Here is a 72,089-nt window from a genome sequence, read left to right on the forward strand (position 1 = left end):
AGCTACAGATGACACAATGGGAGAAATCAAAGCGACCCAGTCAAAGAGAACCCTGCTAATATTATACAACTGTCATCCCTGGATGACTGTGGGCTTGTCCTGGGCTCCACCATCTGAGGAGTGACAACAAGGGCTTTAAATGTGAGCTGAACAGCATTTCCTGGTGTACGGTGACAATCGTGAGGAAGAGTCCAAAGGGACCTGCAGACATTGGCCCTGAGATCACAGCGGTATGGGAGCAAAGCCAGCAGACTTCTTGATACACGAGAAAATCAAATCACAACTTGAGTGTGCTTTTACAAGCAGAATTTCATGCAGTTTTCTGCTGACAAAACGTGGAGATCGAGAATACCATGTGCAGAACTGTGTTTCTCGAAACTTCCTAGGACTCAGTTGGAAAGTAATGAATGAGCTGGTGGAAGGGAAGTGGGAGTGGAGTTTGTTTAAAAGTGTAGATACGTGGACTCTACCCTGGAATATTCTGATTCCATAGTCTTGGACGAAGTCCAAATACATGTATTTTTAATGGGTATCCAGGGCTTTTTAAGAAAACAGGACTTATGCATCAGTGTTTTGTTTCAAACATTATGAGAATTACTTTATATTAGTGTAACTCTCTTTTTCTACACTTTTGTTTTCATTTGACTCATCTATGTTGAGAAAACTGTTAGTATTCCGGGGCTATAGCTATTCCCAGAATCTCAGGAATTGTGTCTATGTAAAAAGAGATGATTTTAAATAATTTAATTAATGGATTCATTTAACAACATTTCAAAGGAAATTTTGTAATATATAAAAATGAATTCCTTATGAGCACTTGTAATGAAAAGCTATTCAACTCAGAAGCATAATAAAGGAATGGTACCTTAATTTGGATGCCTAGTGGACACACAATAAGAGGTCAATCCACTCCTAGTTTGCCCCTCCTCATCTATTTGAAATAAGTAAGGATTTGTAATTATTCTTTTACCATCTTCAACAATGTTTTTGAGTTCTTCGTAACCTCTGTGGTCTGTTAAGTGCAACAAAACATCCTTCGGGTTCAAGAGCTAGAAGCCCAAGCTTTCCATTCAAAGAACTCATTGATGTCATCTGCCTCTGGAACACAGCAAGAAATAGCACACAGAAAAAATTAACTTCTTGGATGACACATCAGTCCAGTTTGAATTCTTCAAACGTAAATAGCCAAAAGAAATATTCTTGAACTCAGGAACTACTGAATTGCATTTATTTTTATTTTTGATCACTATCTTATTAAATAAGTCACTTTTAACCTATATATATTTTTTTCCTTTTAGAAAAATGAAGACAATATAACATATTTCAAAGGCATGGCTATGAAATATATAAGATTTCAGTCAATAAGTTGGGGCTGGACCCTGCTAACTGTTATTTTCAGTGCTGTGTCTCTGAGGACATCAGCCAGCGTTCACCAGTGTTGCATTCTGGGATCTGGGAGTTCCGTGAAGGTTCGGCATCCATTTAGCTTCTTTATGACTCATTGATCTAAGCTTTTAGACATGCTTGAACTTCATGTTTCTTAGAAAGTGGTTAAAACTAGTTGCAGACTGCTCACTGGGGACAACTCTGAATGTCCCAAAGCAATATTAACGATAGCTTGAACTGGATATGTAAGGGAATCTGAAAGGTGAAAAAGTATAGGCCTATAAGGTATACTCCCTCCATTGCTTCCACTTTTGCTCTGGGGTGGATTTTCTCTAAATATATGTTATCTGAGTTGCTTAAAAATTCCAGTAGCAATAACTTGTCTGGCTGTCACGGTGGGTTTTCAGCATCTCCACCAAGTTTTATGGTGATGATTCTGCAAAGTATTAGAAATCTGCAATCTGGTCCATACCCCATACTCACACTGCTCTTGGGCTGTAAATGAGAAATATTTCTTATCCAGTATTCAACCCAGATACCCTTCCAGCAGGAGTGAGCACGTTTTTTATAAAGCGCAAAGCATGACGTTTTTAGAGACATTTTGTGTATTTTATTTTGGTTTCCTCTGAAAGTAGAGCTTCAGAAGTGGTTTCAGGTCAGGTAATTTGCCTGAAAGACAATCTCTGGAAGCACAAGTGAGGAAGGGGGAGAGACAGAAAGACACAGAAGAAGAAAAAGCTGATATAAATGTGCGTTATTATTCATTGTTGAAAGCAATTGGACAATTCATCCAGAACCTCCGAGAAATGAACAGAAACTACTTCCCAGGAATGTCCTAGTGAAAGTCAGGAGGCTGAAGCCTTATCTACTGACACTCATCTTCCATTGGTTGAAGGTCACTGCCAAGGGTATTAAATTCAGGCTGTGTCTACAAGTAGGCTAAGTGAGTTCTGTTGGCATCTCAGAAAGCCCTGGAGCATGATGCATTGATTCAGACCATGCTTTTTTGACATACAGCAAGGTGACTCAGAGCTCATCTGCCAATGTCCACCAACAGGCGAGGCTCAAAATGAAATGAGTGCAGCCTGTTGCACTCTTCATATTGTGTCACGTCTCTCACTAACTCCATTCTGTCACTACATTTTTAAGATGGAGTTGGGTTGCAATTTCTATCTGAAAGCTTTATGCAGCGGGTTTAGTAGAATAGGCTGTGTTTCCCTGCTGCAAGGCATCAAGATCACAATGGAAAGTTAACATCTCCCTCTGCAACCTCCCCATCTAGATTTTCCTCATCTTCATCCAGCACTGCTGAAGAACTAAAGTGCTTACCTGGTAGAGTGACACAGACCTTCATCCCGGAGGGATCTGCATTCTTGATTGCCTTGCCCTTTTTGTGCAATGGTTGGTACAATTGTCTGTTCATTAATCATCAGGCATAGAAGCACCAAAGAATCCCAGGGGATCCCCAAGTCACAGCCATACTTCCTCCTTAGCTTCTGAAGGTAATCAGAGTCAATTATACTCAAAAATACGATAACTCTTTTTTATGCTGAAGTTAGGAGTCCAAAATAACCAGCAGAACTCCAGTTTCAAGGGAAACTGTTCCTTACTGTCCCTTCTTGGAATGTGTTTTATTGTTGTTGTTATTATTTTCCCCTGGACCTGTAATCCAGTGGGGCCTAAGATCTGTATAGCACACAGGGTGCAGGTATTTTGCTGGAAGCAATGGGGACTGAGGCAATTCTACTTAAACCTTTGTTTGACGCAGACTTCTAGCAGTCCCCGTCTCAGGCTTCACGGTGCCAGTATTTCCTATGAGGCTCCTTACTTTAGCAGAGGATACCTCTCAAGATTATACATTCGGTCTCCATTGAGCTCTCATCCTTATCATTTAAATCTGGGATGCATTCTCAGCACATTTTGCCCTGTGGCTGCAGGAGATATTTAATTGTTACCATGAGTTCTTCTGGCTGTCACAGCATATCCTGGGTGGATAGATGAGTAACCTGAGCCTAGGTTCTCTTTTTTGTTCAAGGCTTCTAAGGCGGTTAGCAAAAGTCAGCTAGCTCCATAACCTTTGCATTTACCATTGCCCCAGACTGTTCAAGTGCTGGAGCTTTGGCATAACCCAGGGCCTACTCACCCTGTCACCTGTCGCTCATACCAGTCACCTCTCATATGATTTAGTCATTGTGAAGCTACGCACCCCAGGGATCATTGCCCCCATCTAATCATCAGAAACGGGTGATGATCTGGGATAGACCCAGTTCCAGAATCCCATTCTGAGTACTTTCCAGAATCACTTCCTGTCTTAGCTTAAGTTTTCCTGATAGGACAACGCTTGACAAGGATTGGAGCACAGCTATTATTTGTTTGGAAGGTGGCCACAGGGGAATGAGGAAGCAGGAAATGTGAGCCAAGGAAAGATGAAAGGCCAGTATATGAGGACACATTACCTAGGATGTTACTCTAATCAACATAGCTCCGAGCTGCCCTGCCCTCAAGAGGCAGAGTGAACGCCCCAGAATTATCCAATGACTATTGGAGCTGCTAAATTGTGTACACTTCAAGGCTGAATATGAGCATAGGCTGAAATGAGATCTCACTAAGCTGGATAAAATCTGACAAGAGATTGGCAGAAGATTCAAGGTGCTCAGTTAGTTGGGATGCTGGTAGCACAACTCCAGGCTGAGAGCTTCATTGGAACTGTCCACCACTTTCAAACAGAAATCAGAAGTGGGCTAAGCTGCTGTGAAGGGGACATATGATGTGGCTTTACAGAGAAGGAATAATCTCATCACCTGTCCTAAGCCTCACCCACCCGTGTCTCGCTGGCCACTTTGCCCAGGTACCACCCCATCAACAAGATGTTTGTGTTACTGCTTGAAGAACAACCAGAGGCTCCTGCATGCTCAAGGACCGCCCTGAGATAACGCTGGCTACAAGTAATAAAGGCCTGCAGGTCTTTTTGCAAACTGTGACCGTACACTGCATAATGGTATAGTGTGGACGTTTGTGTCCCACCAGTCCTCACAGTGCATATCAAAGTCTGGCTACACTGAACTGGAAATCCTTCCCCAAAGGCTGGAGGCAGGGTGCTGTGGTTAGTGCAGGGCTTGAGACTGACGGACCTGGGTTTAGAACCTGGCCCTTAACCAGCGGTGCATTCATTGTCAAGTAAAACAAACTGCCCCTGCTTTGGCTTCCCCGTTCTTGACAAGGGGTAATCATCTCTTCACAAACTTATCTGAGGGATTACATTTCAGTTTTATATGTTTAAATAGTTATAGTATGCAATGTGTTTAATACATTGCCTGGTGCATGGTAAATGCTCTGGAAGTATGTTAGTGGATAGCAGCTTTTAGCTGGCTGTCCTCTGCCCAATCTTCTTCCCAGAATGCACCTCTCCCGGCACCCTTCAAGGCCCTCCCTCTGAAGTGTCCTTTGATGGGCTCAGTCAGGGTTGATCACTGCACAGTGCTCCATAACATTCATGGAGCAAATGTAACCATTTGGGAGACACTGCCAGATGCCTTGTGAAAATACATCGGTATGCAGTTCCCCCGTGTATCACTCTAGCAACCCCATGGAAAAAGAAAATTATTTAACTATTACATAACTTGCAGTTAGAAAATCCATGCTGTACTTTTCTGTCTAAACAACATTTTGATAAATTCTCATCTCTTCCGTGACTAGAATCTGTAGTTTTTGTAACCAAACACTGGCCATCTCTAGTTTGTAGATACAACTTATGAGAATTTGGGTCTTTAAAGAGGCACTTACCCAGGTAGGGTTATCCATGCAGGTGATTTATTGAGGAAATGCCATGAAGGACAAAGAGGGAGGGAACAGAAACAGGAGAAAGAGCCTTTAGACTGTCATGTAGTGGTGGCACCTGGGAGAGAAGGAAATGGGAGGATTGGATAGACCTCTGTGCAGGTCTGAGGGGTCTCACCAAGCTGATCAGACATCACCAAGCAGAGACTGCCATTAGCAGAGACCCTCATCAGGCATATATGGCGTGCTCCAGGAGCCCTGCTACGCTCAGCCAGTGATGGGAGCAGCAGGACCGCAGAGACTCAGCATGTGTACCTGAGCGCACCCAGTCCAGAGCAGCCGGCTGCTAGTCAGCCACTGGGGGCTCTCAGTCTCCGTGGTTGTCATAAACCAATCTCTTTTCAAGGCAGCACTATCCCATTTTGAATCAAGCAGATATGATTTCTGGGTGACATTCTTTCTTGGAGTAAAATTTGTCGAGACCGGCAGACTTGGACTCGTTTAGAGCTCAGTGTGTAAGCCCACACATCTAGATGGAAGGCGAAGCCCCAGATGCAGGAAGAGATGGTTGTTCTGATAGTCGGTGATCATGATGTCACCTATGAATGACATTTGGCTCCGCCCGTTCAGTCTTATCCAGCCTGAGATGTGCAGGATTTTAAATGAGCAGTTAGCTAAGTTTTGGATGTGCTGAATGTTGATCTGTTCTGAGCAGTTGATTGCAGAGTTTTTTGCTGTGTCATTGCGCTTTGGCATCTAATGAACTCCAGACATTTCACTCAATGCCTTTGACTGATCTGGAACTTTCTGTCTCATTCAGTGAATCGCTCCTTCATTTTCCCACCCCCTGTGCACTTCTTGTTAAGAGATGTTCATGTGAGCTACGGGTGGCAGCTAGAATGGAGAGCTTCACACTGCTCCTCTGACAGAGAGCTTTGCCTCTGTCCTGTGGTTTAGCACACAGCTTCACTGGCACGATAATGAGTTTGCAAGCTCGTCTTTTGTCTCTATTGAGGAGTATTTGGCTGCATTTTTTTCTTTTCCAGGAGGGAGTCTTTCTCTGTCCATAGATCAATTTGGACTTCATGTTTAAAGCTAAGACTCTAAGACTGTTTCCCTTCTATATCTGAGCAGCTTTGTTGATACCACTTTCCACACTCTGTCAGTTCCAATGCTATCTAGTATTTTTTCTAATTTAGCATTAAGAGCATTGCACAAAATATAAACAACCTGGTACTTTTGAGACTCCTGACACCCTGGTAGTAGTCAATTGCAATTTCCTGTTTGTTCTCTTTGATAACCAAGGAGACAGACAAGTTCTACCCTATACCATGGCAAACTGAGTGCCATGAGTTTTCTCCTCCAAGTGGAGTGACATAGTTAACTACTTTTCATTTTTTTGGTGTGAGGATACACATGACTCTTGATTTTTATCTCCCAAGGGAGAGCTGAAGTGGTAGCTTCAATCTGATAGCAAGATCAAAGACTCAGTATCCACCAGTTGCTGTGGATACGTCTGCACTGTTTCCCAAGAGATGAGGTCCAGGTATAAGAATAAAATCCCAGTCCAGGCAACCAAAGTCTCAGAGATGATGTCACTAGATAAAATCTGTTTAGCTCTGAAAGGAATACTTCTTCCATTTGACCAAAATCTGCCTTCCTATTACAATCGTTATTTAAGGATATTAAGTGCTTCACAAACAGCCCTTAGTTATTTCTCGAATCAATTTGTGAGGCAGCTTAAAGGCATAATGTCTATAAGGTCTGAGATGTTGATTTAAAGCCATCATCGGTACCCTTCAACCTTCACCAAGTAGTCTGATCATTCTACTTAAAATTTGTTTTCACCTTTCTGTTTATAAACTCTCTTTATTTTCAATTAGACTCCAATTGTCTAGAGTACGGAATCAAAGAGAAGGGTATCACCGGCAAAAATACATGGGGAGTAAGTCACACATTACAGAGTGCCTTCTGTTGTGTGCACTTTTCTTCTGTTGGATATTTTATTTTACTTAGAGAACAAAGCTTGTCTTCCTTTCCTTTGGATACACTTTGTGTTTGTTCTATTGCATGTCCTGCCTGCTTTCCTGGGGAGGTCTGCTGTTTTATATCTTTGGTTCTTGCCTTCCAACCGAGTGTCCCCCTGCACATTGCCACATTTCAGGTCCGGAGGAACCACAAAGGCCGTCTTTCTCCTCTCCTTGACCTTGAGATCTGATTTTTTTATGGGTCTTTCTTGCACTGTGTCCCTGTATGACAACGAAAACACTACGAATGCCTCAGAACCACTTTCAGTTCAATTCCATTAGGTTGAAAATTTATGGAAAGTAGTTCCATGAAGTTATAGGAACACACTTTTTATGATTATTATTATTGATTGCAATACGTTTCAGTCCCATTCTAAACCCGGCATCCAGGGTCCACGGTGAGGATGGAGCAGGCACCTGTGACCTTGGACATGGCTATTTGTTTTCCTGTCATTTGTCCTTGAAGTGTGAGCTGCGGGAAGTCTGTTCTAACGTTTTATACACACGAAGTGGATTTTCATGTTTCATGGTGGTTTTATGTCCTAAAAATGACAATTTTTAGAATTAATCTTCTTTAGATTATATTCTCAACATGCTGGAGTTTAAACTGGGAGAAGGTTTGAAAGGCATACACCAAATTCTGACATCACAAGCACAGCCTCAGACAAAGAGCTGAAGGGAAAGAATCTTCAGGCCTCCAGGCTTTTATAAAAACATTCCAGAAGAAGAGAGGAAATAATCAGATTTTATTTATGGACATTTATTGTTTACTCTCCTTTCCAATGTAATATAGAATAATTTATTTTTAGATCAATAATGAAGATTGCAACAATGCGTTTGGGAAGACAAGCATTCTATGATGTAATCCCTTGCAATAGAGTAAAACACTGAATCAAGAAATAACTGATGTCCCACGATATCCCAAAAGAGGAAAATTAGTGTGACTAGTTTCTCTTATCGGACACATTACACTAATGAGAATACCTGTGGGCCAGGGACCACTCAGGCTTGTCAGAGGTCGTTTTGGGGAGTGGAAGGTAGAGCAGGATAGCAGCAGCGCAGTAGAAAATAAGCATGAGATGGAAGTGCCTGGCCATGGAACAGAAGCATCCAGGTCTGCACCTGCTTTGGGGAAAACTGACACAGCTAATGAATGCATAGAGGAGTAGGTTCCCGCACTGGGTGACCAGTGGGAAAGTGCAGCATGACTGGGCTGGTGAGGCTCACGGAAAAAAGTCATAATAAAGAAATCACCTCTAAAAAAATTAAATAAATAAATAAAAAAGAAAGAAATCACCTCCACTTGTTCCCCTGTCCATGCTGCTGGTGGCCCGGAACTGAAACCCCACTGTGATTTCAGGATAAAGTCAGCCCAATTGTCAGGATTCCTTAAGTTACTTACTTCTTTTGCAAGTAGTATTGGAAAAAAGGAGCTAGGAAATCTATAAGATGGAGAGAGAGATTCACATGTCAGTGCCCCTGTGACTTAACTGGTAAATCACCTTCCCCACTTCCATGATTGTGTGACACTCTGCCCTGCTCTTGTCATTCATCTCTGTACCACCTTATAAGGACAAAGGAGGTTTCATACTGGGAAAGGAAAGAAGAGATGGACAATAGGGCAGAGAAGTGTCTGTGACCCTAAAGGGAAGACAGACCACTATTTTCTCTGCTTCCTGACTTGCATGAGCCTTTTCATGAGGATGTCTGTATTGTCTATATATTTTTTAATGTTCTGTGTATTATGATGTTTTTGGCATCTTAAAAACCTTTCTGGCTGGGGAGAGACTGCCCCTCCTGGAGCCTTTGATATGCTAACTAACCACCCAGAGCTGGACCTGCTCTATCAGGCCTTGCACCCCAGGAGGTAAGTGCCTCTGCCTTAATTATGCCAGAGCAAGGTACCAGGCAACTAGGGAGCAGCCCTGAGCTGGGAGCTACAATTACACAAAGTAGCCAGTGCTAAACTGTTTACCCAGCTTTGCCTTGCTTTTCCTTTGCACCCCCAATAAAAGGCCTCGCCCCAGGTTTCCCCTCACTCTGGCTTTCTGCCTCCTCACCACTCTAAGTCTTCCCTAAGTAGCTCTCATGGTGCCCCTGGACTTGTGAGTATAATAAACTTTGTTTCCCCAAATCTCTCCTGGTCTTCTCTTGTGGCCACACCTAACTGACCATCATGTTGGAGAACACAGAACAGTATGAAATGCTTTAAATGTGCTCTGGACTGTTTCAGAAACATTCAGAGACTCAGTGACAAGGGATACAAAGTGGATTTTCTTTTAATATGAGGACACTTGAATGATCCTTTTCATTTTTGTTGACCAGGCACTGTCCTCGGCCCTGGGGGATAGAGGGATGGAGAAGTCGTGGCTCCTGCCCTCCAGGAGCACACAGTCTACTGGATAAGATGCACAGAAACAAATAAGTGTCCTTTGGGTGTTTGGTGTTGTGTGATGTGGAGCATGTGGGCGCTCAACGAGGGGGGGGTCGTGTCCCCTTGATTATCCAGGAAGGTTGTCTACAAGGAGGATCCTTGTTTAGTCACCAAATACTTTACTTTTTTTAACTGGTTGCATTAACGTTGTATTGACGGTTATCCAAGATAAGAAGCTGCATGTATGCATTTCCAGAAAAAGTCAAGCATTTTGAAGAAGTTTCTTGAAGAAACAATTTCTCAAGCTGAAGGATTTCAGAACCAATGGTGCTTGGGTAGTAAACTTGCGTGCTAAATAAAAGGCTTGAAAACCGTTGGACATAAAGCTTTAAGAAATTCCAGATGTGTAATTATAGATAATTTCTTTAAGTTTTACTCTACTCCTGTAAAAAAAAAACATGCAACTTAATGAACAAAAAAAATAATTATTTTCTTCATTGCTACACAATAATTTCATTCACATTATATTAGAAATTCTGATTAACATTTGGTTTGGTTAAAGAAGAGAGAGAATGAGAAAGAAAGAACCAGGAATTGCCAGCCATATTATAATGAAAATTTTAGCAAATACACTTTTGATCATTGAGTCCCTGGTTGTGTCAAGACACCTATTACTGATCTTGTAATCTTTAGAACACGTAACACACGCAGAATATGACTCTTTTTTATTATGTGATTCGTGAAAATCAGGCTCATTGGTTTATAATCCCCTAACATACATAAAAAGTAAGGTAATGAGTCCTATCTAGGGCAGTCTCCTAGGAAAGTGCTTTCTGAAGTACATGGGCTGGGTGAATTGGGCACGGCTACTTAGCCAAACTCATGCTGCAAAGAACACAGGATGTCTGTGCCATCTGGACGGCAAGTGGTACACAGCCTGGCTAAACAACTGCTTCATTTAATTCTCTTTCCTTATCATGTGTCTATAACACAATAAAGAAAATTAAAATCAGTGATCGATTGTGTTTGAGTGCATTACCATCAAGACTGAACACATAAAGAATGTACCCATGAGAAGCTACTTAATCACGTTCTTTTTTTCTGTATATTTAGCTCTGTATAGCATTAGCCAAGTAACAGACATTTTTTTTATTCAAAAGAGGAAAATAAATTCATTTATTCTATTTGAGTGTTCCTCCTGTGTTATTAGAACATTCTATTTTCCTTGAAGAATTTATTGTTAGGAAAATATGCAAAAATCTTTATTAAATAAAAATCATTATCCTATAACCAAATTGATAACACTACTATTTCAGTTTTCCCCTTAACTGTTATTAGTTTACTTTATTTCATAGAAATCTTGGGTATAAATTCTGACATTTTAAATATGCCAGTTAATTAATTTTCTTTATTAGAAAGGCCATATGGGGTGCTTTTCCTTTTATTTGATCAGATAAAACTACTGCATTAGATTTTGTTTGGGAATTTTTTGATACTCCTACAATTAAAAAATGTGATTAATATGTGTGTGTGTATATATATGCATATACCATATTATATACATTCCCATATATTTTGTATTTTATTCAACCTCACCATATGTTGCCAAATTACTCTCCAATGTAGCAGATTTAAACTCCTCTTAGTATATGCATTCCTGCCATAATTTTGTAGTTTGATATTGGCAAAAATCACAAAGTCTTGTAGTTATTAAATTGTACATTGCTGTTTTTAATTGTATTTCCCTAATAATTTACCATTCATTTTTATCATCTTTTGTGCAATTGTGTGTCAGTCTTTAACCATTTTTTCTAGTTTATCTAATTTACAAATGTAGGGATTCTCCATATATAAAGGATTAGATATTTTGCACTTGCATATTTTGTAAATATTCTGTTTTCTGGCTTGTATTTAACCTTTATTTAAGGTACCTGGAAATTTTAATTTTCACATAGACCAATTTATTAGCCTTTTCTTTTGTTCCTCATTATCCTATAACCAAATATTTATAACCTATATATTTTCTTGTATTTGCTTACTAAACCCTTCCTTACACCAAAATCCTGTATGTACTTTAAAAAAGATTGTTATTCACATTTAAGTCTTTAATCCAAATGGATTTTTGTGATATGATGTAAAATACATAGTTCATGTATATATGGATAGTCAATTATCCCAGCATCATTTATTAAATACTGTGATTCCCCCCGATTTGTCAATGGCACATCTCTCATTACATGTCCAAAATATTCAGCATATCCATGAATCTATTTCTTTTTTCTCCCAGGGTCTAAAATATTATTTTTTTATTAAAATTTATTGGGGTGATAATGGTCAATAGGTTTCAAGTGTACATTTCCATATGACATCATCTGTATATTGCATTGTGTGTTCACCACCCAGAGTCAGTTCTCTTTCCATCACCATATATTTGATCCCCTTTACCCTTTTCTACCATCCCCTCTCCCCCCTTATCCTCTGGTAACCACTAAACTGTTATCTGTTTCTATGAGTTTTTGCTTCTTTATTTGTTTGTCGTGTTCCTTTGTTGCTTTCAGTCTTATATCCCATATATCAGTGAAATCATGTGATTCATGACTTTTTCTGTCTGACTTATTTCATTTAGCATAATAACCTCAAGATCCATCTCTGTTGTCGAAAGTGGAACTATTTCATCTTTTCTTATGGAAGAACAATATTCCATTGTGTATATATAGCACATATTTATCCAATCAACTACTGAAGGATGCTTTGGTTGTTTTCATGTCTTGGCCACCATGAATAATGCTGCAATGAACATCAGAGCACATATACCTTTACAGATAAATGCTTTCAGATACTAGGAGAGGGATTGCTGGGTCATATAGTAATTCTATTCCTAATTTTTTGAGGAACCTCCACACTGCCTTCCATAGCGGCTGCACCAGTCTGCATTCCCACCAACAGTATATGAGGGTTCCTTTTTCTCCACAGCCTCTCCAACACTTGTTATGTTATTATTTGCCTTGTTGATGATGAATCAATTTATTGATGTTCCATTTGTTTTTCCATTGGCTTATTAGCATATAATTATCCAAAGCAAGCAATCTTTATTATAATTTTTAATATTTGATAGAGTGTTATTCTTCAAAATAATATTGCTTGTTCCTTTCCATTGATTTTTCAGTGTGAATTTTCAGATCAAGTTATAAAAAAAAATATTGAAGTGTTTACTTGGAAAAAGTGTACATTTATAGATTGTCATCTTTATAATGCTGTGCCTTTCTATCCATGAATATGGTATACAAATATTTTATTTTAAATTTAGGTATGTATATGTATTTATGTCACTCAATAAATTAAGTAAATGGTCTTATACATGTTTTTTGGATTAATTTTTAGGTATGTTAATGTTTTATGCCCTTGTAAATATTACTTTTTAAAAATATGTTTAATTGGCTGCTGCTGTTTTTCAGCAGTTTCACTGTTTTTTGTTATTTTTGTTTTTTTTGGTTTTACTTTGACTTTATACAAAAAAATTTTGCTGATTTGAGTAGTGTTACCAATAGACAATAGTTTTCTATGGATAATTTTAACATCTCCAAAAAAATGACAATTTGTGTCTTTTTCTGTTTCTAATTTTATAACATTTCTTTGTCCTGTCTCACTGCACTGGCCAAGAGTCCAGGACTATGATAAATACAAGCAGTGTCAGAATAAAGCTCTTTTCTTTACCTAGCTTTATATAAAATACTATATTTCAACATTAAATATGATAGTGTTTATGGTTTTTTCTACAGATAAACAGATCAGGCTAACAAAGTTGTATTCTATTTCTAATTTGATATAAAGATTTTAATATAAACCATTATTGGATTTTATCATTTTTTTCCCCTTGCATCTTCTCAAATAATCCTATGGTTTCCCTGTTTCCATCTGTTAATTTGGTGCATGATATTAAGATTTTTTTATTGTTAAAGCATTCCTGCATTACTAGATAAAATCAACGCCATTGCTCTGAATTACTGATGGATTTTGTAAACTACACTGATTGACTTAGGTTACTATTTTCAGGAGAATTTTGCATCTGTACTGTTAAGGAAATTGGCATGTTGTTTCTATGTCATTTCCTATGGGAGAAACTGACTGAAAAGCACACAGGTTGAGGAGGGGGAGAAGTGAAGTAACTCTTCCTGCTTCCAGTGTCTGACGCCATCTCCAGTGGTAGCTGCAGTGATAATAATGCTGCAGCGAAGATGGTTCTGGAAGTGGTAATAACACTGATTTCAGCAGCACCAGCAGCACTGATAGATTCCCCATGATGCAGGCTCCAGGAGCAGCAGTGGGAACACTCCAGAAAGTAATGATTGTATTAGTTGCAGCTGTAGCAGCTGATATGAGAGTCATCAGCTTGACTGACAGCAGTAATGGCCCAGACCCAGAACTGCACCTTCCTAGGCTCTTGCTTAAGAAGCTGAACTTGGCATCTGAAGCCTTGAGTCACCTGCCACTGACCTCTGGGCAACTTTCTCACTCCTCCAACTTAGAAGAAGCACATATTCCTTGCACTAATTTTTTAATAACCCAACCTTTTCATGTTTTGCTCCACTCACCCTTGTAACTGATTTCCCTATGAAATATACTACATGTGACTCATTTGTTTTGTTAGCCCACACAGTGTTTGAATTTTTAAATTAATTGCAATTGTGGAAAAATTGGATGACAGTACATAAAAATCCAGTTTTCAGCCTTCTGTTGACAATATTTAGACTTGCCAATGATGATTCAGCCTTTTGCATGGCAACAATTGCCTGATGCTGAGTATCGACTGCCTCTTTGAAATAAAGCTGTCCTCCCCATTTCACTCATTCCCTGCTTACATCATCACACCTCTTACCTGGACCTGCATACCTACTATAAATGGTCAGCAAATGTAACAGAATTTCAGGAACATTGTTTATTTTCTTCACTTATCAGACCAAGCTGTATTTCATGTTACATAAGGATAATTGTCTTAAACTTGAACACTAATATTGAGAACCACCTGTACTATTAAGTGACAAATAAATAAACTAATCAAATAGAGTTTTCAAATGAATTGTTTAGAAACAGCAGGGTTTTGTTTGTTTTGCCATTGTTGTTTGCTTTTTTGATTTAAGCTTTAAGTAAAATACAACATTATTTGTGCCTGATTCTCACCTCTTTGTAGCCTTGGAATTTGTTTTTTTCCTCTTTCATGTATATGAATTCTTTGAAGTCAACCAGGGCTGACTGCAGAGGACTCTGAGCAATTCAGTCAGCCTAATTTCAATTTTTAGTTTAGGAGACTAGCAGGCTTTTCATCGCCTCCTTTATGAAGCTATGATGGATTGGCTAGTGTTGAGTTAGTACGATTTCCACGAAGTGACAGCACAAATGCTGTCCTAAGCATCCTGTTAATAAATAGACCTCAAGTCTTAAAATCTTTCACTTGCTATCAGATTTTAAGAGCAGAGTAAAGCTCCACTAAAGTGCTGAATACAATCCGCATTGCAGCTTAATCAGAAAAGCTACCAGTATTTACAGTCTCATATGATTTTAATAAGAAGTGCAAGTAAAGAATCCCTGTCTAAAATAATATACAGACTTGTAAGAGCAAGAAGTGGCAAGTAAGCGAAGTAGAGTGTCATGGTAATTTAAATATACTGTCTAAACATATTCCTATTTTGCCTTTACCATTTAAAAATACTTGATAGAAATCTCTTTGTCAAGGATAAGGGATAGAATACAATGAGATAAGCTTTTAAATAACTAATTAAAATTATTTTCAAATGATTATTGTGTGTGTTGTGTGTGAGTTTTAAGTGTAAAAAAATTAAATCATAATTTGAAAACCATGATCTGTATTAAGCTTAGGGAAAATTACAGTGTTTCCTAATTGTTTTATTTACTTTTTATTGGTTGAATTTTCCCCAAAGAAAGAGAGAAAAACAAAGGTATAACATACGAAGAAAAACAAAGGAAAGCCAAACCAAGTATATATATAACCAAATTCAACACTAATTTTTCATTAAAATCAAGAGAATTTTAGAACTTGTAGTAATCAAAATAATACTTACCTCTTACTGACATTCACCATGGGTCTGGGGCAGTTCCAACATCTTTGTATTAATTTATTCATTTAATTCTCATAACACTTCTGTGTTAAATACTTTTATCATGATCCTCATCTTACAGAGAAAAAAAGGAAGTAATGTAAGTCTCCCAACTCCAATCCCTGGAAGAAAAGGATTTGAGCCCAGACCATTAGGGTCTGGAGGTTTCACCACAACACTTGCTGGCTCTCCTTTCCAAGGTAGATATGTTTACATGTTGATTTACAATCAAACTTTGCTAATACTTTCTCCATTACATTGTCTATAGGGCTCTCCGGGCACATCAGTTCTGTTAAATTCTATCCAATTCTATCCCCCAGGTCATCTTTGGTTTGATTCAAGTGCTCTGGGAACTTTTGGGCCTGAAGAAGGAGTTTGATGAAGCTTGGAGAGAGGAAGAGCAGTTGGATAAGATTTGTCCATAGAGCAGTGGCCATTTCATTTGATGGTTGAATTCGATTATGAATTCCCTGGACGGAGGTGGTGAGGACATGTTAAGGAGCTCAGTTGTGGAAGTGGGAATGTTATTGGACATTTAGTCAAGTCAGTGAAAATTAGTAGGAGATAAAGATGGATGATAAGGAGCTTTGTAAACCATCCTTAGGACCTCATCCCACAGCTGGACCACAGTTCAGCCAGCCATGCTGGAAACAAATCTTTCCACATGCTATGCATGAGGTTGGACAATTAAGTTCGCGAACTCATCCTAGAAAAAGTGCTACATACCTCATTGCTGAATATCACTACGGTCACCTTCGAAGTACTCCCCTTGGGAAGCTATGCACTGACACTAGTGTCTAGTCCACCATTCAAAGCAATTTTGGAACTCTTTTTCTGGAATGGCCATTAGACCTGTTGTCCTATAACCCTTAATGTCCTGAATGTCATCAAACTGTCTTCCTTTCAATATTTCCTTCATCTTTGGGTAAAGAAAGAAGTCACTGGGGGACAGATCAGGTGAGTAGCGAAGGTGTTCCAATACAGTTATTTGTTTACTGGCTAAAAACTCCCTCACAGACAGTGCCGTGTGAGCTGGTGCATTGTCGTGATGCAAGAACCATGAATTGTTGGCAAAAAGTTCAGGTCGTTTTCATCTAACTTTTTCACGCAGCCTTTACAGCACTTCCAAACAAATAAACTTGGTTAACTGTTTGGCCAGGTGGTACAAATTCATAATGAATAATCCCTCTGATATCAAAAAAGTTAGCAACATCATTGAAACAAGTTTGCGAACTTAATTGTCACTCCTCGTATGGGACACTTAGGAAAGTCTTGCATAGACCACTCCATAATAACATCTTAGATGTGCAATCAATTCTAGCATCAGGATAAAGTTATATCAAATTTAGGAACCTTTCCTAACTGCTAAATTCCTTCAATTCTTAATCTTGGTAATCGATGGGTTCAACCCAAAATTCAGGCCTCTCTGACCACTTCATATGGCTCTACTCTTGTAGCCTTTTATGCATTTTCAATTCCGGCTTGCTCTTTATCCTCACCCCTTAAACTGTGCCCTGTGGAATCTAACATTATTGTGAACAAGTTCTGTATTTTCATCATCTTCACAGTACTCTCCTACCATATCCTAGCATTTCCAAGAGGATAAAGTTTTCAGAATGGAAGGTGGGAGCCGTTTTCTCCCATCCTTCCAGTCCCAGCATGTTATTGGTGATTTCTGAATGTAGAGAAATCTACCCTAAGTTTTTTCAAATAATTACTGTTTCATTCTTAAATAAAAATGTATTAAATCCCACAGCATCGAGCTACAATATTATCTCTCTGCCCACTTCTATATGATCTCCAGTCTCTCGGTCACTCTTTTACATTTATGAAGAATTCGAATGCTTGGTTCATACATTTTTTTTTTTTCCATTCCAATTTCTGCCATTTTCAGGGAGGCAGAGTTCTGTGATCACTTGATATCTAACTACTCCACTTCCAATCAACTTTTTTTTCCAGTCCCTCCTGTGACTATGATCTGATTGTCAGCCAGTGTTCCTTCATCTTTGAAATCTCAAACTTCTGTAGGACACTCTCTGAATCTAACACTCAGGAGAAATAGATCTGGTTAAGGATGCTCTCTAGTCTTCTTCACTGAAATATTGGCCGTTCTGTCTCATTTTGTGCTGCCACCATGTTGCTCCTTTCTGAAAGTCTCCTCCTGGGGTCTCTCTGACTCCATTTCTTGAAAATGGTAGATTCTTGTTTCCCACATAGACTCCAACAGACCGTGATGGGGTTTCATAATGTGATATTAATACACATTGCACACCAGAGGATAAATACCTAATAAAATTGCCAATACGGAAATGGCTTAGGATGGAGACTCTGTAAAGCATGTATTATGGAAGTAACAACCGGTGAAACTCCAGGGTCCTGCTCTGGTTAGCCTGTATTCAATTTTTTATTCATAGATATGTTTGTTTTGGCTTAATAGTCAACCAAACATGACAAAAATAACTGAATTGTCTACACAACTCATTACAGTCTGTCCTTCTGTGCCCAGTTGATAAAAATTTTACTGATAAAACAAGGTTTTATTTCATGTGTGTTTCTTTTTAAACACATTTTATTTAGTATATATTGCTGAGTTAATGAGCCTTCAACTTATAGTCAACAACACTATAACTCATGTCTGAACAAAGCTCATACAACACACATGCATTCGTCACTGACTTGGCTTAGGAACACCGGACAGGAGCTCAGCACTAAGCTTGGGGGCCATGGAAGAGAAGAAAATCCCCAAGAAAAATCACAAAAGTGTGGAAAATATGGCACCTAAACAGACAGTGAAAAAGGACACTTGTTAACAGTACCAGAACCTTTTTTGACTTCAGTTGGGAACCTGCCCTTTAGACACTCAAATTTCCTCCCTGTTCTGTACATGTCTGCAAATGACTGAAAAGCTGTTATGAGTATTGATTTGGGGGTTCCATATAAATTTTATCTAGTAACTGAATTTGCTAATATGGATTATGTGAATAATGAGGATTGACTACTTTATTTACGTGTATATGTGTATGAATGTATATTCATTGTTGTATTCTCAATTCTTTTACTGATAATGGTATATAACTAAGCAAGTTTAGATAGAACTGACCTATATAGAATAAAGTTTAAGCTAATTTATTTAGGTATTCCCGAACTTTAATAATCTAGTCTCAAACTGTCTTTTACTACTAGTCATCTGCTACTAACTACTGTTACTACTACTATTACTATGACCATGTTGTGAGTTTTGCAATTATTTCTTCATAATATTATTTCTCCTTCCAGACAGTGAGCTCTTTAAGTGCAGGGACACTGTTTTATCCCCATCACCTACTGCAGTGCTTGATTCATTGCAGTCTCAACAGATGTTTCACCTACTATGGTTGTCATTACATTATTTTAATTAAAATTGTATTGGATCATACGAGAAAAAAATGCTCCCACAGGTAGGAGAAAAAGAGGCCACTGAAGGAGGGCATGTTCAATAGTGGATTCAGAAGAAGCAGGGCCTAAGGAAAAGAAGAGATTTGAAGAGGGTCATAACTATCATTCAGGAGGCCAGTCAGTGGAAGAGAGGAATCAAATTCAGATGTGTCTGCTTGCAAAGCTCATAGCGTCTCCATTGCAGAAAGAGGCATGGAAGGAGAGGAAGCTGGGTTTGCAGTAGATTTTGGTTTCATTTTAGGCAAAAGTGTAGGTAAGCTTGGATACGTATCCTGGATGTGGCCTGTGAAAGTCCTTGGATCCCAAAGGGAGTCCCTGAGACAATGAAGTTTTCAGTTTCTTGTAGAGAAAGCAAAATCCAACCAAGCCTCCTCTGGTGAAACTTGCATCCCTGTGCTGAGAACTTGGTGACAATTTAAAACTAGGGATTAAAATCTCTGGCTCTCTGTTTGTCTTGTTCTTTTGTTGCTTTCAGTTTTATATCCCACATATCAGTGAAATCATAGGGTTCTTGACTTTTCCTGTCTGACTTATTTCACTTAGCATAATAATCTCAAGATCCATCCATAGTTACCAGAGGGTAAGGAGGGAAGGGAGTGGTAGATGAGGGTAAACGGGATCAAATATATGGTGACTCTGGGTGGTGAAGACACAATGTGATATATAGATGATGTATTACAGAATTGTACACCTGAAATCTATGTAACTTTACTAACAATTGTCACCCAAATAAACTTTAATCAAAAAAAATTCTAAAAAACAAAACAAAACAACAAAAAACAAAATAACAACAACAAAAATGACTCTGACGCTCTTTAGCCAAATGTTTTAGAAATAAACTGGGCAGAGCTGCTGGACATCATTAGCCAGGCTTTTGCTCTAGGCATGGAAAGATAAGGAACGTTAATATTGAAGCCAAACTTGTTAGAACCTGGTTTAGAGTACCCAGAATTCTCCTTTCTCATCAAGATCAAAATTAATATCATCACGTGTTTTCTAGCAGCAGGGACTAAGCCATCTGCCTTTCCCTTTTTTATTTTTTGATTGTCTAATGATGTTTATGCTTAAAATTATGGTGATGGTGCTATAGAATATTTGTTGTATTTACTTTATCCTTATCCCATGACTTCAACTCAATAGTGATGAGAAGAAATTTTCCCTGAGTTCCTGTGCCTTAGACTAGGTAATAATGGGAGAAGAAAAAATGGCCTGTTTTCTTTTGGTTAAGCTCAGAGGATTCACTCCTATTTTCTGCAGAATAAGTTAAAATTACATAGACTAATAGCAGGTTCATATATTGGTTGTGATGAGAAGACAGTACTTTTTTCTGCACTATCCTTTTGCAGAGCATTTAGATAAAATTCTCCCTCTCGGTTTGCTTATACATACTTAGTAACTCAGTCATGTTATGTAAACTGCTTCAATTTCAATGAAGAATGTTAATTCCTAGCATGCGGTATGAGTACATGTGAATTTAAAATTAGATCATCTTTATGTCCGTCTTCTCAAGGATATACTGAAAATAGAATTTGCTAAAAATACCAGTGATCGTATAAAATATTCAATGGCATCCATACTGAAGAAAAAAGAAAACCAGCAGACAAAAATCTTCTGAAGCACTTATATCAGAAACAGGGTCAGCCAGCATTTGAGGAAGTCACAGGTTGACCTGGAAGACGTACCTGCATGAGCATCCCAAGAAGCCCCAGGCAGTTGGATCCAGCAGGAGACCGTCCTTGGAGAGGGAAAAAGGGCCAAGGTTTCTGGTAACAATGGTTTGTTTAAGTACATGCATAGCTCTTTGGATTAGCCTCCTTGCTCCGCAGAAATCTCCCCTCCCACCACTGTCCATTTGGCTCTCCATTCACTCATCAAACATTTATAAAGTTAAGAACTACATTAGGAGCAGAGCTAGCACACAGAGTGAGCCAGGACTGCTGCCTGTGACAACCTCTAAAGCACTCCTGGATAATTCTTACATAAAATGCCCATCCTTTGGGATTATAATTCTGTATTGGAAATGAAGGCTACTGTCAACTATTTTTTTAAAGGTATTCTAATCTCTCTAATATGATTCATGGATGTGACAAATTTCCCAGTGTTTTATGACTATACCCTCTTCCTGTTCTACCAGAAGTAAGACATAGTATTTATAGAGTTAAATATATTTCTTCTGTTACACTTTCCCTACTCTGCCAAAGAGATAGCAAAAGTCAATTTCCTTTCATATTTATTAAACCATAAGATATAACAAAAGCTATCATGGAGTCAAGTTTTTTTATGCCTACTGAAAATCATCAGTGCATGAATAGAGACCGTATACATATCACTGGAGAAATAGTATGTGGTGATATTGGTATGCCTAAAAAAGAGGTATAAAAAATCACTTGGACATCTTTTAAAAATGGCCAACAATAACATCCTACATGGCAGACATGCAGGGAAAAGAAAAACCTTGTAAACATATGAAATAGCCACTATGCTATTCAAAGTCAACCATGTCTCTTATTAATACAGACTATATGCAGAACATAATTATTTTACTTTTAAATTATATAACCTAATGATTAGAGAGAATAAACTGATCGTTTGATATTTGGTGATCTGGCCCATTTTAATACTGTGATGAAACCATGAATTCAGGTTGAAAGAAAAAATTGACCAACCTCCATCCCACATAGGCTCATACAGCACTACTGCCAACCTTGAGTTTGGAAGGGTTCAGCCGTACTCACTTCCAGGCTTCTTTTGCCTCCCAAATCCCCCACTGCAGCAGGGCTCATGTTCAACTGCAGCTTGACAACTGCGGGGATTCTATACAAAGTCATGTCCCTTGGAATGTGATTGGGGAAATGGCTGACAATAAATTCTTTATAGTCGACCTGTTCTGCGGGCTGAAGTATTAGTTTTTCCTCCTATTGAACAGGGCAGTACTGTGTACAGTAATATCCTTTGGCTGAGCATCCAACTCATGTTGGGGTGTTTTTTAAAAGCAGAGATTTCTAGGAGCTATCCCACCAATTATAAAAGAATCAGTGTGGGAGGGTATATTAGTTAGCTTTTGTTTCAGTAATGCCGAAACAAAAACTGTTAAAAGAGTGTTCCACATGTCTCTCATTCTAGAACACAGAACAAAGGAATAGCAACCACCTGGGACCTGCTCCTTTCATGGCAGATGGCAGAAGGTTAAGGTGAAGAAAAACATGCGATGGCCCTTAAAGCCTCTGTTGCAAATGGACCCACCCTCACTTCTGTGCACATTCCACTGGTCAGAGTACATCACATGACTGAGCCCAAGGTCAGTGAGGTAGGGAAGTACACTCTGCCCCAAGGGGGAAGAGAGGAGGAATGAACACCTGGGGGTTGGTGCTAAGTGTCCAGGTGTAACTAACTCTGCAGGTGATTCTTATGAAGTCAATCCTGCACCTGTCAGAGGAGTGCCATTTTGGTGCCACTAGGGAACATAATAAGAAAGATGGGCTCCATTCTTTCAGTATCTCAACAAACATGCATTGTCACCAATACTTACTGTGAAATATGCACTGTGATAGAAATTGTGAATAGAGCTTATGTAATGCAATAATAGAGGATCATTAAGTGTGGAAAGGGAACAAGAAAGGGGGTAATTTATACAAATTGAGGATGAGCACATCAGGGAAGGCTTCTCAGAGGAGGCAACATCTGAGCTCAGCTACTATGATGGGTGACATTTTCTGGAGAAGGGAAATGCATGAAAAGGATGGAGTATTTGTAATGCAGTGTCTCTGCTCCTGCTCTCAGCGGGTGGACACAGGACATGGTGAAGCCAAAAAGGAACACCAATGGAGCCATGGATAGAAAGTCATACCACTATATTCTCAATGGCGCCTGGTCAAGACACAAAAGCAAACATCTGCCAGTACCCCAACGAGGGGTCTTCCTGCACCCCAGTCTCTCTGGTGGCCGGGTGAGACACAGGAAGTGGGATCAACATGATCGACAATCCACAGTCCACTTCCTAACCGCACTCGCTAGCCATGATCCGCTGTCCACTTCTCTGCCAACGGCTTGCCAGCATGGCCACAGCAGCTATATTAGTGGATAATGGTGAATGGTTACAGCTGATGCCCATCTGATCACAGCTGATGGCAATCTACTGCCCGAGCCAGCATCTTTCCTCATGAGGTTGAGAGCCTGGAAACTGGTCTCTGGGACTCCATTCCCACAGTATTCTAGTTGGAGAAGATTACAGGGCAAAACGAGAAGTTTAGAAGCAACATATTAAATTTGACAGAGTGCCATGTGTTTTCCAAATATTCTTTTTCCTCTTGGTCAATGTGTCTCACGGGGTATAATGTGGGGTCTCTGGTCCCACTCCCCACATAAGAATGCAGGATATAGTGAGGCCAAAAAGGAACACCAGTGGAACTATAGATAGGGTAGTCATACCACTATATTCTCGCCGGCGGCTGGGTTGGAGACACAGGGAGCAAACAAGGGGTCTTTCTGCACCCCAGTCTCGCTGGTGGCCTGGCGAGACACAGGAAGTAGGAGGCACACAATGCGCAATCTGCCGTCCACTTTTCTGCCTGCCAACCAACCAACCAACCAACCAACGCAGCCACGGCAGCTATATCAGTGGCCAATTGGCTAACTGGGTACAGCCTCTGTGGTTATTTTGAGAGCCAAGTGAATTAAAAGATACAACAGCACTTTAGAACTATAAATGTGGGCAAAGCATTAATGTTAACATGTAGTCATGTCCAGTTTGAAGGGTGGTTTATGCTGCAGAGACTGTCTGCCATGTACAATCATTTATAGTATGCATTTACAGAAGAAGAACCACAACAGTGTTGTTCTTTTGGCAGCATTTTTATTTCTAATGTGCTTTGACGTGTGTCCCCAAAGGTTCACATTTAACTGTAGCTGAGATGGTTCTCTCTCTCCATCTTTCAACTTTGGAAGTGTCTGTTATCCAAGGAAACTTAAGGAAGAAAACCCAACTAATGAATTAGTGTGTCATCACATGACTGGAATTAAATAGGAAAACAGTAAAACCTCGAAGGTAAGTGATCGTTAAGTATCACAGGTGTGGATGTCTGCTTCCATTTCAAAATAAGACACCTTTGAAGTTGTTCTCCCTGCCAGAAAGAGGCCTCATAGACAGAGAACTGAGCTCTTCCAAATAGAGAAATAGATCCTCACAGGATCTGAGGGGCTGATGAGAGGCAAGCAAGAGAAAACCCTGGTCAGGAGCAACTTTTTCTGAAATTAAGAGGCGATAACTTGGCACTGAAAATAGGTTTTGAGTTACATATAAGCAGAGACTGAGAACATTTGGCATATAATTAGAATACGAATCTCAATGCTAGGGCAAGATGACTTCATTGGAGACCATTCCAACATAGAATACCTCCAAGTAAGCTTGGCAGAACCCATGGATGCTGGAAGGGAAAAACAGATGCGACAAAAACAGAGTTAGTTCTTTTAGTCACCTCTTGCTACTGTGTTTTCCCGAAAATAAGACCTAGCCAGACAATCAGCAATAATGCATCTTTTGGAGCAAAAATTAATATAAGACCTGGTCTTATTTTACTATAAGGCCAGGTCTTATATAAAACAGGGTCTTATATTAATTTTTGCTTCAAAAGATGCATTAGAGCTGATTGTCCAGCGAGGTCTTATTTTCGGGGACACAGAGTAAGAGGGTTCCTAATTCTTAGTGAGATGGGAAATCCGTATCAGCACTCCCACTGTGTGAAATCTCCAATACGTGTATGTGGTATATTGTGATGTTTGAGTTATTGTGATGTGTGGTGTACTGTAATCGTGAATTGTATGTAGTTCTGATGCTATGTTGTGGGTTATGTCATAATCTGCAAATCTGGATTTAAAGATGCCTACAAGTTGTCTCCATGTATTAAAAAGGAAATTGCTAATACGATTTTGAATGTCAACTGTAACTGAAAACTTTTTAAAAATGGGGTTGAATCCTGCTGATTATGTATTCAAGATGCTGGTGCCAAGAATGGAACACCAGGTGAGAGTAGCCGTGTCTTGGTTTGGGCTTTTATGGAAGCAGACCCAGAGATAAGAATCCAAGCGTAAGCATTTTGTTTGGCAGATGACCCCTGGAAACCACAGTGGAGGAGGATGGACATGAAACCAAGAAAAGGAAGGGCTTAATAGAAGGTGGATTATGAAACGAATCACCCAGGTGGGCCCCTGAAGTTGGGCACCTCTGGAAAGGGTACAGAATATGCACCTCTAAGTCATCTTGTCCAGGATCTAGGCAGCTGAGGTATTTATACTCGTTTACCAATTCCTATCAATTGGGGTTCCAGAGTTTCTCATGGGATGTGGTAATTCTCCAGAACTACAGCCTGACCTGCGTGTGACATACAGGTGTTGCCAGGAGGAAGCTGGACCTGTGTGCCTGAAATGAATAAGGAAAAGGGCTGTCAGTGGTACACAAAAGCATCAACTTACAAGCCTGTCAGACACTATCTTAACAAGGCTTTTTCTAGACTGGATGTGCTGCTTGGGAAAATTACTTCTGTGCCGCTCTGCCCCAGCACCGGTATTTTGGCTACACACCCGAGGACCTGTTTGCAGGTACTCAGTGTTGTTTATAACCCAAAACTGCATTTCTGTGCCTTTTACTTTTAATATCTTCCTGTATATTGGCTTCCATTAAAAACTGAGCTATATTTACAACTATATTCAAAATCTGTCTGTTTCTTACCACTGCTCTGTATATGCACCCTATGGAAAATATATAGAGGCAGCCTGAGATAGAAGGACACTGCATAATAAAATGTGTTCTATGGTGAGTTGCATCTCTTTCAGGTGAGACAATGGCTTTACTGAGGGCACATTTGGGATCTAGTAAGTGCCAAGGGAATCTATGCTGTTTGGCCACTAATACCACTTCTAATTTTCAAGACTACCTCAGAATAGCACAGTGATTTTTGCAAATGACTACTCATCTTCTCTCACTAGCCATTTCATTTTCTTATTTTCCCATTCAAAAATGTAAAGGGAAATTATATGGTTGTACTATCTTTAATGGTTGTTTAAAATTCTCTAGATTTCTGGAATAAAAATGTATGGGAGGAAGCAGCAGCATGTTCATTATGAATCGTAAGCCTGTGTCACTGATTTTAAAAATAAAACAAACGTATATTTATGTGCATTGGTATAGTTTGGATTTTAATAAAAAATGGACAAATAAAAAATACATCATTCATATGTTACTAAAAACTAATTCGCTCCATATTAGTCTGAGTTAATGTACCTTTGGTTTTCCATTTCTGATGGCCAACCCGGTCAGTATTGAAGCATTACGTGCTGGACACGTGTAACACATTTTATATGATTGTTTCTTATTTTTTATGATTTATTTTGAAATAGTCTTCGATTAAAAAAAAGGTACCAAAGTAAATTACAGAGATGCCCTATGCCTTCCTTAATGTTAGTGTCTTACAGACACTATACAGTATACAAAGCGTTGTACAGTAATATAGGACTGAGCCTTGAACCAGACAGATGTAAGGAAATCTGCAAATGTTCATTATTTAAGGAGATAGTCTTTCCACATTTAGTACTGCAATGGATAAAAACATTTTTTTTTAACATTCTTAGTTTAAAAAATGGGAGAAAAATGAGAAAAAAGTCCTCTCTTTACTTTGGAACTGTAGTCACACAACAGCCTAGCCAAATGTCCCTCTGTGTCTTTCCTTAAGAAAAAAAGAGTTTGTGAGATTGTACCTTTTTGGGACTCTGTTCCATCCTTGTGTTTACACATTATGTCTCTCTGTCTGGTCCCCAAAAGATGGTTTACAGCCAAAGACGGGTAAGATATCTCACGGGAGATACAACCTAAGCCAGGCGGAACCAAGTGGGGACCCATAATGAGCTACTTTAAAAGAATAAGGGAAGGGGCCTTGCCTCCCCTTCCCCTTGCCTGGGAAAGTCTGTTGCCGGCTCTGGCTTTTCCCTTGCAGCTGTTTGTGAGAAAAATCATGAGGACAACAAAGATCAGTTCTCTCCACTTATCTCTACGGAGCTGTTACAATATGAGAGACTTGACCCTGAGAAGGTACAGACCTTAGGTAAGACATCATGGGAACTTGTGCTTCGGCTGTTTGAAGGTTAAAATAATTGGCTTGAGATGTTTTTATAACGTGATAAGTGAGTCTCACAAACCGTGCCAAAAACACTGCTACTCCCTTGTATACTTATCAATAAAAGCCTCCAGTCGGCCTTATTCTGGGCTCCAGTCCTCTGAGACTGAGAGACCCCTGGCCTTCTAAGAGATTTAACAGCATTAATTCTCGGTTTCTTTCTTAAACACTTAACCCAAACCGCCCCTTCTCGCCTCCTCACTGCCCTTGTTGCGCGGGACGCGACAGGAACACTTAAATGTAACCCCATAAGTAGATAGGCGGGTACATACATATGAAAAATGTATTGAGTGACATCAGGATTCACTAAGACTTTGTATTAATGTTTTCTTTTTTTACGTTCAGTCATGCTACCTGCTCTCTTCCTTCTTTACTGCCAATCCTTAGGGGGTCTAGCTAAGCCACTATGCAGAGGAGCCTGACCTGAACTTCTGGAATCTGAAGGAAAGCAGAAGGCAGGAGAGTGAATCTGAATGGTGGTGTCTCTGACATAAGAACTCTGACACAGTAGGCATGCAGTAATGTTTGTTGCACAGCCATCCCCAGTGGTTGCCAACACTTGGCAATGTGTTACTTGATGAGAAATGCGTGAAATTGTCCTTGTCAGTTGGGACGCTCAGTACACGACATTAGAAAAGCTCCAAATACCTCAGTACATGACATTAGAAAAACTCCAAATACACATTATTGCAATACTAATTATGATAATAGTAACAAGATCAGTGTTGTTAGACCACTGATGAGTATAATAGGTAAATATCAATGGAGGCTTATTTTTTAACCCAAACAGAAATCAAAAAGATGGTGCTTGGCTATGCCTTTCAATTTATTTTTCTTACCATTTATTTAAAAAACAAACAAAAAAACTCAAAAACTTAAGGTACCCAAAATGAATACACATCTGAAAGTGTTTTCCAAAGGAACTACTCAGCTAACCTATGGTATTAATAAGCACAAGGTGGTTTTAAAGACAATTGCTTATCAATACCTTTTAAATAAACATTTTACATAAAATTTAGTTTATTATACACCCAAGTAGTGCTTCTCAAAGGGCAGCACCATTTCTTGGTTGAAGGAGTGGAAACATATCATATCTTAGGGGCTTTTCAAAACACAACACTATCCACCCCTGGAAAAAAATTCTAATACATTTTTTTTGAAGCATCCTACAGACTTAAAATTCTAATAAATTAAATATCAGTCTTTAATATTCCACATAAACAAAAGGCTCTTTGGGGGTTCCCCCTTTTTGTCAGAGTAAAGAGGTCCTGAAACCAAAAGCTGAGAAAACCACTGTAATTTTTATTTGCCCCCACCCTCTCATCCCCCGTTTTTAAGCCATTGTTTCTCAGTCTAGTTGTAGGGCACAGCTCCAAGGACCATGCTGGTATTATGAGCCTTGTGCTTCACCCGGCTGAGGCAGTCGGTGGCCAGTCGTTGGTCGGCCGCCCATGGCAGCCCATAGCAGCCCACACCGACCTCCGGCTGTTCACTGTAGCCCAGCTCCAGGGAGAGCAATTGTTCACAGTTTTAGCTGTAGAGGGTGCAGCTCACTGGCCCATGTAGGAATCGAACAAAGACCTTCGGCATTAGGAGCTTGGCGCTCCAACGACCTGAGCCACTGGGGCACCCCCCCCCCCCCCGTAGTTTATCCTTAGCCATATTCTGAGCTCATTAAGCACCAGTGTGATGTAATGACCAAAACTGCTGTATAAAGCCCTGGCTAGGCTGAGCTTTTGTCACTTATACCCCAGGAAACTGATTTGTGGTGACGCCTTGGACTTGGACCTTTTAGCTTGTTTTCTCCTTTCTCCCATCCCCCATTTTATTTGTTCCTTTCACTCGTTTTCTTTGTCTCATTTTTTTCTTTTTTCTTTTTTTTCCTTTTTTTTTATTTTTCTTTGCTCTCTTTTGCCGTTTTTCCTTTATTGTTTTTTCCTTTCTTTTATTTTAATTTTCTGATTTTTTTTTTGTTTTCTCGTTTTCTTTTTCATAGTTTCCTTTTTCTTATTTTTCTTTGCTCTCTTTTCCCATTATTCTTTTTTCCCCTCATTCTTTTATTTTAATTTTTTGTTTTCTCATTTATTTTCATTTTTTTCTTTAAATTTTTCAGTTAGTATTTTTAGTTAGTATTGTTAGTACAGTTAGTATATTTAGTCAGCATAGTTAGCATAGTTATTGTTTATTAGCACAGGTAGTAACATTGTTACTACAGTTAGTATATTTAGTCAGTGTCGTTAGCATAGTTATTGTTTGTTAGCACAGTTGGTGAGCATAGTTAGCAATCGTCAGTAAGTGAAGTTAGTGGTCACCATGGCCCACAACTTTTCAGATGTCCCTGTTGACCAGGAGCCCTACGGTGGCCATTACGAGCTCCTGCAAACCACTGGCAAAGGCACCTTTTCCAAGGTGGTTCTGGGCCAGCACATATTATCAGGGACGAAGGTGGCTGTTAAAATCATAGATCGAGTGGTCCCCTTCCAAGTTCACAGAACTGTCCTGCGAGAAGTGCACTGCATGGCAGACTGGCACCAGCCTAACACCGTCCAACTATCCCATGTGATCAGCACTATGAAGCCGCCCTTCCTAGTCTTAGAAGTCGTGCCTGGAGGGGACTTCATGGACCACCTTTGTGCCCACAGCCGCATGCCAGAGGACAATGCCCGCAGCATCTTTCAGCAGCTGGTTTCAGCAGTGCAGTGCTGCCAGCATTGCAGAGAAGGGCATTGCTCACAGGCACCTGAACACACACAGCGTGCTGTTGGACACGCAGATGAACACCGAACTGAAAGACTTGGGACTTGGCACATCCTTCACGGGCCGTCAGTTGAGCACCTTTTGCGGCAGTCCCAGGTATGCCGCCCCGGAACTCTTTCTGGGCCAAAAATATCATGGTCCCGCTGCGGACACATGGAGCTTGGGAGTGCTGCTGTCTAGGAAGCTCACGAGCACGGTCCCTTTCAAGGCGATGAACTGGGGAGACGTGCAAAGGAAGGTACTGAGAGGGAAATACGTCGTGCCATCCTATTTATCTTCTGAAGTAGAAAACTTCCGAAAAAACTACTAACACTCAACCCTCAGAACAGAGAGAAATCTGAAAGACATGCCAGATACTTGGCTAAACAAGGGCCAAGAAGAACTGAAGCCTTACATTGAGCCACCCAGTGATGTCACAGATCCCTGGGTAACAAAAGAAATGCTGAATCTGGGCTTTCATTGGGAAGACATCAAGGACACGTTGTCAAAGAAAATATAAAATAATGTCACGGCCAAGTACCGTATGCTAAACACAAAAAAACCAAAAGTCCAGTATCACACCATCAAGATAAATCCCTTCCAGCCTCCTGAGCTCCAGAGCCCTAGTCTCTCCCCAGCCCAGGAGGTTAAGCCACAGTGTTCCGGTTTCCAGCAGTCGGAGCAGCAGCCTATCAACCATGAGTCAGGGCAGAAGGCTCAAGAGTCCACCAGGCCTTCAGCCATCCCAAAGTCCATAACCAATATTTCCAAATCAACCACTGAGTCCAGGACCATGCACCCCCACCTGCAACAAGCTCAGGCTCCAGAACTACCATTCCCAAGCCCAGCCTGGGCTCCAGGACTGCCACTCCCAAGCCCAATCCAGGCCCCAGGACGGCTACTCCTGAGCTCAGCCCAGGCTCCAGGACCACCACTCCTGAGCTCAGTCCCCCAGTGTCGCCCTGGAGACTCTCCCTCCAGCCATAGCACCTCCAGCAGCAGTGATAACGCAGAGGAAATCAACTAGGAATTACTTGAACTTTTAAAGAAAGCTCTGCTGTCCGCCACCCAAGAAGGGCACTGCAAATGCAATAAGTTAAAGCCCCTTTAGATTTTGGATGCCAAGACAACCAGACTCCGGGGGTGGTCAAGCTGAACTCCCTGCATTTGAAATGCTGAACTGGATAAAGCTGAGGTCCAGGTTACCCAGTGACGTAGTGGGGGAGATTGGCTAGAGGCTGGACGTAAACTGCAGTTGGCAGCAGTGCAAGAAGTACACACTGTGTGTGCAAGGAGCCCTGGGTGAGAGGACTTGGTCCAATGGACAGTGGAGGTGTGCAAAGTGCCCTGGCATTATCTGCACGGGATTCACATCATGGGTATCTGGCATCACCATGGCCTTCAAAAATAGCGTATCCATAATCTCTGGTGAGCTTGAAGGCCGGCCTGGAGCCCCTTTTGCACGTTGTGCCCTCTTGGTCTTCTGTTCCCTTGACTTTGAACCCTCAGTTCCCTTGTCCATTTCTCCTTTATGGCTCGATGGTGTTGCCTGCTCACATAGCACACATGCTGCCTCCTTCCTGTGGGTGCGTTTTATAGTTCAAGACCTTTCTGAGACTGGCTGAGCGATCTCTTCTGGAGCAAAATGCCACACACTCTGCGGAACCTGTTGCGGTTAAAATTCAGGAGGGAGTCAGTTCTCTTTCCATCACCATATATTTGATCCCTTTTACCCTATGTAACATTACTAACAATTTTCACCCCAATAAACTTTAATTAAAAAAAAATTCAGGAGGGATATCTCTGCTGCGGAGGTCCTCTCCGGAGAAGCAAGAGGTCCCAGTCCCATACCAGGCTCCCCAGCCCAGAGTTCCTATGCCTGGGAGAGAACCCCCCATGACTTCTGGCTGTGAAAACCAGCGGAGACTGTGGCTGAGTCTCAAATTTTAAAACTAGTTGTCACTAACATTATCTGAAGCAAAACATACCAAAGGAATTTCCTCATTCTTTCTTTTTGTAATTCTCACATCCTCCAGGCTTGTCAGTGTCCTTAAATACCTTGCCATAGCACGTATCTATCTCCCACTTCTTTCTCACCTTACTCCCCCCAAAAAATAGCCTGCTGGGGGATCACTTTTAAATGCTATGATGTAAAGTGTTTACAATAGCAAGAAGTATCTCTTTTCTTAGGGAGTCGGGAAATATTAAATTATAACTGCAATTTCTTCCCAACCCCAACATTCTGAAACATTCATTGTTATGCATAACAAGTGAGTCCAGTGGGTCTCAACAGGGCCCACTTGACTGTCCAGCAGCACTAACTACTGCAGCCTTCACAGCCATGCTTCAAAGTCTCCACATGTGTTCCCAAATTCTGCCTCAGGGTAAACCTTACCTTTGCTCCAATTGGATAGCTGTAGTGGTATTATAATGTCTGTCAGATAGTCATGAAGTTAAGCCAGTTGTAGGAGGAGTTGTAGAGGATTACAATTTGCTTATTCCAAGAAGGTCTAAGGAAGGCACCAGAGAAAAAGCACGTATTTAGTGGCACATTGTAAAAATTTCTCGGGGATAGAAGAATACTTTAACAGACTCCACACGATTTCACTCAAACAAAAAGGAAGGTTAAAAAAAAAGTGACATAATTAAGGAGGAACTTTAATTCCTTTGAGCTGGTGTTTCAAATACTAGTATTTGAAAGTCCTGGGAGATCTAGAAATCTGCACTTCCAGGTCTGTCTCTAGGTGTGCTCTCTTCCACCCAGTTATCTTATTCTTGGTATAGACAATTAGTTGCTCCCTCAACTGTAAAGGAGACGGGAGTGAAGTTTCTCGAAAGGAATTTTACCAAGAAACTGGGAAACAAAAAAGATAGAAGAAAGAAAGGAAACACGCTAAAATGTCATCAATGTATATTGATGTGTATATATGTTTAATACTTATATGTGAAATATTATACTAAAATGTACACACATTATCTTTCATCATTCAACAAATATTGAGTATATTAAGAGGGCAGCCAGGAAATTGTAATGCAAAAAAGCAATGTTTTGAAGGAAAATACAACAGAGTGACTGGGATATTTGTTATTTTACATGGCGTGGGCAGTGAAGGCCTCTATGGGACGTGACGTGAGGCTGAGATGTGCATGTGGTGAGGGTGCAAGACACATGTAAATGGGGGACAAAGAACAGATGCTGGGCTTAGCCCCTAGGGCATGTCATATCATCATATCCACTTTACACAGGAGAACAAGGCTTCACAAGGAAAAGCAGAGTGACTCGTCTGAGATTGCACAGCTAGGAATTAGCATCACCAACCAACCAAACATTGGATTGGCTGTTCTACTTAGATTATTATTTCCCCCTCAATCAGCTTTTTCAAAATCCTCTCTAGACACCACCTTTTCTATTGCTCTGTCATTTCCTACTATCTCTTCCCCTCCTTTCCCCAAGAGACAGGTAATTCCTCTTTTAAAACTTCCCTTGCCCTCACAGGAAGAAAATTCAATGACAGCACTTGGTGCCAACTTCTTTCAGAGTACGCTTTACTTCATTGACTCATCTGCTCTCCCACCTCTAAACCCTGGAGGGAAAGGGAGGGAGTGTATCATCTACCTTTGCAAACATGGCAAATAGCATAGCCCTTGACATAATAAGTATGGGAACAGGCTCTCAGCCTCATGTGGAAAGATGGTGGCTCGGGTGGTAAAGGACCATTAACTGTGACTGAATGGTCGTTGGCTGTGACTGGTTGGCTGTTGGCTGTAACCAGTTGGCCAATTGGCCACTGATATAACTGCCGTGACTGTGTTGATTGGTTGGCTGGTTGCCAGGCGGAAAAGCAGACGGTGGATTGTGGATCCTACTTCTGTGTCTCACCTGGCCGCCAGCCAGAATATAGTGGTATGACTCCCCTATCTATGGCTCCGTGGGTGTTCCTTTTTGGCCTCACCATATCCTGTGTTCTTATGTGGGGAGCAGGAGCTGAGACATCGCGTGACACCCTGCATGACAATAAGCAATTAAGAAATGAAGCAATTTGTGGATGAAATGGAGGAAGAAAGCAAACAGTGATGCAGTTCAAGGATGTTAGTTCAGCACGCAGTTCAATTTAGAAAATAATAATAAGACTACAGAGAGAAAGTTAGCTTCTCACAATTTCTAGACTTGTTACTCTCATTGTGTTATCTTTGCTTCTTTCCTCTTCCTCTCTTTGAAATGTAGTTTCAACTGTCTTAAATTATACAGGAAAGAAACTCCAATCTGGGTCTATCAGAAGAGGAGGCCGTGGGGAAGGCAAAGTACAGGAGGATCTTCCTCCACCCCTGAAATAACAACACATGGTGGCATTGACTTTGGAGGAGGGACTAATGGAAATTACTATGCATACTTCCCAGTGGAGATGTTAGGTGGAGTGTAGGTGTTCCTTGTGTCCTTAATTTCAGAGGCAGAATGCTCAACTGCCAATCAAGGAGCTCTTGACTCAGATCACCTGGCTTTGCATTCCTCTTCATCAATTCAATAGCAATGCACTCCCTGTTCCCTTTCTCACATCTTTTCACTGGGGATGTTCACAGCACCCAGCTCAGAGGCTGTTGTGATGATGAAAAAAAGTGACTATACACACAGCACTTAGACTGGTGCCTGGCATGTCAGCTGCAAATTTGATACTTCCTAAATAAATACATTAAATGATGAATAAAAATATATTGGGCTAAACATATGTAATGTAGGAGGATTGTCATTGTTTTTATGATCATAATTTATCACCATCTCTGGAGATGAAGAGGCTGTACTAATTTCTGGAAATTGGAAATAGACTTCACGCTGTCTCTCTTCAGGTGCCTCCGACAGATTGTTGCACTGTCCTTTTCTATATGCTAAATTATTGAGTTGTCCGGGTCCATTTTTTCCTATTGTTTTCATCCATCATGAGTGGTGATGGTTATGATTACTGTGTGTAAAAGGAGCATGTTCTCATAATCCTTGATCACTGATATCTTACAGGCTGGGTTAAAAAGAAGGCTTCTGGATCCATTTTCCCCTTCTCCAAGATAATGGGCAGAGGTGGAACCTCAACAATGAATGTTTGTGTCCCTTTTATTGAGCCAAATCCTGAGGTTATTCGTGTGCCCCCACTAGGATTTCAAAGATACCGTGCAAGGGATTTCCTGAGAACTAGAACTTTTTAGATATAAACATAAGTCCTGAAGGAACAAGTCAGGAAATGCCAGTTAACTGCAAAACAAAAACTGAACTCCCTTTAATACCTGAAGGAATGGCTTGAGCAGTTTCACAAATGGAGCGAATGTTTTAAAAACGCAAAGATCTCTAGCCTTTTCTTACTAACTTATCGCTTGGGACCCAAGAGGGCCTCTTCGGAGACAATTGGCCAGGAGCCTTGTCCAGCTCTTCTCGAGTGCTCGAGTTCCTTGCTTAGCTCCACCAAGTACAACAAATGTGCCCAGGGAATCTGACATTGAGCCGTGATGAAATGGAGTCCTTTGCAGAACTCAGCTCTGTTCTTTAACTATCCGGAACTAGGTCTTATTTCCTAGTCCTTCTCAAACACTTGAATTCTTTCTTGGAAGAAATCATATTTATCCTGATCCCGGAAACATTCCCCATTCCTAGAAAAAGCCACGCATGCTCTTCTTTCTCGCCCTTTTCTTTCAGGCCCGGTGGTAATTTCAAAGAGCCTTCTCATTGACAAAACTAAGCCAGCATGCAGGTTTATCTCTGCGCCCTGGGCCGGCGCATCTCTTCGCCGCAGCGCCTCCCGCCAACCCAACTCGGTCCAACTTTCCCTCCCAGACTCCAGCAGGGGCGCCCTCCGGGCAACGGACTGCGGCAGGAGCGACCCGGCCAAGAGACCCGGGAGCTGCCCCAACTGCACCCGCCGCCCACCCTCGCGGCCCCGCGGTCTGAAGCTCCGCCTGGTACTTCACCGCGCTCGCCCGCCCTTGGCTTCTGGCCTCTGGACCCTTGGTCCGCGGACACTAAAGCCATCTGAACTCCCACCTTCTCCACCTCCCGGGCAGCTCAGCAAAAACCCCGTCCCCTCCTTTGCACACGCCTCCGACCACCCTCGCAGCACATAGCACACCCTCCAGTGAGAGAGCCCAGCCCAAGTCGCCCTAGTTACACCCGCCGCCTAAGGTATCCATCACCACCAGATACCCTAATACACGCTCATTCATGTTCATTCTCTTTCTCTCTCTTCCTCTTTCCAAAGACTCCTAACCAGACTGCCGATCCTCTTCAGTGGCGCTCCTTTTCATTCATCCTCTCCCACCACCGCCACCACCAGCACCACCGCCACCACCACCATGACCAGCACAATCACTACACACACACACACACACACACACCCCTACACAGATAGCCCACTCCACTTTCCCGACGCCCACCTCCTATAATCACCCCTCCCCTAAACACACACACACACGCACACACACACGCAGACAGCACACTCCACTTTCCCGACGCCCACCTCCTATAATCACCCCTCCCCTACACACACACACACACACACGCACACACACACACGCAGACAGCACACTACACTTTCCCGACGCCCACCTCCTATAATCACCCCTCCCCTACACACACACACACACACACACACACACACCCCTACACAGATAGCCCACTCCACTTTTCAGACGCCCACCTCCTATAATCACCCCTCCCCTACACACACACACACACACACACACACACACTTACGCAGACAGCACACTCCACTTTCCCGACGCCCACCTCCTATAATCACCCCTCCCCTACACACACACATACACACACACACACTTACGCAGACAGCACACTCCACTTTCCCGACGCCCACCTCCTATAATCACCCCTCCCCTAAACACACACACACACACACGCAGACAGCACACTCCACTTTCCCGACGCCCACCTCCTATAATCACCCCTCCCCTACACACACACACACACACACACACACACGCAGACAGCACACTCCACTTTCCCGACGCCCACCTCCTATAATCACCCCTCCCCTACACACACACACACACACACACACACACACGCAGACAGCACACTCCACTTTCCCGACGCCCACCTCCTATAATCACCCCTCCCCTACACACACACACACACACACACACACACGCAGACAGCACACTCCACTTTCCCGACGCCCTCCTCCTATAATCACCCCTCCCCTACACACACACACACACACACACACACACACACACACTTACGCAGACAGCACACTCCACTTTCCCGACGCCCACCTCCTATAATCACCCCTCCCCTACACACACTCCCACCCACTCACCATCTGTAGCCTCCCTCCCGCCCCCGCCCCCCCCCGCCAGGCTTCCCCTCCTCCAGAAGCGGACCCTCACAGTGGGAGGCAGGGACCCCCGCCACTCGCTCGGGGCCGGCGCGCCTTACCGACCTCTGCCCGCCCCGGAAACTAACAAAGGCGGCGCGCGAGTCCAGACCCCAGAGCGGCGAGCGGCGAGCGGCGAGCGGGACCGCGGTGCGGGCCAGCCTGGGCCGGGCGTGAGCGCCGCCGGCAGGGGGCTGCTCCGAGTCGGGAGGCGGCGGCGCCGGAAGACGCGGATCTCCGGCCGCGCGCGCTCGGAGCCGCCGGCACCATGGGCTGCTGTAACGGGCGCTGCTCGCTCATCGGCCTCTGCGCGCTGCAGCTGGTGAGTGCCCCGCGCGCCCCAGACCTCACGGGTCCCGGCCCGGGGACCCGCCCCCCAGCGCCCTCCGCGGACCCGCAGCTGCGGGCGCGAGCCGGGCGGGTGGGTGGACGCTCCCGCCGCCCCCGAGCTCCCCGCCGCGCCGGCTCGCGCCGCCCTCCCGCTGCGGGCATCCCCGGCGGGTCGCGTCTCCCCGAGGGGGGCGCGCTCGGCCTCTCGGCCCGCGCGCTGGCCTGCGCCGCGCTCCCGCCGGGCGTCGCCACGAGGTCCTGGGGCGGCTGCGGAGGGGCTGGGAGTGCGCGGTTTCCCCGCCCTCGGGTTGCACAACTGGCTTTCGCATCCTCCGCATCCCTGCTGAAGTTTCACGGGCGGCTTCCGGGCTCTTTCTTCTTGCGATAGTTCCAGTCATGTTGTTTAATTAGAAGGTAGCTGGGCATGTCCAGGTTCTGAAGACACGGGATCAGCTTCAACTCTTAGTTAAGAGTGAGGTGCTTCTTACTTTCAGCAGGTTGAAAAGTGGTGGATCTCCAGGAAGGAGGTCTGGCCGTGTGTTTTTAAACAAGAGTATTTCAGCCCCTGCACTTCCAATTTCGCTCTAGATTTTGTTGAATGCTGCATGTGCAGACAGCGACAGACTGACAGCTATCATTACGGAGAGAACTGAGTGAAAGGCTCCTTTGGTTCCGTAGCTTGGGCTGAAGAAAGAGGCAGACAACTCTAGAGTGGCAGGTGGCAGGGTCAGTAAGCAAGGGAATTTACCTATCAGGCTTGGTGGCTGCAAGATAAGTAGATTTCTGCACACCCTCCACCCCCTGCATCTTAAAAGTTTATACAGTGGCCTTGATGGGGCTCAGTCACAAATACTGTCCAGATGGCTTCAACAACACATTGCTGTCTCAAGGCTGCGTCCTTGAAATGGCTCCCACTGTGAAAACTGTGGGCACAATATACATTCCAAGGACACAAGAGTGTGAGGACCCTCTGATTGCCCTGGCTCTTGATGACCTTCTCCAATACCTGAGCAAGCATCTTTGCTGAATTAAGCTCTCAAATACTGGAATATTATTTTCAATGTTTTGTGTGCCTTGGCAGTATAACAGCATGACACATTTTAGGTTTAACATGCATAATTAGAAAAAAAAAACTTCTCCATTGCTTTTTAAAGTCTAGACAGTCAATAAAACAATGTTACACCCTGATTTTTAGGGTTTGCCAATTTATTTGGTGTAAATACTCCCATCTTGGCCAATTTGAATTACACCATGGCACCATTGCATAGTACTTCCCTAATACAGATAGAATAGGTATAAATAACCACAAAAGCAGAGAGAAAGTAAAATGGTGAAATAATTAGGAAGGGATGTGTATTTTAAATATTTTATATTTTTATTTTATTTTTTAAAATATAAATAGTACCTCTGTTTTTAATATGATTCACTTAAATTTAAGTTTATAGTATTTAATTTTTAATAATTTTAAATCATTTTCTCAATTGGTTTACAAAATCCTCCAAATTTAACTGACTCTCTGAGCTGGTATAAGCCTGCTCCAGCGTACCGCCGGATAGGGTTCCCAGATCTAGTGTTCTTTCCATTGAAACCAGCTGTCATTTTTTCCTTTCTCATGTTTTTTTCTGCTCCCACCAACTGTTGGAAGATGGAGGATATGAAGCAGTAAATAAGTGTGGGTGTTAATAGGGGAATGGCATTCACAGAACACATTTGCTGAAGAGAATCTACGTGCTAATGATTAGGAATGACTGCAGGTCATTAAAAGATGGCATGTTAGTTCCATCTCCAAATTTAAAAAAACAATGAAAAGTTTTTATTATCTCATTCACATTTCATCCAAACCACCCTCCAGAGTGAAACATCACACTGGTAAATATAATCGGAGATAAATTATCATTCTTAGGCTAGTATATTTGCATGAGCTTTGGTGTGGAAATCTCAGTCTTCTTTCTACTTTCTTCATTCCGTTGCTGGCCATCTCCCATCACTACTTTTTGTCCAAACTTCTACTCCTAAGCAAATTTGTGTGTTTGCCCCAGATTTTACATTCCTGTGTGTAATTCTGCTACATGAATTGAAAGAGAAAGTGAAAAGCATGAATGCATGCCCATAGAAAACTCTGCAAAGTAAATCTTTTTTGAAAAAGCAATTCATCACTGTGTAACACATTCATTTTTGTAAGGATTGCTTTGGTTTTAGAATAATGTATATTCTATAAATGTGCAATCTAGAAATAAAAAAAGAAACACCTGATCATATGCTTTTAGTAAATGAGTTTTTGTTGCCACATTTAAATGAGTCTGAATTGCCCGTTTTCAAGGTCTGAAATTACTCGTCATGTCATTTGAGAATCATTTTCTTATAGTGGCCTCAGGGAAGTATTGAACTAAGGTTCACAGACATTGTTCCTACAGACCTGTAGACAGAGCTTGAGACATCTTTTCGACATCAAAGCGGTCTGACTCAGACACGTTCAACAAAATTTTGTCCATGGATATTGTTTTTACCAGGGCTATCTATTTCATGGTGCAGCACTTCACGGGAGGTGACAGCTATATTCCTATTAGACCTAATAATCAGTGCAACAAAATTAAAAACTTTGACTTTACATTCTAGAGTAACAGGAATCTTTAAAAGAGTTATAGAAAACAAGCAGCTTTTATGTTTTAAAACAGAAAAGTCAATCCATAGAGGACTGACGGGCTGTATTTGAGAGAACATCCTCTCATATTAAAGAAAACTAGTATTTTTTCTTTTCTCACAGTGAAAATCAAGTGGACTTAACTTTCTCTCCATCACGTTCAAACCATCTGTGGGGACAAAGCCCCAGAGAGCAGTTTCTAGGCTCTTGGCCTCACATAGAAAGGTGCTGGCACAGGTAGTAAATGGCCATCAACTGTGATTGGCTGGCTATCAGCTGTGGCTAGTTGGCCGTCAGCTGTAACCAGTGAGCCATTGGCCACTAATATAACTGCCGTGGCTACGCTAGCAAAAAATGGGGGCTAGCAAGGAGATGGTGGCTGAGCCTGCAAGTGGTGCAGTGAGGGTTGCGAATAGTGTGGCTCCTGCTTCCTGTGTCTCCAATCCAGCCGCCAGTGAGAATATAGTGTGTGACTCGCCTACCTATGGCTCCGTGGGTGTTCCTTTTTGGCCTAGCCACATTCTGCATTCTTATGTGGGGAGCGGGACCAGAGACCCTGCTTGACTCCCTGCACGACACCATCTTGTGATCACACTATAATGCTGAGATCAAATGTTAGCAGGTGTGTTCATGTTGGTGGTGTAGTTGTTACCACATGTTCTTAAACTGAGTTTTAGGAAATGTACTACTCTCCTGTCATAGATATTTGGCACTGGATGCAGAAATACATTCCTTTTAATATGTAGATATACTGATACTCTTGCTTTAACATGTTTTTAATTTTAATAGCTATTTCTCTACTCCTGTGCAACATAATTCGTAATCATTCAGTTTCCATTCTTTTTCTATATTTAAATACTCGGGTTCATCTCATGAAACTTACAAAAGGTGAGTGAACTTAAAATTATGGCTAATAATGAGACTTTGTATAATATGAATGGTATTGAAATTATTACAATATTCTGCATTAGCCAATTTTTCTATAAATCTAGATCCATTTATAGCTCTCTTGTTATATTTAAGTGTACATTCAGAGTATTGAATTTGCCTAGGAAATATTGTATTCTTATGGTCTTGTTATGGTTTGAATTTGAATTGTGTCTCCCACAAATTCTTATGTTGAAGTCCTATCCCCTAATAACTCAGAATCTGCCCTTATTTGGAAAAAGAGTCATTGCAGTTGTAATTGGTTAAGATGAGGTCATATTGGCATAGGGTGGGCCTCCAATCCAACATAACTGGTGTCTTTATATAAAGGGAAAAATTTGGACACAGGCATACTCAAAGGAAGGACACCATGTGAAATGAGGCAGAGATCAGGGTGATGCTTCTACAAGCCAAGGAAAACCAAAGATTGCCAGGAAACCACCAGCAGCTAGGTGAGAGACATGGAACAGATTTTCTCTCATGGCCCACAGAAGGATCTAACCCTACCACAATCTTGATATGAAACACCTGGCCTCCAGAACCATGAGACAATACAGTTTTGTGGGTTTAGCCACTCAATTTGTGGTACTTTGTTATGGTAGTCCTAGCAAACGAATACAGGTCTTTGATTTTGTTGTTTTTATCGGACACCAATCACATGTTTCTTTGTGTTTATCTCTTTGCGTGTGTGGTGTTTCTATTTACTATGTTTTAAGTCCACAAATGGCTAAAACTTTGGTTTGCTCACAGAATCTTCCACTATACTCTGCATGGAGTAAGCACTCAGGGAATATTTGGAGAATGAATGAATGTGTAAGTGAAGAGCTAAACTTTATGTGCCAGGCATTGTTCAAGGTACTTTTATATGTATCAAATCATGTATCTCTCACAAGCACTCATTTTAGAGATTCAGAAAGTGAGACAAAAAGAGTTGAAATAACATTCTGAGACCATACACCTGGGAAATGATGGAACCTGGGTTCAGACTTGAGTCTGCACTCTCTTTGCTGTGTTCTGTGTTTCCTGTACTTGAAATAATCAACAACATCCAACAAATGTACATGGCGTTCCTGAGGATTGGGTGTGTAGGTGTGAACTATTCAGATGCAGACCTTCTCTTACAGAGTTTATATCTGAGCGGAGGGCTGTCAATAAGTATGTAAGGAACGATTCCCTACTTGCAAATACTGGTAAGTGCCATTAAGGTTATAAAAAGTGTAATATACTCAGAGAAGTGGGGAGCGATCTTCTGAGATGGGTGGTGTGGTCAGGACGACTTCTCAGAAATTGGAAGCTGAGTGTGAAAAGATGGGTAGGAGTCAGTCATACAAAGGGAGGGGAACCATTCTAAGCAGAGGAAGCCAAATGTGCAAAGCCTCCAGTTCTGAAAGAGCATGGTGTGTCCTCTATGTGATAGGAGTCTGGGGTGGCTAGGGTGCAGTCTCTGAGGGAGAGAGTGTGCAATGAGAGGGCACTGGGCACGTGTAGTGGCTCCCGATTTTATTCAAAGAGCAATGGGAATCCATTTTAAATCCAATGGAGCATTTTAGAGTCATAGTATCATCTGACTTGTGTTTCAAAATACCCTCATTGCTGAGTAGAGAAGAGATTAGAGGGAAACAAGAGAGGAAATGAGAGACAGGATGCTCTTCTGTTATTCTGAACAAGAGTCACATACCTGTAATAACAGAACAGATGGGGGAAGGATGAACTTGGGACATGATTTAGGAGTAAAAAGCCTAGGATTTGCTGAGGGGTTGACTTACACATCATGTGTAACAGAATGTAATGTGGGGCTTTTTACTGAAAGCTGGAAAATTGGGTATCATGAGGGTTGCGGTGGAACAGGGGTGTTTGGAGATAAAGGTTTGTTTTATATGCTCTAAGGTTCTGATACCTGAGGCCAAGTAGCTGTCAGGTATGTGAGCTTAGAACTCAGAGGACAAGATTGGACTGGATATTCAGAATTGGGAACCATGAGCAATATTGGTATTTAAAGCCCTGGCTGGATGAGCTCACCTCGAGAGAGTATGTAAAGATAGATGAGAACAATACTGAAAACAGGGCTCAAAGTTTTGAATGTCAATTTTAGGGAGACCGTTTGGCAAATACTTGATAAAGTTTCAGTGGACCTTCTTTCTTAGGTGCTTTAAAAATTCATACTTTTATCCACCATCAACACTAATTTCTGTTAATGTGTGAATTATCATGCATTCACAACAGAATATAATGTTAGACTAAAAGATAACACTTTAGAGAATGACGTCGTAGGAATGGCGGCAGCGAGGTGGTCTTCTTGAGTTCTCCTCTGGAACTTACCACAAATTGAACATCTATAACCCATCAAAGGACTCTCTGCTCATCACACAGAACCGCTAAGTGAGTTGTACAAAAATTACTTGAAGGGCCCAGCTCAAGAGGCACAATTCAAGACACTCAGAGGCTAACTCCAGACCAAACCAGAGTAGTACCGGGTTTGACCTACAAGTGACACACCCAGAGGGAATTCTCTACAGGCTCAAGAGGCCATAGGGGCCAAGCCTCATTTGAATGGTCAACCCTCATGCAACAGAACATCCACTGTGGACAGAACCACACAGTCTAGTCTCACATCCAGTCAGCCTTGGAGTCAATGCCACCTACTGACAAGCCAAATGTAATTAAAGATCAATTTTAACAGGACAATATACACAACACAAGAGTCACCTTTGGAGAACACACGCAGGAGAACATGGAAATGGTGTTAGTCAAATATAAAGGACACATACTACATAAGATAACCAAGCAAAAACTAGGAACCCTAGGGGATCTACCTAATTCATCGAGGCAAACACAGAGAGTCAGCCAGAATGGGGAAACAAAGACATGTCCGAAATAAAAGAACAGAAGAAACCTCCTGAATGGAATCAAATGAAATAAAGGTAACCAACCTATCAGAGACAGAGTTCAGAACACTGATGATAAGAATGTTTAAGGAACTTAGTGACAACATAAAGAAGGATAGAGAAATCATAATGAACAACCAGTTAGAACTAAAGAATACAATAACTGAAATAAAGAACACACTTGAAGGAATTACCAGCAGGTTAAATGAAGCAGAGGATTGAATCAGCGACTTAGAAGACAAGTTAGCAGAGATCACCCAGACAGAACAACAAAAAGAAAAAAGAATAAAAAACAATGAAGATGGTTTAAGAGACCTCTGAGATAATATCAAGCTCAACAACATGCACATCATAGGAATACCAGAAGGTGAAGTGAAGAAGCAAGGGATCGAGAACACATTTGAAGTAATAATGTCCGAAAACTTCCCTAACCTGGTGGAGGAAACCGACATACAAGCCCAAGAAGTGCAGAGAGTTCCAAACAGGATAAACCTAAACAGGTCCACACCAAGACACATTATAGTTAAAATGGCAAAGCTTAAAGACAAAGAGAGATTCTACAAGTAGCAATAGAAAGACAGAGGGTTACACACAAGGGAACTCCTATAAGCCGATCAAATGACATTTCTACAGAAACTGCAGGCCAGGAGGAGTGGCAGGAAATACTCAAAGTGATGGAAAACAAAGGTGTACAATCTAGATTGCTTTATCCAGCAAGGCTATCATTTAAAATTGAAGGAGAGATAAAGAGCTTCCCAGAAAAGAATAAGCTAAAGGAATTTATTACCACCAAGCCAGCATTGCAGGAAATACTAAAAGGGCTTTTGTAACAGAAGAAAGATGAGAACAATCTAGCTACAAATTTAAAAAATGGCAATAACTATGTACCTGTCAATAATCACTTTAAATGTAAGAGGATTAAATGCTCCAATCAAAAGACATAGGGTGGCTGAGTGGATAAGAAAGCAAGACCCTGTATATTACTGTATACAAGAGACTCACTTCAGATCAAAAGACATACAGAGGCTGAAAGTGAAGGGTTGGAATAAGATATTTCATGCAAATGGAAATGAGAAAAAAGCTGGAGTTGCAATACTTTTATCTGACAAAATAGACTTTAAAATAAAGAATATACTAAAAGACAAAAATGGGCACTATATAATAATAAAGGGATTGATCTGACAAGAGGACATAACCATAGTAAACATCTATGCACCCAACATGGGAGCACCTAAATATATAAAACAGATATGGACTGACATAAAGACAGAGATCAACAGTAACACTATTATAGTAGGGGACTTCAACACACCTCTGACTACGAGGGACACATCTTCCAGACAGAAAATCAATATGGAAACAACAGCCTTAAATGACAAATTGGACCATTTGGATTTAATGGATACTTTCAGAGCATTGCACCCCAAAGCTGCAGAATACATTTTCTTATCAAGCACACATGGAACATTTTCCAAGATAGACCACATGTTAGGCCACAAAACAAGTCTTGATAAATTTGAGAAAACTGAAATCATACCAATTGTCTTCTCTGACCATAGTGCTATGAAATTTGTAATGAACTACAGAAAAAAAAAAAAACCTGGAAGACACACCAATTCATGGAGACTGAATAACATGTTACTAAATAATGGATGGGTCAACCATGAGATCAAGGAAGAAATCAAAAGATAGCTAAAGACAAACGAAAATGAAAACACGACGACCCAAAATCTACGGGATGCAGCGAAAGCAGTCCTAAGAAGGAAATTCATAGCATTGCAGGTTTATCTAAAGAAATAAGAAAAATCACTAATCAACTGTTTATCTTCACACTTCAGGGATCTGGAAAAAGAATAGCAAAATAAGCCCAAAGGGAGTGCAAGAAAGGAGATAATAAAGATCACAGCGGAAGTAAATGAAATAGAAACCAGAAAAACAATACAAAAGATCAATGAATCCAAGAGTTGGTTTTTAGAGAAGATAAACGAAATCCACAAACCTTTAGCCAGACTCATAAAAAATAAAAAGAGAGAGAGAGGACCCAAATTAATAAAATTAGAAATGAAAGAGAAGTGACAACAGACACCACAGAACTACAAAAAATTTTAAGAAATTAGTATGAGCATCTACATGCCAACAAATTTGACAATCTGGAAGAAATGGACAATTTTCTGGAAGCATACAACCTTCCAAGGCTAACTCAAAAAGAAACTGAAAACCTGAATAGACTGTTTACCACCAGGAAAATTGAATCAGTAATCAACAATCTCCCAACAAACAAAAGCCCTGGACCAGATGGCTTTACAGGTGCATTTTACAAAACATTCAAAAACAGAATTATCCCTATTATCCTCAAGCTATTCCAAAAAAATCAAGAAGGAGGGAAGTCTCCCAAACACTTTTTACGAGGCTATTATCACCCTGATCCCCAATTCAGACAAAGACACTACAAAAAAAGAAAACTACAGGCCAATATTTCTAATGAACATAGATGCAAAATCCTCAACAAAATATTACCGAGCAGAATTCAGCAATACATTAAAAAGATCATACACCATGATCAAGTGGGATTCATCCCTGGTATGCAAGATTGGTTCAACATCTGCAAATCAATTAATGTGATACACCACATTTACAAAATGAAAAATAAAAATCATATGATCATATCAATAGATGAAAAAAAGCATTTGATAAAATCCAGCAGCCATTTATGATAAAAACTCTTAAGAAAGTGGGAATATTGGGACCATATCTCAATGTAATAAAGGCCATATGTGATAAACCCACAGCTAATATACTCAATGGGGAAAAACTAAAACCATTCCGCTTAAGATCAGAAACAAGGCAAGGTTGCCTACTTTCTCCACTTCTGTTCAACATAGTGCTGGAAGTTCTAGCCACAGCCATCAGACAAGAAAAAGAAAAGAAAGGGATCCAAATTAGTAAGGAGGAAGGAAAATTGTCATTATATGCAGGTGACATGATACTGTATATAGAAAACCTCAAAAACTCCACCAAAAAACTATTAGAACTGATAAATAAATTTAGTAAAGTAGCAGGATACAAAATTAATATTAAAAAATCAGTTGCATTTGTATATACCAATAATAAAATATCAGAAGGAGAAATTAAGAAAACAATCCCATTTACAATTGCTTCAAAGACAATAAAATACCTGGGAATAAAATATAACCAAAGAAGTAAAAAATCTGTACTCAGAAAATTATAAGACTTGAAGAGAGAAATTAAAGAAGATGCAAATAGATAGAAACACATACCATGCTTATGGATAGGAAGAATTAATATAGTTAAAATGTCCATACTACCTAAGGCAATATACAAATTCAATGCAATTCCTATCAAACTACCAAGGACATTTTTCACAGAAATAGAACATATAATCCTAAAATTTATAGGGAACCATAAAAGACCATGGATAGCCTTGGAAATCTTGAGAAATAAGAACAGAGTGGAAGGTATAACGTTACTGGACATCAAATTATACTACAAGGCTACAGTAATCAAAACAGCATGGTACATAGATCAATGGAACAGAATAGAGAGCCCAGAAATAAATCCACGCCTATATTGTCATTTAATCTATGACAATGGAAGCAAGAATTTACGGTGGGGTAAAGACAGTCTATTCAATAAATGGTGCTGGGAAACCTGGACAGACACATGCAAAAAATGAAGCTGGACCACCTCCTTTCACCATATACAAGAATAAATTCAAAATGGATTAAAGACTTAAATGTAAGATCTGAAACCATAAAATTCCTAGAAGAAAATATAGGAAAAGACTTTACAGATATTACCCGGAGTAAGATTTTTACTCACATATCCCTCAGGCAAGGGAAATAAGAGAAAAAATAAACGTGAGATTACATCAAATTAAAAAGCTTTTTCACAGCAAAGGAGCATCAATAAAACAAAAAGGGGTTCTACTGAATGGGAGAAGACATTTGCCAATGATATATCCAATAAGGGGTTAATATCACAAATTTATAAAAAACTCACTCAACTCAACTCTAAAAATACAAACAACCCAATTAAAAAATGGGCAGAGGACATGAAGAGACATTTTTCTAAAGAGGATGAACAGATGGCAAACAGACATATGAAAAAATACTCACCCTACCTAATCACTGGAGAAATGCAAATAAAAACCACAATGAGATACCGCCTCACCTCAATTAAAATGGCTATCATCAATAAATCAACAAACAACAAGGGCTGGTGAGGATGTGGAGAAAAGGGAACCCTTGTGCACTGTTGGTGGGATTGCAGATTGGTGCAGCCACTATGGAAAACAGTATGGAGGTATCTCAAAAATCTGAAAATGGAATTCCACTGCTAGGTATGTATCCAGAGAAATCCAAAACTCCAATTCAAAAAAATTTATGCACCCCTATGTTTACTGCAGCACTATACACAATAGCCAAGACATGGAAACAACCGAAATGCTCATCGTTAGATGACTGGAGTAAGAAACCATGGTACGTTTATACCCTGGAGTATTACACAGCCATAAAGAAGAATGAAGTCTTATCATTTGCAACAATATGGATGGACCTAGAGAACATTATGTTAAGTGAAATAAGTCAGACAGAGAAAGCTAAATACGATATGATCTCACTTCTATGTGAAATCAAAAAAAAGAATAAATGAATGAACTCGTCAGAAACAGTTTCAGAGACATAGAGGAAAAGTGAGGGTTGCTAAATGAGAGGGAGAGGTGGGGATACGGAGGAATGTGAGGGGATTAGAAAGCACAGTCAGTAACTGCAAGATTGCCACGGGGATATGAAAGTCAATTTGGAGAATGTAATCAATAATGTTGTAAAGATTTTGTAGGTAATCCGATGGACACTTGTCCCATTAGGGAGACCACCTCAGGGATGATGTAGATACCTGATCACTGCACTGTACACCTGAAGCTGAACAATAATGAATGTCAACTACAAATTTATATATATATGTATATATACATATATACATATATATACACACAATTTATATATATGTGTATATATACATATATATACACACATATATATGTGTATATATATACACACACACACACATATATATATATATATATATATATATATATATATATATATATATATATATATACATACATACACAAGAAGCGGAGTACAGAATTAAGAATAGAGCCAGTGGAAATGGCTGTGTGCAATGTCAGAGGGGTAGTGGATGGCGGGAGGGGGGTTGTCACTGTGTGAGGGATATAAATGATAAATGTCTAACTATTATATTGTTTTGTGTACCTGAAAGTAATAAAAAATGTTTAAAAAATAAAAGATAATACTTTATCAGTGATTCGTATTCAGCATGCCAGTTAAATGGTAATGCAAGCAGTGACACATGACACGAACTTCTGATTTACATTTTTAATTTGAAATATTTTGCAAAGATACTAACATGAGACATAGCCCTAACTGCTCTTTAATGGAACATTCTTATCTTAGGTCTAGGAAGAGTATGAGAGCACAGAGATTTTTAAGATTAAGATGGGCATACCATCGGTCGATGACTGGATTAAGAAGCTGTGGTACATTTATACAATGGAGTATTACGCAGCCATAAAGAAAAAAGAAATCTTATCATTTGCAACAACATGGATGGATCTAGAGAACATTATGTTAAGTGAAATAAGTCAGAAAGAGAAAGACAAGTACCATATGATCTCACTTATATGCGGAATCTAAAGAAAAGAATATGTGTATGAACTAATCAGAAACAGTTTTGGGGACACAAAAAACCAAGAGTTGTTAGATGGGCGGGGGGAGGGGGTTGGGGATAGGGGGAAGGGTGAAGGGATTGGGGGGCGGCTGGTGACCACAGGATGGCCTCAGGGTTTTTTGAGAATTACTTTGGGGAACTTATTCAATAGTGTTTGGGTATTTTGTTGGGTGTCCGATGGACATGTGTCCTGTTTGGGAGACCACCTCAGGGATGCTGTGGATGCCTGGTCATGGCATTGTACACCAGAGGCTGGACATTAATGAATGCCAACTATAATTTTATGTGTATAATGTGATGGCTCGGTGTGAGGTCGGGGTGGTGGTGGATGGGGGGAGGGGGGTTCACGGTGTGAGGGATGTAAAAATAAAATAAAATAAAATAAAACTAAAAAAAAAGATTAAGATGGGCATAGTAAAATATATATGTATTACATCATTTATAAATCCCATTGTGTGTTCACCACCCACAGAATTGTACACCTGAAATCTATGTAATTTTACTAACAATTGTCACCCCAATAAATTTAAAAAAATACAAATATATACATATATGTATATATATATGTATATATAAATGGTGACAGCATTGAGTCCTACTTGATGACATGAGGTAGGGAAAGTGAAACCCTTGAACTAGTAGATTGCTGGTAAAAGAATCACAGTTTCTTGATTCAGAAGGGAAGCAAGTGTCTGTTGGGAAAGGGAGATGAGGCCGGTGGGCATCAGGGGTTGAGGTTACCGACAAGGAGTCTGCATGCAAGGACTAAGTGGTCCATTTTTAAGGGAAGCGGGGATGGTGGTCCATTTTTAAGGGAAGCAATCATGGCAGTGTTGATGATTTTGTTCTTTCTTTTTGCCTAGGTTTTTTTCTTCTTTTTTTGTCTGTTTTGCTTACAGAACCACTTATTTTCCTGATTAATTGTATTCCTGAATTATTAAGTAGAATTAAATGTTTGAATTTCTTCTCTCCACTCCTTCCACAGGTACTTGAATTAGGAATTGTTTCATACAGACACCCAGTTCCTTTATTAACAATAAGTATGAGAATAGGATTTTCGCGATCGGATTCTCATAAGAGCTATGAGCTCAGTGGATGTGATGATAAGTCGTAAATATATTTCTGACAGTTTCTCTCTGTTCCAGTAATTAGAGACGTGGTTGTACTTTGGTATTGATTAATATGTAGTATAGTAAGTGCTTGAATTTGGGAAGGTCCAGGCTGTAGACTGGTTGACTGGTTAAATTAGTTAATTAGGGTACAAATAGAAATGGTCTACACTCAAGTTATGTATCCTGTACTGATAACTGGCTGTAAGGGATCATAATGAAGATAATGGGGAATATGTAATTCTTGTTGATGGAAATTCTTTATCAATTTGTATTTAAAATGTAAGTTCTTGATGAGGGAACTGTTCAAATTATAGTTCATGAAAGATAACGTAGCTTAGATTTGCAGGGTCCTCAAGAAATTATCTAGACCTGTCTTCAGCACCACGACAGGGCTGTTCGTGACCCTTTAATACTGAAAAATCTCCTATTGATTGTTTATTTTTAAAGTAGATTTATTTATTACTAATTTTTAAATTATAGTTGTCATTCAATTTTATATTAGTTTCAGGTGTACAGCATAGTGGTTAGATATTTATATAATTGAAGAAGTGATCCCCCTGATTAGCCTAGTATCCTCCGGGCACCATCCATAGTTATTACCATATTATTAACTATACAAGCGTAGTCACTATTCTGTACTTTACATGCCTGTGACTATTTTATAACTACCAATTTTTACTTCCTAATCCATTTACTTTTTTTATCCAGACCCCTAACCCTCTTCCTATCTGGCAACCATCAGTTTGTTCTCTGCATTTTTGAGTCTATTTCAGTTTTGTTTGTTCATTTATCTGTTCATTTATTTATTTGTTTGTTTATTTATTGTTCATTTATTGTTCATTTATTTGTAAGACCAAAGCTTCCTCATATAAGTGAGATCATAGGTGTTTCTCTGTCAGAATCTGACTTATTTCACTTAGCTGATACCTTCTAGGTCCATTCACGTTATTGCAAGTGGTAAGATTTTATTCTTTCAATGGCTGAGTAATATTCCATTGTGTATACGTACCATATCTTCTTTATCTAATTGTCTACTGATGGGCAATTAGGTTGCTTCCATATCTTGGCTATCATAAATAAAACTGCAGTGAACATAAGAGTGCATATATCTTTTCAAATTAATGTTTTGGATTTCTTTGGATAAATACCCCGATATCAAACTATACTACAAGGCTATAGTAATTAAAACAGCCTGGTACTGGCATAAAAACAGACACATAGGTCAATGGAACAGAATAGAGAGCTCAGAAATGAATTCACACCTTATGGTCAATTAATTTATGACAAAGGAAGCAAGAATATACAGTGGGGTAAAGACAATCTATTCAGTAAATGATGTTGGGAAAACTGGACAAATACATGCAAAAAAATGAAACTAGACCACCTACTTATACCATATGCAAGAATAACTCAAAAATGGATTAAAGACTTAAATGTAAGACCCGAAACCATAAAACTCCTAGAAGAGAACATAAAATTCCTGTTGATCCTTAAATATCTCTGAGAATGGAATTTTTGATTGTTAGCAAAGTGTCCTTCTATTTAAATTTAATTTCTTATGCTTCAAATTCTATCCTATCTTGTATACTTTTGCCTTTTATCTAGATAATGAGTAGCAGATGGAGGCAGTGATGTACTGGAGCTGGCTTGTACCATCTGGGGAAAGTCTCCTGTCACATTTCCAGAAATTCTGCAATTCAGTTGTGAAACACAGCCTTTATTAAAAATTAATTATATAAATTTTAAATTATATTAAAAGCAAAGGTAATAAATATTCAAAACTCAATGCTTCCTAATTATTTTTACTTCACTGTACTGTCGTCTGTGTTCCAGGGGTTACTCTACATCTATTGTATCTGTATGGTAGCAATTCTATGTAACACAGTTCTATTGCGCATCTCCTTCCAACTCCACATCTAGTGACATCGTGTTGGTAACTAAAGCTTTAACTACACAAACACCACAAGTCAGGACCTCCTCCCACCCGTCAGAGCCAGTTATTAAACATTTACCACCATGCGTCTGATTTTTATTTTCAAAATACCAACATTCACTCCATTTATATCGTAGGTTTAGGATCTCCCTGAGCATTGTAGTTAATAACTGATTTGTGATTAAATGGTCCAGAATTGATAATGGTTCATGGATTTCACTTTCAGGTGACTGGCTGGGTTCTAGAATCCTTCACTCTGAGGAAAACTCATTTCTGCTTAATGGGTGTTGATTGATTCCCATGAGTGAGGGAGGACTTCCTCCAATGCCCCGCTGTGGAGACCTGTCTGCATTATTGGTACTAATTAGCTCCTTCCACAGGGATGTCAAGTAATCAATGGTAAAAAGATAAAAACACCTTAAATCTCATCTGGTTCTTCCAGGCTTCCAAGCTTCAATTTTCCGTTGCCCCCAATTGTGAAATACTAAACATTCCATCTTGAAGGAGGCTGTGGAAGGTGATTTACTTGAGAACACACTAAAAGCTCTTTGGCTCATAAAATTTATTTTCTGAATTTTAAAGAAATCATTGTTACAAACAATATGCAATACAATCCTACAGTCCCTCAGTTGCATTGTTTCATTCTTATAACATTTTCATGAAGCAGATATTAATATATTCCCATTTACAGACGAGAAGACTGAAATGTGGAGACATTAAGCAATATGTTGAAATTATATGATATGAGTTAAGCAGTCAGAAATGGAGAAATGTGGATCACAGAATTTTGTGTGTGTTACCTTATGACTGGATTAAAAGAGAGTTGTTTTTTCTGGGCTCAGGCCAAACCCATTGGAAAGAATAATTATTTTAGCAGTTTCTCTACATAAAAGGTAATTTACAAAGTATGATCCAGATGACTTGAGTAATACGAAGAGACATTGTAATTCCTGAAACAGCTCGTTTCCTTACATTTCTGTTAGTAGAAGATAGCTTTCCTCAAGATTGAAATCTATTTTTAAAGTATGAAGTCACCCCAGGAGATATCCCAATTTACCCTGAGACAAAATAATGAACTAAAGCATTCTGCAGACCAAAGTATCTGCAGTCATTGCATGCTCTAATTTCTTTAACAGATGATCCACATTTGACAATGCTTTCACTGTCCAGATACAATCTGCTGATACCATCGGGACCTCTCCTCACAAGTATCCTCTCTCTCTCTAAAAGTTGAAGCCCCAAATTCTATTTGCTCTCTGATGGGAAACTGTACTTTGGCCTTGGAGTTGACTCAGTGTTTTAAACGCAGGGCCAATTAGGGGAAAGCAATAGATGAAGCCGCTGAGCCATTAGGAAGCCTGCAAAGATCCCTTATTAGTCTTTCCTTCTGAAAGATTGCTGTGTTTGGAAATACACAGATGGAGTCCTTAGGGATCTGCCCTTCACAGTGGTTCTCTTGAAGCATTTCACAAGCATGGGACTTAACGTTTTGAAACATTTCATAGATTGCGTCATACAGAGAAACATTGGCCATCTATTACTAATATGTTTGTTTGACTAGTCCAAAAGTGTCTTTATATACTTTTTCACTCCCTCATTACTAATGATACTTTTGTTGGAAGGCAGAGGTTTTAAGGAGATTGACTTAAGATGTAAGTAATAACTCGATTTTCTTTCATGACAACATAAAGTACAGACTATTGATTTTCTTAGTATATTTTTCCCTATTGATGATGAACCGGTTTGGTATTTGAAAAAATGTGTGTGGATTCTACTCAAGCTGCTTAATTTTTGGCCCATTATATTGAGGAAATAATAATTTCATATTTTAAAAGACCATCTCAAAGCTGAAGAGATAATTATATTTCTTATATTTTTAGTCGTCATGAAATTTAATTTGACTTTGAAATGTTGATTAATTACCAATGAAAAGTTTAAAATGCCTTTGTGCGAACAGTGCTTAAAGCTCTTTTTATAAATAGAAATGCACTTTTGCAGTCAATTGTATCTTGCATTACATTTAATTAAGTGATAATCTGAAATTTAGATTTGTGTCAAGCATCACCTGCAATGGCTACGTGCTTTCTGTGATCCAAAAAGAAAGAAAAGCGATGGAAAACCGTTGTCCCAGAGGCATCAGAATTACACTGATGGATGGTTAACTCCTGTGTAGCCACTATTTTTTCAAGGTGCTCGGAGTACTGGAGGTTGAATCACAGGGGGCATCAGAATTGTCCCAGAGGCATCAGAATTACACTGATGGATGGTTAACTCCTGTGTAGTCACTATTTTTTCAAGGTGCTCAGTGTACTGGAGGTTGAATCACAGGGGGCATCAGAATTGTCCCAGAGGCATCAGAATTACACTGATGGATGGTTAACTCTTGTGTAGTCACTATTTTTTTCAAGGTGCTCGGAGTACTGGAGGCTGAATCACAGGGGGGAATTCACAACTAGAAGGCACAATTAGTGCTGTAGGAGCAACATTTCATATGATGTAACTGAACCCAAGATAGCAGCAGAAAGTCAGATGACATTAGAAATAGCTTGTCAGGATTGAACTAAACGTGAGTGAAACGACAGTGCAGAAAATTATGGCAACTTTTATAAGCTTCATCTATAAGCCTAAGGAATAAAATCATTGAACATTTCTGTGAGTTTCTGATATCTGGAATTATTTTCTTCTACTACATTCAAGTGTACGGGCAATGGTGTTTGGGGCACGATTAAATTACAGATTTATGTAGAAACTACATTATGTATAGTGATAACAATTTGCAAGAGAGGCCGGGAAATAAAGATCTAAATAATAATAAAACAACTATTGGAATGCATAAATATAAGCATGATATGTAGTAATCCACTCTTGTCTGCATTGATCGGAGATATTAAAACAAAGGACTATGATAGTTTCATATTTCTCATAGTGAAGTGTTTTGTGAAATGTGCAGTCAAAGGGAATGATAATCTGGAAATAGTTCAGAAGGAGAAAAGAAGCCATCATGAGCCCTCATGGTGGATTATTAGTATCACAAGGAGCTGTCTTGGAATGTTGAAAGGAAAATGTCCTCCCCGACCCCTGATCCTACTTCTTTCTCCCTGGAATTGTTGTTGCAGTTGGTAAGTTCCGACACACCCCAGTACTGAGTCGATACGATAGAGTCAGTACAGTACATGTATCATGATCTTCAGCTCTTCAATTGGTTGCCGTTAAGCCTTTCAATCATATACTTAAACCTCTTTTTTTCAGAAGCAGGAAGAATTAACGATAATAATATATCAAGGCATTTTACAGAAAAAAGAAACTTGGACACATTACCATGGACCTTTGTTACTCCTTCCTTACCCACTTGGTTCCCAAGCTTCCTAGGTGGTTCTGAGAGTCTGACAAGTGCTAACTCATGATTCTACCCCATCTCCTTGGAGCAGGCCTACCATATATTAAGATGCAGTTGATGTTAACATAACATCATGTTTACCTACATCTATGACTTGTGCTGCCTGCATCAATGTCTTACTCCTGGGAGAAATGCACACTGTGGTTTATAGACTGGTCTTCATTATAGAGCACCTTTACCCTGCAAACCCCGGCTGCAGCTGGATCTGTCCAGCTGTCCGTTGTGATGGTAAGTTTGTAACATAAAGGTGTCTGTGCCTCTGCTCCTGTGAGCACAGTGTGCCTATGTCACACCATGAATTCTCAGTGGTATTTTTGTGCGTGTGACACTTACGGACACTCTCAAAGGCCACCTGGAGCGGTATGTTTTATGATCTGGACTTTTCCACCCATATGGCAAAGAAAGGAGCCGTGTGACATTCCCAACACAGCCATTTCCTTGACATAAGAGAAAAGTGATATCAGAAACCTGTGCCTTATGGCAGCACACAGTGCATAAAACAGAAACATAAGAGCTGCTATTACCAGACAATGACTTTGACATTAATTTAGGTGTGTAAGTCATCAATTCGTAACTGTTGACTTCTCAATCATTGTTTAAAATCACTACCATGCACTTGAGAGTAGACGCATGTCTCTTTCCACTACTTCATTTGCTTTTCTCTCCATAGCAAAGCCAGGGCAGTGACTGCTCTATAATTATTCTCTTCTACAAAATGGCAGGTGTGATTAAATTCCATAAACACTTTGTCTGAACAAGACGCATTACAAAGGTTATGGAAGAAGATTTTGGGAATTACTTTTATGAAGATTTGAAGACGAGACTAGATCGGGGCTACTTTTGTGCAAAAGAATAGATACAGCCTGTATTAGCCAGTGTTCTCCCAAAAGCAGAATATATACGCATATATCCTATTAAATACACACATGAGGAGATTTATTATAGGAATCGGTTTACTTGATAATGAAGGCTGAGAAGTCCCACCATCTGCCGTCTGCAAGCTGGAGAATCAGGAGAGCTGGTGGTGTAATTCAGTCTGAGCCTGAGGACCTCAGATCCAGGAGGACTGATGTCCAAGGGCAGGAGCAGATGGATGTCCCAGCTCCATCAAACCAAGACAGTAAATTCTGCTTTCCTCTGCCCTTGGGTTCTATTCCGGCCATCAGTGGAATGGATGATGCCACCATTTTTCCTGAGGGAGATCTTTACTCAGTCCACTGCTTAAGTGCTGAACTCTTCCCAGAGACACCCTCACGGCCACACCTAGAAATAATGTTTTATCAGCTACCTGGGCACCTTTCACTCAGTCAAGTTGGCACATAAAATTAATCAAAACAGCCATTATCAGAGGCAGAGAGATAAACCATGCAGCTTTCAGTAAACATTTACAGACGCACAATAGGTGCATGAAATGGCAGAGCAAACATTTTAAACATTTGTTTATTTTTCAAATTGTAAATTTGAAATATTGCAGTTTCACTTAAATGTGATATAAAGCGTATTTTATGTTTTAATCATGTCTTTGAGCCAGTTCCCTTCTCTTTTTTTATTCACACTTAAATTGTAACACTCTAAATTAGCATGTCTGGGAAGCTCTAATGAAAGTTCTTTGGTTGCATTATTTTTCAGGGCACATTTTTATTTTATATGTGGCATCAAAACCGTAATCAGGTGGTTTCAGATTTGGAGGCACGAGGAAATTCAAAACCATTCCAAACTTTTAATATTGTACAATGCCTTCCCAATCAGTCTGGCTTGACATTTTAAGTATTTGAAAATCACTGGATACAAATATACACTGTAATTCCTGCATTTATCATATATGACCACAGTGATAATAAACAGGACGTTGGGGACATCTTTCTCAGGATATTCCATGCCTCACAAAACTGATTTGAATTGAGTTCTATTTACTTTGAAGAGAGCTCAGTCTTTCTTTCGCTCCCTCCTGCCTTTCTCTCTCCTTTAATCATCCACTCCTCTCTCTCTCTCTCTGTTCTTCCTTCTATTTATTGTGTAGTATATTTGTTTTCTTTGTGTGTGTGTTTAATTTATTGGGGTGACAATTGTTAGTGAAATTACATAGATTTCAGGTGTACATTCTGTAATACATCATCTATAAATCCCACTGTTTGTTCACCACCCAGAGTCAGTTCTCCTTCCATCACCATATATTTGATCCTCATTACCCTCATCTCCCTCCCCCGTTACCCTCTGGTAACCACTAATCTATTGTCTGCGTCTATGAGTTTTTGTTTTCTACCTACCTTCTATTAACTTTGTGTAGAGGAGAAAAGTGAGTTTGAAAGGTTAATAATATACTGCATAATAGCATATATATTTCCTCAGTGCTAATTCACTTTTGAACATTATTAAATTGACAAAACCAGTGCTATTTTGAGTGCAATCCATAGATTGATGTCTGTATACAAACTTCACTTCTCTGATCTGCAAGGAGGTAAGTAATTAAGTAAACATTTAGAAACATTTACAGCAATTTGACTTTATCACAACATTCACGTGTCTGACAATTATCCTAGGAATTTGTTTTTATTTTATTTCAAAAAGTTTTTGTCCACAAGTGATTGAATTTTACACTTAAAGCCAGTTTCTTCATTGAAGAATGAGAAGCACAAGTTCAGTTACTGAGTGTTTAGTATTAAATCTCACATAACAGGACATTGAGAGGGGTTGAATTAGCAGTTCAACAATGTTAGGGTTCTAGACTGGTGTTTCTGGAATTCTCTTGGTCTTCTACCCTGGTTACGATACGCCTTTAGCAGTTCCAAGCCTCATGTTTCCACATGTAGATATTCAACATGGGAAGGAAATGAGCAGGTAGAAAAGAGCCTTTCCTCTTCTGTAGCTCTGAGTTCATCTGGACAGATAACCTTTTCCAGATTTCTCCCATATTTAATTGACCAGAATTGGGTCACCTTCCCTTCCTGGACCCATCCCTGCAGACTGTGCCAAGACCATGTCCAGCATGACTCATCCCCTGGGAAGGACACCTACCAGCATGGACACAGCCAGGGTCCAATCAGCAAGAAGGACTAGGGAATGGATGTTCTGCACATTTCTCTAAAGACCTAAAGTATCAGGAATTGACATCACCATGGAGAATGTTTCATTAAGTGGGGAGTATAAGAATAGCTGAACTTCATAGATACCTGTTATACTAGGGATTTTACATAATTCTTCGTATTTTGTGCAATGGCTCTACACGTAGTCGATATTACCCCTATTTTACAGATCATGAAAATGAGGCATAAAGAGATTAAGTATCTTGTCCAAGGTCACATCTGGCAGGTAAATCAGAGCTGGGAATCCAGCCCTGCATCATGAATGTCTAGACCCAGGTTCCCTCTACTGTGCTACAAAGGCTGTTTTTGTTTGGTGCCCACTGGGTGGCGAGATGATGTACGTGAAGTCAGAAACCTGGGAGGTCTGACCCAGCGAGACTGACTTGAGAAATGCCCTCTTTTAAATAGTTAATGTGAAATATCTTAACATTCTAAGTACGCTTATTGGATTTCTGGCACGTGAGTATACACTGTTTTCTTACCTGATCACTAAAATGTGAGCCCTTGTTGCTACTGTCTGAAGAGTACTTCCTTATACAACAGTTGTCACTGTCATGGAGGCCCCAGTGGTCAAAGTCCCCATTTCTTGTCGTGGAGTGGGACTTAATATGTAGACAGATGTATTCTCTGTATTCTGCAAGGTATAACAGAAAACTATTGCTCAGTTAACCCCTGTGAATAGTGGATAGGTGTAGCTTGAAACTTTATAATTACGGCAATACTATACATCAGCAGGTTTACCTAGGCTTTCATGGGCTTCCAAAAACTATTTTGAACCCAAAAGAGTGCCAAATAACCATCTTTCAAACAGTTCTTTGGAACAAAGCTGTTTGGTAAACTGAAAATTGCCCAGTTTATGGAATTCTCTCTTGATTTTATAGTTTCCATATTCTAATTCCATAGAAAATTGCTTTTGAGAAAGGTTGGGCAATATTTTTCTGGAGTGGTCCATTTTCTTCATTTGACTGGTGAGTGGAGCATACGATTCTAATTATCTTTGACCATGTTCCTTTCTGCAGGTGACATCCTGTTCTATTCTGTATAACAAAGGATGGCCAAGTTTAAAGGCTGTGAAAATAAGTTTTGGAACATTCATCTTCAGTACCCAAATATGTAGATTTCATTGTTACATTTCTGAAAATTTTAGCAATCGTCAAGCCATGTAGGACAATTTGAAGATACAAGGTCTGACAATTAGGTTCGCAGACTCATCCTAGAAAAAGTGCTAAAATCCTCATTGCTGAATGTCACTATGGTCACTTTTGGATACTCATCTTGGGAAGCTATGCACCGACGCCAGTGCCTAGTCCACCCTTCAAAGCAGTTTTGGAACTCTTTTTCTGGAATGGCCATCAGAGCTGTCTTCCTATTACCCTTGATGTACTGAATGGCATCAAAATGCCTTCCTTTCAATATTTCCTTTATCTTTGGGTAAAGAAAGAAGTCATTGGGGGCCAGATCAGGTGAGTAGGGAGGATATTCCAATACAGTTACTTGTTTACTGGCTAAAAACTCCCTCACAGACAGTGCCGTGTGAGCTGGTGCATTGACGTGATACAAGAGCCATGAATTGTTGGCGAAAAGTTCAGGTCGTGTAACTTTTTCATGCAGTCTTTTCATCACTTTCAAATAGTAAACTTGGTTAATTGTTTGTCCATTTGGTACAAATTCATAATGAATAATCTCTCTGATATCAAAAAAGGTTAACAGTATTGTTGAAACAGGTTCGCGAAATTGTCAGACCTCGTATGTTTTTTCTATAACACTCATATATTGTCAATTATACTCTACTGTACATTACTTTAGGTCAGTAACTTTGACCTGCATGACATTGGATAATGCTCATTAATGTTGCTGACACTGTGTTTGGATGGAGAACGTCAGCATGTACATCATGCATAACTACACATTCTCATCAGAGTTACTATTTCATGACAAGTTACAAAAGCAAAACTTGGGGTTTTATGACTTCTTATGAGATGGTGGCTGATGAAATTTTCATGTATTTTAGGTTAAGCAAAATAAGAGTAGTACTTTATGCTGATGTATGAATAATGGAAAACAATTTAATTAATTAATTTTATTTCAGCTCTTGTGGAGTTCTGCATGTTTTTTCCGTTGTTTGCTAACCAAAATATCAAATTTTAACTTTGAGGACATACTGTAATATTGGTATTGTAATATCGAAGGGTGGCTACATTGAAGTTTAGAAATAATTTATTTTTACTGTCCTTTTGAAAATCTGTGAAGAGATTATAAGTTGCTATTAAAAACATAGCTTACCAGAAGGTAAGGGAGGTGAGGGGGTGGGAGATGAGAGTAAGGGGGATCAAATATATGGTGATGGAATGAGAACTGACTCTGGGTGGTGAATACACAATGGGATTTATAGATGATGTAATACAGAATTGTACACCTGAAATCTATGTAATTTTACTAACAATTGTCACCACAATAAATTTATAAAAAACATAGCTAATATATTTTTGAAGATTTTTATTAAAATATAGCTAACATACAATATTATATTAGTTTCAGGTGTATACCATAGTTATTCAACATTTATATACCTAAAGACGTGCTCACTTTGATAAGTCCAGCAACTAGCTGACTCTGTATGACACTATCATAATATTATTGATTATATTCCCTATGCTGTACGTTTCATCCCTATGACTTGTTTTATACCTGGAAATTTGGACCTCTTATTCCTCTTCACATTCCACCCCCCTTATACATTTTTCAGTAACAGTAGACATTCAATATTATTTTGTATTAATTTTGGGTGTACAGTATAGTGGTTAGACATTCATATAATTTAAGAAGTGATTCCCTTGACTAGTCTAGAACCCATCTGGTACTATACATAGTTATTACCATAATACTAACTATATTTCCTATGCTTTACTTTACATCCCCATGACTATTTTGTAACTACCAATTTGTGCTTCTTAATCCCTTCACTTTTTTCACCCTGCCCCCAACCCCCTCCCATCTATCACTTCAATAAATCTAGTATCCATCTGACACCATACATAGTCATTAAAATGTTGTTGACTATATTCCTTATGCTGTACCTTACATCCCCATAACTACTCGTACTTTGTTAACAATTAATTTTTACTTCTTGATTCCTTCTTCTTTTTTCACCCATGCCTCCAAGCCCCTTTTTATGTGGCAACCATCAAAATGTTTTTTGTATCTGAGTTCATTTCTGTTTTGTATGTTAATTTTGTTCTTTAGATTCCACATATAAGTGAAATTACATTGCATCTGTCTTTCTCTATCTGACACTCCTCTCAGCACAATACCTTCTAGGTTGATCCATGCCACTGCAGGTGGCAAGAACCCATCGTCTTCCATGGCCAAGCAATATTCCATTATATATATGCGCATGTACCACCTTCTTTTTATCCATTCTTCCGTGGATGGACATCCAGTCTGCCTCCACATTTTGGCCAGATTCAGATTTGGTCCTGTGGGGTAGGGCTGAACACATGAAAAATGGCACCAGCCTACCAGCTGCATGGAGGAGGACCCCTCACAGGGAAAATGGCAACTGTTCTACAGTCTTCTCTGCATAGCTACCTTCCTTAGTCTGTCCCCCATATGACTCTGACACACCTTGAGTCACCATCCCTCTGCCAGAGCCCGGGGTGAGTGCCTGTGAGTAAGTGAATCTATGTGGGGGCCATTTAAGAGGACATCTAGGTTTCCCACTGCCTTCCATCCCACCCAGATGATCAGAATCCCCATTGTTTTTCACATCCAGATGTTGCGGGGGCTCTTCTTCCTGTACTCTGGGCTGTGGAGCCTGGCGTAGGGCTGGAGTCCCTGGCTACTCCAGGGGAACCTCCAGGACCAAGATGTCCCTCCTGATTCTCAACAGCCAACATGGAGGTTTTGGGAACATTCCACTTCCATAACTAATATTTTTAGATGTCATTCATAAGAACATACATATTCCTCCTATTTTCTTAGTATCAAACATGAAAGACATCAGAGTATTCTCTCTGAAAAAAAATTGTTCAAAGTATTTATAGGCAGCTTTAGTTTTTGTTAGATACAATACAGGGAGTTAAAGATTGCAATTATAAATCTAAGTGGAAATCCGTTTCTGCAAGGGTTGGAATGTGCAGTAAATAAGATTTATTGAGACCTAAACTTTCAACGGAATAGTTCATGAAAGCATGACAGGACCACAAATGAGGTTTGTTTGTTTTTTATTGCAACAGACTCTTTGATCTGTTCTTACTGTTGTCTTTAACTCCAAGATTTGTGGCAGACCCACAAATTGGGGATTTTAGAGGGAAAGCTTAACATGGGACTGACTCAAGGAGGAATGGAGAATAGCTTGGTTTTGTTGTTTGTGATAAAGTATCATGGTGTGCCTAACAGCTGAGATATATACATATACACCAGTTTTGGACTGGCAATATTAGGAAGTTTGCAGAGTATTAATGAGTAAGAATTTCTATTATACTTTATCTAGGCCAGTAATGTAATGTTTTTTAATGCTATGTATTCCAAGTAGTAAATAGTTGCCAAGTGTTATATTTTAATTCTTTAAGGATATCAAGGGTTCCCTTGGTGAGATAGCACTGGAAAAGTCTTGGGATCTTGTTCCTTTTGTTTTTTAAATTATGCTTTAGAGATTTACTACAATCCACTTCTTCTGAGAAGAGTGAGAACTGATTTCGGCTCTCCTGTTTCTTCAAAGGGCATGCTAGGATGCTAATATCCTGTGGTTTTTCAGCTTTATTCTCCACAACACTTAGGGAAAGTCTACAAGGATCTGTGGTGAGCCAGAGGCAGCTTGCCTCCCCACTGTGGTTAGAGGCAGGATTACTGGATGGAAGTGTTGCTCTACTTGCAGAGCTCACTGAGCAATTCATAAAACAAGATGTGGCTAATAATAGTCAGGAACTGGTCGTTAAACTATAGAAAATTGGACTTGGTCCATATGAAAGCCATCTGGGTTTGCTAATTGGCATTTATGGAAGTTCAGCTCCAATCCTCACACAGAAACTGGGAGATGGAGCCCTATCTTTCAGGTGTCGGCTGGAAGTAATAGTAAACTCTTTGGCAGCTTGGAGTTTTCTAGGCAGGAACTTTTAGGGGGGCTAGGGTCATCCTAGGGATGCAGCCGTGAGCTGTTGGGAACTATGGTTGTGTTTGTTCAAGTCTTTACAGGTCACAGTTGATGGGCATATTAACGAAGCAGGCTCCAAGGAGCCTGGCTTGAGTTTTCAGAGACTCTTTGTCAGTACCCTTTACTAATCATTAGTGAAGTTGGGTGCTGTCTGTGATTTGATTCCTGTGAGTCAGTTGCGGTCATACAACTCTTTGGAATTCTGCACTATGATAAAATTCAGTTGGGCCCAAGATTTCCTCTGATTTTTCTCTGCCATTTTTCCCAAGATGTAAGCTTATTGCTTCATTATTTTTGTTTTAATCACATAAATCTTGCCTGTTCCTTTTAAAGACCAGTTTGGATGAAGAACTAACAGAGTAAATCTAAGTGCTGTGAAACATGGTCAAATACTATTTATGTTAATTTAAAGGAGTAAGAGAATCTTTTGTAATTTATATTCAACGTATTATTTGGTATAATTTAGTGAATCACAATGGACTTTTTGTGATACACATATTTCTAATATAATTCTATTATCAGAAAATTATTTCTATTAATATTATCGTAATGTGAGCCTTTTAATTATTTTAATGCTGAAATGGAGAAAATGTACTGAACTCTATACATTTTGAATTTGATGCCACTATGGAAGGCAGTGTGGAGGTTCCTTAAAAAATTACGAATAGAATTACCATATGACCCAGCAATTCCTCTCCTGGGTATCTCTTCAAAAAATCTGAAAACATTTATCCATAAAGACATGTGTGGTCCAATGTTCATTGCAGCTTTATTTACGGTGGCCAAGACATGGAAACAACCAAAATGTCCTTTGATAGATGAATGGATAAAGAAGTTGTGGTATATATACACAATGGAATACTATTCTGTCATAAGAAAGGATGAAGTAGTGCCATTTGCGACAACGTGGATAGATCTTGAGATTATTATACTAAGCGAAATAAGTCAGACAGAAAAATCAGAGAATCATATGATTTTACTAATATGTGGTATATAAAACTGAAAACAACAAAAGAATAGGACAAACAAATGAAGAAAAAAAACCTCATAGACACAGACAATAATTTAATGGTTGCCAGTGGGTAAGGGGGGAGGGGATCAAATATATGGTGATGGAAAGAGAACTGACTCTGGGTGGTGAACACACAATGTGATATACAGATGATGTATTGCAAAATTGTACACCTGAAACCTATGTAACTTTACTAACAATTGTCACCCTAACAAACTCTAATTAAAAAAAAAGAGAAAAAAAAGAAATGTCCAGGAATTAAGTCAGGACAGATTCCCTGTCCTAGGAGATGATGATAGTGATCAAGGAGCTAGAGTCATTGAGAAATGTAGAGCAATGACCTGAGGGTCCCTAAGTGATAGCAAAAATGAGGAGTTATAAATATTATTTTATGACATGATCTTCACATCTGGAAGTTTTTGGAGAAAAGAAAGATAAGATGATTTAAAAGTGAGAAGAACAAAGAAGAAGGATATCTGCTCCACTTCTGAGTGGAACAGTACAGAGAAGGTATTGTTTACAAGGAGAAAAACAGCTATTTCAAGAGAATGTTACAGGGGAAGTAGTGTCTTGGGGAGAGCCAGGCTTCTATTCTATAAGGAAGGTGAAAGGAAGACTTAGGAATGAGGTTGACAATATGGAGGATTTTACTGATAATGGACAGTGAGTTCTGAAGGGCACAATGGAAGGATTCCTGGAATTAGAGATGGAGAGAGGTGAGAGAAGAAGAAAGAAAAGGGACAGTGCAGAGTTATACAGGGATTGGGGACTGGAGGATAGAGGAGGGATGACTGAGAGTTCAGAGCTTCTCGTCGTGACTGGCAAGGAGGGAAAAAAGGCATAATGAGTTTTGTTCCTATGGATGCTGAAAGCAGAGTGGGGTGTTAGGGGATAAAAAGGTGTGCATTTCATCATTCCTGATGAAGGAGTATACAGTCTAAAGGAAGAGGGTCCTGTTGATGTAGGAGGAGGTGTGTATCCTCTATCTTGACCTGTGTGGATGGAAGAGAAACTTCTGGGGAAGCCTGATGTACTTGACACTCCACACAACACAACCTTTTCACTCCTGATGATGGGAATAGAAATCTTATGTGGGTGAGGCCTGGTGTCAATGCTTGGGTTCATTTAAGATTTGGGATCTTATGCTCTATTGCCAGAATTGTCCAGAATTTGAGTTAGTCTTGGAATTCACCGGGGTATAGGGTATTTAAGGTATGAAGAATCTAAAAAAATTCAAGTTCAACCCCTTCGTTTCACAAGAGAGAAAACTGAGGCTGGTAAAGATTAGTGCTTCAGCTAAGTTTCTTGTAATAATAGTGAGGATTGTAACTCAGATATCCTGATTTCTAAACTGTGACATCCCAGTTTCAAATACCCTGTGATGGCACTTAAATGTTCATAGTTTTAACAACAACAACAACAACAACAAAAGAACCAAAACAAAAACAAACAAAACAACAACTTTCCAGTCTGAAAATATACTCATACAGACACTTTATTACACAACTTTAGTTTTCTTCTAAAACTTGTGTTTTGATAACAGGAATAAAGAGTTTGCTTAGGTTTCATGCATTTTTCACAAAATATGAAAAGCCATTCCATGGACAAGCCATTCCAACATATGTTCAAGAGGATGTTTTTCCAGGGTACAAAGGCTGAGAGCAGAGTACGAAGTTGAGGTTTCCATGGAGACTGTACCTTAAGAAGGTCTTTTAAATTGCTGAAGGCAAAGTAATATTCCTAGAAGCATGAAACACATCAGGCAGTCAGGATTCGTTCATTTTATGGCTGTAGATGTAGCCAATAGTTTTTGAATTCTCTTTGAAGGAGTTCTTTCTTGGGTGACTTGATACTGTGGACCATCTATTTAGAACAACAATAGATAGTCCTTGACTGGTATGCTATTTTACACCTGAGGCATCGGGATAATTATATTGTTAAAATTCACAATATATTGCACTTTTCTTACTGCAAAAAAATTGTATCTTTTCATTATTAGAATGCTTTCTTGGAAATTACCATATTTTCAACTCATCTGCTCCTTTGCAGGAAGGATTCAAATATATGGGGATAAAGTGATATATCGGTTATTAAAGAATACAAGGATTATGAAGAATCAGGTGGAAAAAATTGTGTGTGCTACATGTTAAATAATGGCTCTATTGACATATATTAAGGCTTTCTCATGTCTTTCCTTAGCATGCACACAGCCTTTCACATACATGTGGCTTTCTAGATTCTCATGAATACGTCAGAGCTTTTCAAAGACCTGGAAGGACGTTTCATATTTATGACTTCTATTATGGGTTTAGCCCACCACATTTTATTCTTATTTTTTTGAACTATATTTTAAAATAATTTTTCTGGAATAAGAAGTAGTCTTTTTGGAGTTTTTCCCAGAACAGAAGCCATTCAAATAATGTGTTGATGTTTTTGTAGACATTTAATCACACTGTCTATGTGTAGATGATTAAAACCATATACATATTAGCTCTTTGATTGTTTGTCTCCACTGACAGGTCTTTAGAGGCGGGGATCACAGCTTGTTTACCATTCTATTTACAGTAAGTTAGCAGAGCGGCTGACACCTAGCATTCAGTCAATAAATACAGAGAGGCGAACTTGAGGACAGGAGAATTTATTTAAGGAAATATGATGAGTGATTGTCTCTTTAAGAAATGCCTAAACATCTTAATTCTTTCATGCTTGGTGGTAACAACAAAGAGAAAACCGGCTTTTGTCATTTCTAGAAAATAAATCTCAGCTAAAATACACAGTAGTGAATGTGATATTTCAAACCACTACTGACATGTTCCTCATATTTTAGCATCCCGTGTTGTTATGAGAGGTTCTGTGCACCTTGTCCAGCTGTGATCAATTCAAAATCTTCAGCTGTCAGTGGATGAAATGTTTATGGAACTAATCTGTCACTAATCTGGAGTATACATTTCTCCTGTTGCTTTTGCCAAGGACATGTATCATGCTTTCAGGGATAATTGTTTTAAAATTTGCATTTCATGCTTTGCCATTTTTCAAATTAAAAAATCCTGTATGGAAAACAATAATACAGTTTTATTACAGTATGTGGTACGTGTCTAATGATGCTCTTCAAATGAAGTGAATTGACTTTTCAGATCATCTTTTTTTAACCCCCACATTTACTTTTTTTCTAATGCAAAATTTGTGTCCTTGTTATGTTTCCAATGGCTATAATAGAACGTATGCAATAGATTATGCATCAACCTCAAAAAAATATGATGTAAAGTTTCATACTTTTCTTTTAATTAAGTGACTGCTTTAACTTTAAGGGGAATCTAAATGAGAATTGGCATGGAAAGCATTTGTCATTTTATGGAAAACTCTGGGAAGACATACTTTTTTTGGTGCTGATATATTTTATATTTTTGAGTCTAGTTTTTGAATTGATGGGAAATGAATAGACATATATGTACAATGTTAAGAAGCTAAACATCTCACTTAAATCCATAGCAGAAATAATCAGTCCTATTTTAGTGGAAATAGCATAAAAAAAACTGAGTTTTCTAAATGTTCTCCACCCACTCAAAGTCTTCCATACTTAAAGATTCAAGTCATAGAATTTCTGTAATATGATCAAAATCTGGAATTTTCTATTAATTTTGTGAGACATAAGCCAGAATGCCCTCCTAATGTATAGAGGGTGTGTGATACTTGGATCCAGAGAGATATAAAATAAAAGAAGAAATTCAAGTGTAGAATGGGCACCTTGCGCCATCAGAAGTAAAGCATAATATCAGCAGTACCATATTAGCATTTTTCCTGGATTAGACTTTAAGCCATTATCAAAGTAGACCATGACTTAACAGCACTCAAAGTAGATGGTTATTTACATTGGAAAAATAACTAGTTGTTTAATCTCATTAAAAAAGATTGGTTAGTGTTTTATTTTTTCTTTAATTTTCCAGTCGATTGTTTTGGCGTTGTATAATCCCATCACAATTAGAAAAAACCCACTGGGGAATTATTCTAGAAAAGGAAAACGAGTTAATACTCAATGCCTTAACTTGCTAAATGATATAACAAGTTAGTGGGAAAATGCCTTGGATATAGCATCCCTCTCTGTCTTCCTCTCCCTCTCCTTTTCCCTCTCTCTCTCCCTCTCCCCTCTCTCTCCCTCTCCCCTCTTCTTCCCCTCTCCCTCTTCCTCCTCCTTTTGTTTCCTTTTCTTTCTACTTTAATGGCTTCTTCTGTGGTGAAGGGTAAACTTCTTAACAGCAAAGAGACAGCAAAAACAGAAGTTAGGCACACAGACTTGGTAGCCACACTACCTGAGTTTAAAACCCAGCTTGACTATTGATTGGTTGCATTATGTCGGGCTCGTCCCTCAAGCTTTCTATTTTTAGTTTCTTCATCTGTAAAATGATGATACTAGTGGTTACCTCATAGGATTGGTATGAAAGTTAAAGGAAATAATATATGTCAAACACTTTGAACAGTGCCTGACATATAATACATGTTATATGTGTTTACAGGACACAACATATTAGGGATTTTTAGAGTAATTTATTGGTTCTCATTGCTAAAGAATATCCTTATATATTGCTTTTACTTCAATTATTTTTTCACCCTTAGTTTAGAAAATAAATAACCTTAATTTATTTTTTACCTCTTCTGAGCCTTTTGCAGAATGAGTGCGTGTGGGACATTTTCACTAAGTCACTCATCAGAAGGTCCATTACCATTAGTTGAACTAATGGCTACTTGCATCATTAGCTTAAATCAACTAATGGGCAGCAGCAATTTCTTCAGCCTTTCTTTTAATGAGTGACTTTTTTCTTGCTTGGACACTTGTGTTGGTTTAAGTATAGATGAATAACTGAGGATTTCTTTCTCTACTTCTATATATTTAAAAAATCTTGACAAATGCACATTTCTTTCACTAGACTCAGTGCATACCTTTTAAAAGCCTGAAAGCCACTACTCAAAGAACAGGAGGAAGAAAAGCAAACTGCTGAACGTGGGGAGATGGAGAGTTTACTTGAGTGGCTCTTCTTTGATTGTCTGTAGTGAAGTACCAACTTTCATTTGTTTTTAAATTTCCACCCTGTTGCTGACCAATCCTTTTATGAAATACAGTACATTGAACTTCTAAGAAATATGATCATGCAGTTGGATGACTTGGCAATCCCAAACTGTTGTAAAAGTTTCTAGGTGCCCTCATAAATCATGCATATATCTTGAAATACATTGTTAACAAACCCGTTGTGGGCTGGCACTGACATAGAGTATATTCAGATAGGCATGTTTATGAGAGTTATTTTAGAGTATCAAACTTGGTTTCTTAAATGAGGGGCAACAAGTTTACACCATCCTTCACAGAGTTGGTTTTATATAATTACTTATTTGTCACTCAGTATTTAAAGTCTAATTTGAAATCTAACCTATAGTAACAGAAAACAGATCAGCATCTGTCTGCAGCCTGGTGTGGGAGGGTATTGACTGCTAAGGATTGGGGAGAACCCAAAATGTTCCATTTCTTGTTTGTGTCGGTGGATATATGCATTTTGAAACTCTATGCTTATAATGAGTGCATTTTATTAAATGTAAGTTATATTTCTTTTTTAAACATTTTTAAATTAGTTTCAGGTGCACAAAACAATGTAATAGTTAAGACATTTATCATTTATATCCCTTACACAGTGACACCCCCCCATCCACTACCCCTCTGACATCACACACAGTGTAAGTTATATTTCAATAAAGGTAGATAAAAATACAGACTTTTCAAAGTATGTCTTTTACTTTGGGAGGAGTGAAGAAGCTAGGAGGGATGTACCCAGTCCTTCCTTGACCTCTTTAAGGTAGGATCATATCCTTTCACTCTGCTCCACACCATAATCTCATGACCCACCACACATGAAATGGCACTGCTTTGTGACAAGAACTTCAGGGGGTTGGAGGCTCCTGCACATGATAAAAGTGGACTTTGTTCTCATTGTCTGATCTTTCTTGGTTGGCCTGGAAAAGTCCTTTCTATTTTCACAAAAGCCATCTCTTTAAAATAAGGCAATTCTGAGTTATTGCATAAGAAACTTTAGACTTCCTTTAAAACTTATTTTATTGGCCAAAGGTGAAATAAACTTGTGTTCCTCAAAAAGTAATTTTAAATTAACATTTTAAAATACTTGAGAAGGTTTTACCAAGTTATGCAATACATAAATATATTTGGTGAAGGAATAACCATGCATGTAAACTTGGAATTATCTCTATAAGAAAAATCACAGAATAAATATACAAAGCCTCTCCATAGTCCTTATATTACAGATACACTCATGATTACATTTCTAGCAATAAAACTTCTTAATGCAAATTGAGAATAATGACTGATTACTCAAGGAAGGCTAAGAATACATTTTTCTCTGCCACGTTTACAATCAGGTAATTCCACATTACGCATGAAATGAGCAGTGAAAGTCTTTTCACCAA

General features: G+C 39.6%; 1 protein-coding gene across 1 annotated transcript; it reads right to left on the reverse strand.

Annotated features, from left to right (window-relative positions):
• Positions 1-26,640: 26,640 nt before the first annotated feature.
• On the reverse strand, positions 26,641-40,205 carry LOC308506561 (uncharacterized protein; the record flags this gene model as incomplete). The annotated part of the gene is made up of 4 exons (XM_081070240.1): positions 26,641-31,679; positions 32,409-32,523; positions 37,450-38,091; positions 40,130-40,205. The coding sequence occupies 3 exons, from the start codon at positions 40,203-40,205 to the stop codon at positions 32,498-32,500; spliced, it is 744 nt and encodes a 247-aa protein (XP_080926366.1). The 3' UTR covers positions 26,641-31,679; positions 32,409-32,497.
• Between the last annotated feature and the right edge of the window lie 31,884 nt (positions 40,206-72,089).

This window comes from Rhinolophus hipposideros (assembly GCF_964194185.1).
Source record: "Rhinolophus hipposideros genome assembly, chromosome: 13".
NCBI lineage: Eukaryota > Metazoa > Chordata > Mammalia > Chiroptera > Rhinolophidae > Rhinolophus > Rhinolophus hipposideros.